We start from the raw sequence: 57,184 nt of genomic DNA, 5'->3' as shown, positions 1-57,184 counted from the left end.
TAGCCGCATCCTCTCTGACTGACATGGGCAGGGATGCGAACACTAACCGAACGAGAGTCTATGGCTGTGGAGAATTCATGAAAACTGGAGTTAGTTAATTGACTAGTGAGGCGTCTCATGTTGTCAGCGCCATCGTGTGGATCGTAGACACGGAGGTGCTGAGAGTGACGCTTGCTCAGCCTTCTGATTGCCTCTTCAATGTACCTGTAATTTTATAGAAAACAGGGTTTATTCAGCTATATCATTTTAAATGTCTGTTGTGCATCAACAGCAGAGGATAGACACATTTGGGATATTGGCAGTGTGTCCCTCTGTGGTCTAAACTCACTGAAGTCCTCCTTCACTCCTCATCTCCTTGGTGCTGAAATTGGTGTGACAGCCTGATGTGCCAGTATTGCCCTCGATGGGTTTGGCATCCAAGGAGGCAACAACTCCAAAGTCTTCACAGACACGGTGCAGAATGTAACGCGCCATCCACAGATGATCTCCCATTTCAATCCCCTCACATGGGCCAACCTGGAACTCCCACTGATGAGACGAAAACACCATCACAGAGAGCAAAAGAGACATCGGAGTATTAACGACCACAATATCCTGTTCTCTGAAAGTTAGCTGTTTTTTAATGAACCAAAGGACTAATGTTCTTATAAATATGATGTGCAAATAAATGTTTAAGACCTTGAACTAATGTAAGTATTTGGCAGCTTACCATGTTGACATAGACAGGACTTATGGGAAGATAGACAAAGAGAAGTTACATGCAACAAAGGACGAACAAACACAACAAAGTCAACTCTTCACGTTAGGTAGTAGTTGCATTATGCCTCCATGCCGGCGATAGCCATGGCATTGTTTTTGGTTAGTCCATACATATGTGCAAATGACGCATTCTTGTGAATGTAATATCTCAAGAACACCTTAAGATAATTTCCTCAAATATGTCACAAACATTCATTAAGACTCAGTAATGGACTGATGAGATTTTGGTGCTCAAAAGTCAAGGTCTGTATAACTTTGCATTGGTCTAATTTTTGTGAACACAATATCTCAAAACAGTCTTGAGGGAGTTTCCTCAAATTTGGCACAAATGTCCACTTGGACTCAAGAATGGACTGATTAGATGTTCGTGGTCAAAGGTCTGGTCAATGTGCCCTCATCAGTCTCATTCTTGTGAATGTGATATCTAAAAAACACTTTAAGGGAATTTCCTCAAATTTGTCGTAAACTTTCACTTGGACTCAATGACGAACTGATGAGATTTTGGTGCTCAAAAGTCAAGGTCAATAACCTTTCGTCCATATCATTTTGAACGCAATATCTCAGAAAGGCTTTTTGAGGGTTTCCTGAAATCTGGCACAAATGTCCACTTGGACTCAAGAATGAAATGATGATGGTATCTCAAGAGCGCCCCAAGGGAATTTCCTCAAAGTCAGTACAAACATCCACTTGGATTTAAGAATGATGTGGTTAGAATTTGGTGGTCAAAGGTCGAGGTCATTGTATCATATTTTTGGCCATGACTCAAGATTTCATTAGTAATTATGACAAAATTTCACGCAAATGTTTAACAGGATACAATTGAAGTTCTACCAAATTTATAAACCCATCCAATAGACACCTGGCAATATTAGCATTTGGTGTTGTGTTTCTGTCTATTTGGCAGATGTTCAGTAAACCACAGAGCTTGAGAGGAAATACAGAGTGGGATGACAACTCTCTGTGGGGTCATCATTACAACTGACACACAGTAATTTGACCCTATTGTTTTCATTAAAATAGTGATTTCTTAGGCTCAGTGTTATTTCTGCCAGGTACAGAATATAACCTCAGCTCAGCCCACATATACAAGCTACAAACTATTTTACCAGTGAATTTGATGATTCAGACACCGGTTTGACAAGGTGTTCTTACCTGGGAGGCTAATGCTTCTGCATTGGTGCCACTGATCTTCACACCAGCATACAGGCACGCTCTGTAGTGACAGATGCAAATATCTCTTCCATACACATTGTCAATGCCCACAGCACAATGCACTGACAGTAAAAGCAACACAAAACAAGATTTGGTGGGGGAAAAAAAGTCACAAGTAAGAAATCAATTTAAGAATTTGAATTGTAATGGCAAATAGTTTATATGTTTTAAACTGCACTTTTTTTTCTTTTTTTTTTACAATACTCTTGAAATATAATAAGTAACACTATTTTTAATCACACCTCTTTTTGTGCATCCCTGTGGAGGCCAACCAAAGGGCTTTCCGTCCAAACCAAACAGTGTATACTCCTGCTCCATCCCAAACCACGGCTCAAATTCTTTAACTTGGTCCATGACTTTAACACACTGTGAGCGCTGATTACTTCCTGAGTGGAAAAAGTGAAACAAAAAGTTTTTGGGGTTTTTTTTTAAGCAGATGCAGCACACCAAAGTATGGAGCTTTTTATTGCCCCAAAGGCTTAAAGGAATAATAAATGACACCTCTGATTCCTCAGTCAACACTGTCGCGTGTTACCTTTGGGCACGCGGTTGCTGTCAAGCACCTCACACAGAGCCAGTTTATCAGGGTCAAGGGTGAATGGGTCTCGAAACATTCTGACGGGTACCAAAGTGACTTCCATTTGAGTCCCACAAACAACCCAGACAACAGTCCATTCTGGGATATCTGTCAAGGAGTAACTGTTGTTGTCACAGCTGTTTCATGTGACACATGGTCACATGAAACAGCAAAACATCAAAAAACAACACTGATGAACAATGTGATCTAAAGCTCTTTCGAAACTACTAGGGACAATAAAGTGACAGCGAGTGTCCATTCCTCTACTGTACCTGTGATTCCTGTTGGTTCTTGAGTCAGAGTCCTGGTTTTACATTTCAGATTTTCTCCAGCTTCATCAATCCAAACGTATGTCACCTGGCACTCCCCACCTTTTGCAAGAGACAAGTAGTGTGTCTTGACTGTCTTGTGCAGACGAAGGCTTTCTGACAGGACCGACATCATGATTTTCTCTTTGAATATAGCACTCCTAGAAGCTGATGATAGGTAGTCAAATACTAATCAACACTATACTCTTGTAATCCAAGTACTTTTACTGCTATATCAAAAAAAACATATGCATACAGGTGTCACGGTCCAAAGACAGAGACGACCCAGAACTAAGTCAACAAGCATACATTTAGTCACACCCTTTAGAGCTGTCTTTACATGCATTCCTTAAGGTCAAGAGCAACTCCATGTATGGTGTCATGCTTGCTGAGACAGGTCCTACTGGTATTTTTGCATAAATTATATACATTGAGCAAACACTCTGCTCTGCAGGGTTTGTTGTGCCTCTTTATTTTTTCTTGTGGAGGCAACCAATACACCAGAGCAGAGGTAAGTCCTTTTGATGGGCTAATCTAAGCCCTTGCTGCTTTGACTTTTCTCAGTGTTCTTTTGTTGGTCCACAAGACAGCCTGGAACCTTCATGCAGTGACTGACGTGAATCCACGTGGCTCTGTCAGTGATCTTCACTGCAGATTTACTCATCAGAAGTACCTGGAATGAACCAGTTTGGCCTCTTGAAGTCCTTCACCACCACCCAATCGCCTGAATGCAGCCAGTGCAGTCAACACATTCTAACTTCTACCTCGTCACATATTACCACATGGTCAGTGGACTTTTGATGTCTACATATAACGTGCAAGGTATCCAGGGTGTGTCTGTTCTTGACATTCTGGGACATGCATTGTGTCTTTTCAAAATATACTGCCATTATCTTTATAGGAAATGTGCAGTTTCTGTTATTAGATACATACAGTGTTTTTCATTATAAAAGTACAACATCAGTAAATCACCTTGTGTTTCCATTTGTTTACTTTTGCAATAAACTCATGTTCTTAGATTTAGGCAAAAATTGCATGTGATTGAGTTTAGGTTTAGGCACAAATGCACATGGTTAGGTTTAGGCAACAAAAATAAGAAGGGCACACCAGCCTCCAAAACCTCTCCTGCCCAATCAACACAAACTTTCCAGCTCTCTAAATCACATTAATGACATTTCAAACTGACACAGTCCTGCATATCATACCGCTGTGAAAGGATGAGTTTTTTCATCATTGCCTGACATGGAAATCACTGACCAAGCTGCAGTATTTGACGGCTTCAGAATGAGTGGTGCGGTGGTCCCTGCAGCACTGTTTTGTGTTTTTGTGTTTTTTGTCAATGTACATTTTAATAATAAGTATTGCTTAACATCTTTTCACTTCATGACTAGATTGTAATGACAACTGTGAACTGGAGACTATCCCACAGTGCAATGTAGCCATCCATGGCTAACTATAAATGGGGGCCAGCGGTGTAAAGGGGTCAATGGACCCTTCCCTACCTCCTAACCCTCTTTGCATCCTCCTGCACCCATCTTTGAACTCCTCTATTGTAATCTGAACAACACACATGTAAAGTTTCACGGATGAGTTGAGTTTACATAGAAGGAGTTTTGCGCCCACAGCCATTACTGTTGAACAGTTATGGCCTTAGGTGTGCTGTAACGGGCAAGTTTATCATGTTTGTGTGTGTGTGTGTGTGTGTGTGCATGCGTGTGTGTATCTCAGTCGCTTATGTGAATCTGCTTTTTTTTTCTCACCCTCCTCTAATCCCTCAAAGGTTTGAAGTTGAGCCACCAGAGTCTATTTTCCTTTAATTTGTCAATTTCTTGCTAACTGTTTCTCTGCAGGCTGTGCATGTGCGAACATGTCGAACAGGAATTCTGTGTCGATTGCAGCTAAGTCTGTCTTGTGACGACTGCTGGAGGGCAACCTTACATATATTTCATAAGGCAAATTAACCCAGACTGACACTCCTAGTTTTAAGATGTGTTTAACCCTTTGAAACCAGAGCAAATTTGCCTGTTTATATTCAAAAACATATGAAGAAAGCAATGAACAGCTTAAGAAGAAATGGCCCAAAAATTTGAAGGAATCAGTAAAAAGTGACACAAAATTACCTTAAAATATCTATAAATCATGAGTAAGATATCAGTGAAAAGAATAAAATCCCCTAAATTAAGCAAAAACATTTAGCAAGAGAGTAGTATTATTGCCTGACAGAGAGTAGTAATTGCAAGAAATTAGTAAAACGTTAAAGGAAAACATGCAAATAGGCAAAAAATAAAGTTAACAAAACTAAAATATGGGCTAAAGAAAGTGCTAAAAATACATAAACAGATATTTCTGTAATATAATTTTCAATACATAATTACACAGTTTTCTTGACTTTTTCCCCTATTTTCTAATAATGCCATATAATATTTTAAGGTCAATTTTTTGTCACCTTTTACAGATTTTCTGCAAAATTTGCAGGCTATTTCTTGCCAAGTTGCTCATAATATTATTTACAGATTTTCTGTAAAATTTGCAGGCTATTTCTTGCCAAGTTGCTCATAATATTTTTACCCATGTTTTAGGGAGAAATCAAACCAGTTTTCTGAGGTGTCAGAAATTTTGATATTTGTAAAATGTATCTCATTGCAGAACAAGAAAACTTCAGGGCTCAAGAAGTTCTTACTGCTTGTAAGGACTGTCAATGTTCTGATCCGCTGGCAGTGTCCAGCTACTATATTTGAAAGTTTTTTCATAGCTTCAGGTTTGTAATGTTCTCTTTGGATTTCTTGCTCATAGTCTCTTACCGCGCCCTCTACATCATTTGTTTTGCATAGCATTCTTTGTATCAAGAATGCTGTTGCTGTTGTGCACACTGAGCATTCAGCCACATCAGCTCAACTTCTCCTGCAGCTGATCAGGATCATCAGGCAGAGACGGGTAAGGCAAGCTGTCCGCAGGCTGTCCTGTCCTGGGCGGTCCACGCTGTCGCTCTTGTGCTGCTTCAGGAGGCGCGCTGGTGGAGGTCATGCTTTTCCCTTGTGGAGAGCTCAGCACACACTTTTAAGTCCCCCTCATCCCCCATTCCCATTCATCTGTCCATCTCTCAACAATGCCTCTGTTTTGAGCCAAAAGCTTTCAACCTTTTCTTTCTCTCAATTCTTCAATACTTTCTCAATTTCTCTGTCTCATTGAGAAAAAAAAGCTGCTTTTTGCTGAGAACCCACGTTTCTCTGCACATGTCCCGCCTCCAGGCTAATCACACCTAATCTTGGCACAGCACTTATTTTTCACTTTAGACCCCTTTTTACTTTACTTTGATTCTTACGCATGACAAACAACTGTAAATGACAGGAATTAACAGACATTTATTTTTCTCTTTTTTTCCACTGGTCTAAGTAGTAATTTCACAATATCACTTCAACTATATTTCAGATAACTTATTAGTTTTACTGGATAAATTTGTCCCAGACATTCACTAATAAGAAAAGTAGTCCCTAAGCAAGTAATACCCATAGGGTCTATGCATATTATCAAATAATAATAATAATATATTAATAATATGTATAATAATTACACATTTTTAGGACACTCAAGGTCACACAGAAACAACAACAATAAAACAGTATAATATCAGTCATAAGTCAACAGACAGAAATAGAACAATATGCAGTAAAAAGCTGAAATTACATAGAAAAATTAAACAACAATGGTTACTCAGAATAAGAGAGTTTAAAAAGGTGACTTTTGAGGTAGAATTAAATCTGGCATCCTCCCCTTTTAACTTCTTGCATGCCTGGCATGATTCTGGACTTAGTGTCTGGCTGAGCATAGTTTTACCTGTCAGCATGTTTCAGGGATCCCACACCAGCCTCCCAAATAGTCCTGGTAGCTGAAATATCAGCTCCTATAGTGCAAGTGATAACAGGTGATCAAATACCAATGAACACAATGTTCTTGTAGTCCAATTTTATTTATTGATAGAGCAAAAATTCATATGCCTCCAGGTCTCAGAGTCCGAAGTCAGAGAGGACCCAAAAGAAAGCCAGACAGGCGTGCTTTTATACACAGTCACACCCCTTATAGTTGTCCATATACGCCTTATGTGCAGTCACAGCTGTGTGCAGAGAGCTCTTTCAGTAAGATGATAAATAACAACTCCATGTATGGCGTCATGCTTGTTACAGCCTCCTCTGTTTGCATTCACATTCTTTTTTTTGCCAGCACCACCATCACCAGCACTCAAATATTTCTTTTGTCTGCTTTTTTTAGTTTTATTACTTTACTAGTCAAACTAGTATTTTCTCATTATCAGTTCAACTAATATTCTAACAAGCCCAGTTTGTTATTGCTGAATTAATGCGCCCCAAACAATCATTAATAAGCTTGTGAGCCCCTTAGCAAGCAATACCCATTAGGCCTATTAAATATTATATATTATCAAATATTATGTCCTCACCATTTTAACCTCTTGCCATGTTAAGGAATCCCAGTTTCCAGCTGAGCACAGCTTGTTTAGACAGCCTCCTCTGTTTGCATTCACATTCTTTTTTTTGTATTCACTCCCTCTGTACAGGGAAAGGGCCTTTCCACTGTGCAAGCAGGTAATACCTCTATATTTAACTGATCACACACCAACAGCAGTGTAACATTATTCCTATCCTAGCAAAGTAAATTCAAAGGATCACCTTCGAGATATTTTGTACAAAACTGAATTAAACTGCGCTTATGACATGTAGAACAACTGAGAGTGCCACACACAAACGTACCCTTTTATGGTGCATACAATATTAAGTTATGAAAAAAGTAATCATTGGCAGATTCAAAGATTTATACATCATGTTTGTTTTCAAGCTGGATAGTATTTCAGATTGAAAAGTTGAAAAAATGGTTCATTGGGGCTCACAAAAATGTCTGCATACTTCAAATATTAACAAAGCTATTACGCTATATGTACGACCAACACGTTCTCATCCCAACTCGCCACATGCCGCCGCTCTGTCAGTGATCTTCTGCATCTACTTATGGCATTTTAGGTATTCTTCTGTGTCGGCTGTTTACACTCCGCGATGCCGTTACAGTGATGTCAACAAATGCACATGGTGGCAGCACGTCTTTATGTTTACACAACATAAGCACAGAGCAACCAACGCGACTATGATGAAGGTTAGGATTAGGCAACAAAGTCACAGATGGTTAGGTTTTGGCAAAAGAGGCACATGATGCCTCTGATGATGAACCAGACATCAGACTCCTGCATCAAAGTCCAGGGTTTGTTGCCCTATAAGCGCCCTCACACTCTTTCTATTATGTTGTCACTGGCTGCTTCTCACCCTGATGCAGTCCTTCCACAATTCATGCACAAGCCTCCAGTGTGTGTCATTTGGATGTGCCTGGCATTGTCTGGCTGTCCGCCACCGTATAATAACAATGCCACCGTTTTTATTTCGGGTGTGTTCTCAGATGACACAGTCCAGCCTTGTTCCAGGTGGACACATAAGATGGCTATGAGCATCCTGTTCTCATGCTCGTATGCCAAGAGCAGTGACAGAACGGATACATTTAACAAGTTCAGAATGAGAACAGGTTGATACGGCCAATACATTTCAATAGTAACTTACAATGTAGCTCTTATTTATGGTTAACAGTTAGCCTGTCTTTAGTGTTGTGTACAGTACATTTATTTGACACTATTTGATTTGTTTTATTTGAGGACGTTTTTCCGAACAGATAAGTTTATATTTGTGAATAATGTGATTCGTATTTATATTCTCTTCACCTCTTTATTGCAACACAATAATTTTGGATTTGGACATGCAAATATGTTATTTAAAATTTTACAAAGGTGAATGGCTACATGCAAGGTTGCCAATACATTGCTACAGTCTGTGGTGTCTTGGATGTCTTTCTCCCCTATTATGAAGTCATCGTCTTCCCAACCTCATCGTCAGCTGAGATTTCCAGCATGCAGGTTTCAACCATGGCTCTCATCACAACGTAAGGGTCCCAGTTGGCAGCAGGACGTCTGTCCTCAAAGTAGCCGCAGCCTCTCTGACTGACATGGGCAGGGATGTGAACATTAGCAGAACGAGAGTCTATGGCTGTGGAGAATTCATGAAAACTGGAGGTACACAACTGACTAGTGAGTCAGTTGTGTAGGCGTCTCTTATTGTCAGCGCCATTGTGTGGATCGTAGACACGGAGGTGCAGAGAGTGACGCTTGCTTAGCCTTCTGATTGCCTCTTCAGTGTACCTGTAATTTAATTCAAAACAGGTTTTATTTATGCATATAATTTTAAATGTGTATTTGCTGTGCATCAAGAGCAGAGGATAGGTGCGTTAGGGATATTGAGACAAAAAGTACAAAAATTAGAAGGGGGGGCAAACCAAAGTTTGGCCTCCTTTATGCTTAAAAGTGAGTGATTTCGAGTTTTCAGTCAACACTGTCGCGTGTTACCTTTTGGCACACAGTTGCTGTCAAGCACTTCACAAATACCAATGAACACAATGTTCTTGTAGTCCACCTTTATTTATTGATAGAGCAAAAATACATATGTCTCCATGTCTCAGAATCCAAAGACAGAGAGGACCCAGAACAAAGTCACACAAGCATATTTTTATACACAGTCACACCCTCTATATCTGTCTATACAAGCCATATGTGCAGTTACAGCTGTGTGCAGAGAGCTCTTTTAGCAAGATAATCAATAACAACTCCATGTATGGCATCATGCTTGTCTCAACAGCCTCCTCTGTTTGCATTCACATTATTTTTTGCATTCACTCCTTCTGTACTTTCCAACAAGTAAAGAGGCTCTCCAGCAATTATATTTTTTATTTTGATTAATAACACTCACCACTATATTAACCTCAATTATACATATGCATATGTGTAAGTGTATAAACAACTCTAATGTCACAATGTACATTGCACATTCTTTTATACATCCATTTATACTTTGTACTGTGAACCTCTGCTCCTTTCTTGGGCGGTTTTGCACATTCCTGCACAAACTATTACATTTAAAAGTGCACTGTTCTTTCAGTTTTGCTCACATATATTATACATATTCGTTTTGTTCTAATAGAGTTTTGTTCCTCATAAGATGTTTGGATAACAGGTCATCCACAAAAATTCTCCCCCATTTCAATCCCCTTACATGGGCCGACCTGGAACTCCCACTGATGAGACACAAACACCATCACAGAGAGCAGGGCAGACATCAGAGTACTGATGACCACATGTTTCTCAGGGTCAAAGGTGAAAGGATCTCAAAACATTCTGACCAGGACTAAAGTAACTTTAACTGGAGTCCCACATGCAGCCCAGATGCCAGTCCATTCTGGGAAATCTGTTAAGGAGTGACACATGGTGACATGAAACAGCAACACATAAAAAAACCCCGCAAACAAACACTGATGAATAATGCAATCTAAAGCCCTTTTAAAACAGCCACAGGGACGATGAAGTGACAGCAAGTGTCCATTCCTCTACTGTACCTGTAATTCCTGTTGGCTCTTGAGTCAGAATCCTGGTTTCAGATTTTCTCCAGCTTCATCAATCCAAATGTATGTCACCTGACACTGCCCACCTTTGGCAAGAGACAGGTCATGTGTCTTGACTGTCTTATGCAGAGGAAGGCTTTGCAGAGAGGAAAGACATGATGGCGTTTTCCTGATTTAAAAAAAAAAAGCTTCTCTTGTATCATTCCTAGAAGCGTGGAAGCTAAAATATCAGCCTTTGTAATGCAGTTGAGAATAGGTAATCAAAGAGCAATGAACGCAATATTCTTGTAGTCCAGTTATTTTTATATCTATGCATATGGGTCTCAGAGTCCAATGACAAAGTGGACATAGTCACACAAGCAGATTTGTACAAACAGTCACGCCCTAAATAGGCATTTGATATTATCAGCAACTTCAAATAGGATGTCAACAACAACTTATTCCTTATATTCCTTATATATTCCTTACCAGCACATATCACTGCACACTACTTTAATTACATAAATCACACTAACTGTTGGTAAAAAACTAATTCATAATAACTCAAAAACACTTCAAATGTCATAATTCCCCTTACATTCCCACCTTTGATTCTTTTGTAAATCACATAATTAAATAAAATATCTTAAAGTAAAGAATACCTTTGAAGCTATGTTTTTTCATGTAATTAGAGGCATTTGCTGGCAGCTAGTTTCTTTGTCAGTTATATGTATGTCTTCTTCTGTAAAGATCCCTTGAGCAAACACTCTGCTCTGCAGCATTTCTTATCAGTCCCTATTTTTTCATAGGTAGAAGCAACCAGTAGGTTTTTACACCATAGCAGGGGCGTGTCAGGATAAGGCTAATCCTAGCCTTTGCTGGCACCTTCCTGCAGAGACTGGCGTGGATCAACGTGGCTCTCCAGCTGCAATACAGCCATCCACAACTGAATGTAAATGTGGGCCAGGAACATGAAGAGGTCTATGGCTCTTCCCCACTCCTCTATTTATGCCGCCCCTGATCGAACCGCACCCATCTCTCAACTCCTTCACTGTAATCTCAACACCAAAAATGTTATCACTGAGTTCAGCTGAGTTCACATCGTGTGTGTGCATGCGTGCCTTCAGGTCTTCTCCTGAATCACCAGCCTCCGCTGGCTGGTTGGCTACAATCACTCTGTTCTCTGTTTTCTTTCTTCTTTGTCATTTATTCAGTAATTCCAACAGCAGCAGCTAGCTTCTGAACAAATCTGTAAAAAAAAAAAAGCTGTCCATCTCATCACTCTCCCCTTTCTTTGCTACAATTAAAATGAATTTTCTGCTCTGGGGCTTGCAGTTGAGCTATCAGAGTCTATTTCCCAGCTTTTCTTTGCTCTTGTCTACCACATTCCTCTATTCTCGTCACAGTTTTTTCTACAAGGTGTGACTGTGTGAGCACATCAAACAGACAAGTGTGACTAAGACTACTGTCGTTTTGATGACTGCTGGAGAGCAAACCTTACAGATGTTTTTTATGTGTTTTATTTGTTTTTGTCTCTGTCTATTGTTCAGAGAAAGGACAACAACAGGTGACTGTTATGTTTTGTTGTTGTCTCTATTTTATTTTGTTTTGCAATGTGTTTTGTGCTGCTGAAAACTACATTTTTTTACTGAGTCAGTCCAGTTTTAATTGTAATGCACCTAATGTTACTTAATAATTAATTAATTGATACTTAATTTCTCTCCTGTATAAGTAAATAAATCAATAAATGAAATTTAAAAAATGAAATGGTATGCTTAACTAACCAGCTGGGATTTTAACTGTCATGACAGACATGAGAGTGTTCTCAATCTTCTCCTGTAAATCTCTGAAAGAGAGCAAACTAGTGATAACAAAAATGTCTTATTATTCCATTCATTTTTGTTTTATCTATATCTATCTCTAGCATATAGTATTGTGTCACTCCCTCCTCTACCTGCTACCTTCCCAGCTGGTATCAATCATCAACATGATATTAGAAAGACTTTGGACTCGTAAGACGTCGGACAGACATTAAATTTGTTGGAGTGAAAATTGGGTTGGCGATTTTTAAAACATCTATGTTAGAATTCCACATTATGATGTTTCGCGGACATTGGGTTTGGTTCTTCATATGTTGCTTCTAAATGTCATTACTCTCAGTCATGGTGATATTAGCAATGGACATTTGGAAGATGTTGGATTTTGGTTACGTGACAACGCAACTTCAAATCAACAAAATATCAACATTATCTGTGGTCAGTGTTCTAGGTCAAACTGAAGTTGCCATTAGATGTTGTCCTAACATTAAGTTGTGGTCACTTGATGTCAAAACCTAAATTCAACCATATATCAACATTCAACCCTGAGCAAATTGATTGCTTTTAAAAAATACTGGAAGAAATGACCCAAAAACTTGCAAGAAATTAGTAAAAAGTGCAGGAAAATTACCTGAAAATTGGTACCACAAAAAAGTACAGTTTTAAAAGAAAAGGAAATTGAAATGAAAAAATGAGAATTATTCTGTAGCATAATTACTAATATATAGAACTATGCAAACTATACAGTAGTTTTCTGGTCATTTTTCTTAGCTTTTTACAAGTTGCATTTTTTTTTGTGAATAACTTTCAGCTTCACTCCTTGCATGAGAAGTGCTATTAAACTGACTAACTTCTAGTAATGTGTGATGTGGTAGTAAGTTGCTTGTTGCCTGCTTCCCCTCCTATAGAAAGAATTAAAACCAAATTTGCTTGGATTTCAAAGGTTTAAATACTTGTGAAAGGTGTCTGAACACAGCACAAGAAAAGTGATGTCGATCCAGGTTTCAAAGGGTTAACAGCACTGGTGGACAGCTGAGTTTAGGCTGTATTGTTCAGACAACATACTGCCATGACAGTGCACTCTATATTTAATACCTTCTCTTCCCACAGCTCTCTTTCTCCCTCTCTCTCTCTCTCTCATACACACACACACACACAGAGAGAGAGAGAGAGAGAGAGAGAGAGAGAGAGCGAGAGAGAGAGAGAGAGAGAGACATGGACACACAGCACATGCGGCTGTGGATAAAAGCTGACTTTTTGGCCGGTCACAGAACCAGATGGCTGTTGGAGCACCGGTGAGGAACACTAAAACAGCACTCACACAATATTTGATCTTTATTAATGGCAACAGGGTTTTTGTTTGAGTACAGATTTAGATGATGGAGACAGAGACGGGCAGTCCAAAGCAGAGGGCGGGGAGCTGGTAATCAGATTATCTCCATCATTTTGGAGAGTCTGTGCTATTTTTGTGCATTTGCTGATTTAGGACACAATGGAATTAAATCCATTTGTTGGAATGAAATTGCTGTCATATAAATGTCCTTACATTTCATAACTGTGAGTTAACCCTTTGAACCCTGAGCAAATTGGTGTGATTTCTTTCAAAAACATAGGGAGAATGCAACAAGCAACTTAACACGATAGCCAAAAAATTGGCAAGAAAGAAAGTTAAAAAAAAAAAAAAAAAAAAAAGTTTTTTTAAAAATGTATTTATTTAATATGAATTTTTGTAATCATCATTTTAAATGTTAAAATATTAAAATTAGGGGGGGGGGTTTCTGGACATCCATATTTTTTGGATAATTTTCAAATTTTCTAATACTACTCTTTTTTAAGTATTTTTCAAGTAATTTTCTTGTAACCTTTTACTAATTTCTTGCAATTTGTGGTACATTTCTTGCCAAGTTGCTTGCTGCTTTTCTTCCCCATGTTTTTTCAGAAAGAAATCAAACCAATCTGCTCAGGTTTCAATCAGGGATATATAGCCTGTGAAAGGCATGTGAATGCAGCACAAAAAAAGTAATGTCGATCCAGGTCTCAAAGTCTTTATGGTGGAATCTAGAGTAATGATCATAACATATTGTACCTTTACATTCCTGAATTATTAAAAAGTAAGGTCATATATGTATGAAAAAGATATAGTTCTAACAAATGTATTTGTCTTGAGATATAATAAGTCCACTGTAGAAATGTTACTGTATACAGCAGGGAGCTCCTACACTCCCTAAAGTTGCGTTCAGCCCCATCAGTCCCATTTCCTGCACATATCCGATCACAGTCGTCACTGTGCTGTGTCTCTCTGCAGACGTCTTCTCCGTCATCTCCTTGCACAGCTCTGAACGCTTCTCATCGGGCTGCTTTTTCAACGTGGACATTTCTTTGTCGCACTTTTCCCTCTCCCTCTGCAGCTCCTCCTCCAGCTGCCTCCTGAGGTTTTCTTCACTCGCTTTTTGCTGCTCGACTTTCGCTCTGATGAGTTTCAGCTCCTGCATGAGGGCTATGGTTCTCCTTTTCTCAGCTCTCTGATTCTCCATCTGTATGTCCCTATCTCTCTGGTTCTCCTCCCTTTCGCGTCTAAGCTTGTCCTCCATTTGCTTTTTCCCTTCCTCCTCCTTCCTGATCTGCTCCTCCAAGCTCTTGGTGAGTCGATCCAGCTCTTTCTGCAAAGCGTCTCTCTTCATCTCCTCCCTCTGCCGGATGGCATGCTCCTTCTGTCTTTGCTGGAGCTCGCTCTCTCTTTCCTTCTTCTCATTTTCCGCTCGGGCCTTTCGGATCTTCTCCTCCATCGCTCTTTTCATTTTCTCCCCCTGCTCCACCTGCTCCTCCAGCTTTTTCATAACTTTGTCGAGCTTGTCTTGAAGAGCACTCCTCTTCTCCTCCTCGTCCCTGCGTATCTCCATCACTCTCACCATCTCTTGTATCTGCCTCTCCTTCTCCTTCTTGATGTTCTCCTCCATCTGTCTTCGAAAAGCCTCCTCCCGATCTCTTGCTAGTTTCTCCTCCTTCTCCTTCTCCAGCTCCTGTAGTTTCTTCAGCTCCTCCATCTCCCTCTTGCTTTGTTCCTGAAACATCTCTAGCTGCTTGTCATACAGTTCTTTTATCGCTACCTCCTGCTCCTTTTTCAACAGCTCCTCCTTCTCGTTCAGGAGCCTCCACTCCTCCTGCAGCTCCTGAGAAAAGTCGTCCTCTGCTTTCTGAAGCATCTTGATGCCGTAGAATGCTCCTTCATTCCCCTGCATCGTGGCATCCACCAAGGCAAGCAGCTCCGCCACCTGCTCCTTGTTCTTGTAGCTCTGGTTGTTGAAGACACAGTACCTCCCCCCACATCCGGCCACCAGCTCCTCCAGATCCATGCACCCGTCGATTAGACACTGCTTCACGGAGGTCCCTTCTTCCAGGAGGTCTCCATGGGTAAAAACCACCACAGAGAAACTCAAAGCATGGGAACCCATTGCCTGTTTGATCTGGCGCACCGCCTCCTTCTCCTCCTGAGTGAACCTCCCAATCTGAATGACAAGAAGGAGAACATGGGGCCCAGGGTACAGGAGGCTAACACTCCTCCGCAACTCCTTCTGCACCTCTTGTGGAGTCTGATGAGTGTCCAGAAGCCCCGGAGTGTCCAGGAGCATCAAGTGTCGTCCACGAAATTCTCCAGAGACCCTGCGACAACGCTGGGTGACAGAGGAGCTGCCGACCTTTGAGTCAAAGAACTTGCGGCCCAAGATGGAGTTAGCGGTGGAGCTTTTTCCACTGCCAGTCTTCCCCAGCAAAACCAGTCTGACTTCAATGGAGGATGGAGAAGGTTTCCTGCCTGAGGAGACACAAAAGGAGAAAGTTTATGTATCAATCAAAATAGAATGAACATTCTCAGCTCAAGGCATCAAATTTTGTTGCTTTGCAGTGGACTTCCAAGTCTAAATTTTAATTTTAATTTCTATTCTAATCCTAATTTTTATCTTGATTTTAATTCCTATTTTAATTTGTCTGTCTTGATTCATCTATTTTTATTTGTATTTTATTTTGTCTTTTAAGTTATTCTTTATTCTGCCCCAATCGTGTTTAATTCTACTATCAGTGATATTTGTGTTTACCGCTAATATTCTTCGATAAGTATTTACTCTTATTTGTATGGCTTGTTGTCTTTATTTTTACTCTGTAATTGTTCTCTCTTTTGTTGGTGATGTTGGCTCATATTATTATGTTCTTCTGCAAGTAACCTCTCTTGCTTCTGCTTTGCTCTACTTGTCAAAGCACTTTGTAAACTCTTTTTTTAAAGGTGCTATATAAATAAAGTTATTATTATTATTATTATTATTATGGTATTATGGTATTATGGTTTCCCCCACCATAAAAAAAAGAACTTTTCTTCTTCTCAAAGCCCGTGACGTTTAGTATTACTCAACAACAGCATGATTGGTTACATTTAGGCAAAAGGGACACATTGTCAGGTGTAGAAAAAAAACATCACATTCACATTTAAGTCCAGGATTTGTCCACCCGCCCTATAGGGACCTTCGTGCTCCTTATATTACGTTATCAGCAGCTTTTTAAACTGACACTGCCCGTCTGTGTATCATGCTGCCGCAGCAAGTGCCATCCAGCCATGTGGCAGCGCATAATAACACCATGAACAGTTCTGCCTGGAATTAACCGCAAAAGGTAGGTTTAGTGTCAGAGCCTTTCACCAAAATTACTGCAAAAGCAGCAGTTTTTTGACAACTTCAGAATGAGAACAGGCTGGAAAGAATAGGTCACATTAAAAAGAAATAAACATAATCTCAACTTACCCCCACAGCTGATGGAAGACAGCTGTTTGCTAATCATTGACATGTTGTTTCGGGTCTTTTGCCTCCATAAATTGAGAACCAAAGAGAACAGTAGCTGACTATATAGATCCCAACATAGTGGGAGTGTCCGGCCCTATGACATGTTAAACCTCTCTGAACTCTAACCATCGCCATCACCATGTTTCAAATATCAGTCTGGGGAAAATGTGGTGCAATAGTCCGTCTCTGAAACACTCAGCACAGCAGATCTTATCTGTGAGGATACACACTCCAGCAAGAGGTCATGGTCCAGTTGAGGTAAAGATCTGGGAAGCAGGATGAGATACTATACATGAGGGGTCAGTGTGATCAAAGACCAGCAGTAGAGTCATTTGATTGTCTGGTCTATCTTTAAAATGAGCTGATAAGTTGTTGTTTAGGAACCACAAGGGATCAATAACCTCAGGCTAGACAAAAGCCGAGGCAAAATTACTGCCAAGCTGCACCACTGTTTCAGACCATTAAACAGCAAAACTGGATGTCTATTAGCTCATCAATGGAGATTGTTCCACCATAAACAGGTGGGTTTTATTAGAGCCACATGGGTAGCATTTCCAAAAGCAATTGTGCCTCTAAAACCAGGTGGTTTTCAGCAAGATATCAACAGCTTTTCCAGTGGCAATTGGTACCCAAAGCCACATGTTTTATATATTGGCAACATTTCCATCTGTGATTGTGCCACCAAAACTAAGTGTTCTTTAGGAAAGACAACGGCTGCATTTCAAGCAGTGATTGTACCATCGACCATAACCTACCCATTTTTTGTGCCTAAGCATATATACACGTTAACCACAGCATCGTTGAAACATAAAGAAACATTAAGTTTAACACATCCGCTACAAAATGATGTACAATTGTTGCATACACATGTTTTCCAGATATGTAAAATGTCAACATTTAGTCTGGCAACTGGGTTGATAAACCATAGGCCAACTTCTATCACACAGACCAGAAAAACTGTCAGATGACAGAAGATATATATATATCTACAGCCATGCAAACAGCTCTGTGAGGATGTTCTCAGGCACATCAGTGCATTGAGCTAAACGCTAACATCAGCATGCTACCATGTTAACAATAACAACGCTAAAAGCCTGGCTTTAAGCATGTTTAGTGTTTACCATCTAAATTTAGCATGTTATTATGCTACATTTGCTAATTAGCAGGAGTATAAGTGCAGCTGAGGCTGATGGGAATGTAATTTGTTTTGCAAGGATTTGGCTAGAAACCAAAGTATTGGACGAATTGAAAATTTGACCTGAGGGTGGTGCTGTCCAAGACCCACAAAACATATTACAATTCTTCCTTGACATGAAAGTGTGGACAAAATTTCATAGCAATATTTCCAATAGTTGTTGAAATTTTTAAGTCTGCACCGCAGTGGTGGGTCGACCAAAAGACCAACGTTATCGCTTACATAACTAAAACATATTAAATAACATACATAATGTAAGCAATACATTTCCAGATACTCAACACTTTGAGTTAATACAGCAGCCTGAACACAGTGTGGATTTGTTTAATAACAGAAGGTTAGTCTTTGTGATGTTTCTGTCATGATGTGGTGCTGAGACCTCGGACCATAGACTTTAATAATACCAAACACAGTGGCTTCACACAGTCTGGTGTCAATTCTTTGGGGCCACAGACAAAAGAGCACTCATATTAAGAGTGGATTTTAAATGATTGTTATACTATTATTATAATTCTCTTTTGTTACTTTATTAATTGAATCTATTAAAAAAAAAAAAAAAAAAAACACCTACAGAAAGATATTCAGTGAGCCAGGGAGGCAGTTGCAGTCTGTAAATGAGAGTACCTATTCATAGATATTAGAATGAACTTCTGCTCAAGTCTGCTATATTTCTGAAAATTGTCTGATGTTATTTATAAGTGAATTAGAAATTATATCACAAACCTCACAATACAAGCACTAAAATGTTTATCTATTATGATTTGTCTATTTAAGGCACTAAACATTTTTGTTTTATTTAGGTTATCATCATTAATACTCGTATTTACCTTCTCGTTTTCTGTGTCTGTGGCTCACAAAACTGGACAGAGGTTTACTTGTAAAGTAAAGATTTGGAGAAGCAGTGGCCCCAACAGACTTTGTACAATCTCTGCTAAATAAACCTTAAAATCGGTTCTTATACCTTTTTTTTAATATTGTACTGTTGCATCTTACAGCCCATTTATAGAATCTGAAAATACTTTGTTGTTTCTCTGTATTTTCTGTATTTTTATATTATTAAGCTGTTCATTTGGCACTTTCTAAATAAATGTATTAACATGTTCAAATTCATGGAGTTCATTCACTTTTCACTAAATGAGTCCTCTGTGATCATTTCTGCCCTCTAGAGGCTCCTGGGGGAATGTCTAAAGAAACTAAACCACTGTGTGTGTGTGTGTGTGTGTGTGTGTGTAATGTGTCACACCTGTGTAGAAAACAGTAAATCAGCTGATTCTCGTAATCCCATCTCAGTTGCAGTGGTGGAAGGTTAACTAAATACACATACTTAAGGTACTTGTATTTATGTTATATAACTTTTTATATTTCACTGTCATGAGAAGCAGATCAGGTGGACCCAAATGCAGGAGGTGGTAGGCAACAGAAACTCAAAAGATCACTCTTAAATCCAAGGAGACAGTAACTAAACATCATTTGAAGAAATCAAGGATCCAATAAAGACTGAACAGAAAAGCAGGACTTAAATACAAACTTAGACCGATGAGGGGATTGAGTGCAGGTGGAGGAAAAAGGGCAAAGATGCTCAGGAGAAGGGAATAAGGTGAAGAGGCAGAAGAAGAGGCAGGGAGCTGATTGGACTAACGATGCTGATGCAGGACAGGTGTGACAGAAAACAGGCATGAAACAGACAAAAGCAGGAAGTAACACAAGACGCACAAGGAGACAAACTGCAAAATAAATCAGGAAACAGAGTGACCATGATAAATACATGGAACAAGGAAAAAAACAAACTGTTTTATTTTTTGTTATTGTCTACCATTTTTTATTTTTGTAAAGAACTTCATAACTTTGTTTGAAAAGTGCTATAGAAATATAAAAAATATTATAAATACCACTATTGTTGTTGTTGTTGTTGTTGTTGTTGTTATGCATTTATTATATGTTATCTACCGTCATCTTCCTGCCACTAAGTCAATTATGTATTCATCTGTGTGACTATTTATGCTGGTTAAGAGTTCATCTTTCTTAACAAACAGAGGGAAATGACTGTGTATATGCAAAAAGGATGGTTATACAGAAAAGTAAGCAATGAAAAAAGATTTTATATGCTAAAAACAACAAAAAACACAAATGAACAGTTTTGTAAATTAAGTTATAACACATAAATCATGTATAACACATTACATTTGTAACAGTGCAAACTAGTGGAACAGTAAGCAAAACCAATGAACAAGATATCAAAGCTTCTTTTTTACTGGACCGATGAGCAAAGTGAAGGTTAGTCAAAAGGTACAGTACTTCCACTATTCTCGCTCTGGAGGTAGACTTCAAGGTCTGAGTAATGTTTAAGAAGTGAGAAACGTTCACCTGCTCCCTCCAAGTCTCTCATTCAAGTATTGACAACTAATGTAAACCAATTTCTTATCATCTAGACTAAAAAAAACACTAAATGTTTTCACAGTGCACATTTTTCCATGATGATTAGCACAAGGACAGCCCTGGGATCATTAACCATATATAAGGTATTTAAGGTTAATCTGCTGCTGCTCTCATTGAACCTGACTCTGGAAAGCAGCATCATCTGGTTGCCTGAAACGCATTGTAAGTAACATAATGCCTATAGCGGGATGTCTGGCTGTTAGCTCATCAATAATGGAGAATCCATGCATGTTCAAGGCGAGGCCTAGATTGTCTTACCACTCTGCTGCTTCGTCACACATGCGAGCACACCTGACGTTAACTAACCAAGAGGCTTTGATGAACTCTGTGCTTCTGTGCCTTCGTGGTTGAACGGATGATTGGTGCGCGGTGACCTCGTCCTCTTTATATCAAAGCAAAAAAAACAATGAACTTACACAACCGCACGTACACACACAATACTGACACACATATAAAACAGTTCTGATTTGTGCTGCTTTGAATTAAAAATGGGGTGATGGAGGATGAATGTTATCACAATGGTGATGAAGGAGGCTGTCAGGATGCCTTGGCGATGATGAGGATGCTCATGAGGAACACCATAATGAAGAAGATCCACATGAAAAACCTATCCATCACCTTGGCGACTTTCTTCCACTCGGCCGCCTTGACGCAAGTAGCTCTCTGCTCACGGAAACAGTTGGCGATGTACTGGATGTTCTTTACCACCTGAGGAAGAGAAGGATAGACGAACCAAAGCAAGCACTTAAAGAAACTTTAGAAGAAGACGAGTAATCAGATAAGTGGGTAAAGTGAGTCGATGCCGCGGTGATGCACCTGTTTATGTTGGAGGCAGGGGCAGCAGCAGGGGCACGCTGGGACTTGAAGTTTCTCCGTGGGATAGAGGAGCTGCTCCTTCAGCCCTCCGTTCAGGTGCTGGAGATTTTGCGGATGAAGAGGGGCCTGGTAGTCCAGTTCGTCCCTCCTGATGTGGTGGTAGTGCTTTGTGGTCTCCCGCTTCCCCTCTCCCCTCTCCAGTCTGGAAACGTGGTTGTTATGGTTGTTGTAATGGTGGTGGCTTTTGTTGGCGTTGCCGTTAACCTGGCTTTTGTGATGCCTGCTGTGGTGATGCATGCTGTGGCCATTGCTGTACTTGTACGGGTCGCTGTCATGATGGTACTGGTTGAAATGGTCGTCGTGGTAGCCGCCGGTATCATTCATGGGTTCCTCGGGGTACAGCGGGGTCCTCTCGCTCTCCGGCGTGGTGCAGTTCTCTCCCACCTCGTAGACAAAGAAGATTTTGGACATGTAGTCTATGATGAGCACCTTGGCCCAGTGAGGGACTGGTTTAGCCTCCGCACCACAGAAGTGAATGTTCATGATGAAGATGGTGAGAGACGTGGAGGCTGTGATCATAGTCATTGTGGCTATGTAGTACTTTCCTGGAGGAGAGGACAGAGGATAGGACAGGTTTATGAAGGAGAAGGACAACACGCACATAGCTGCTCTAATAGCTAGACTATGAGGTTGAACATTCGCACACAACTTCCTCACTTCATCAGCAGTGATCCAGAAAGACGTGCCATGGAAATATGTTGTCCCAGATACATCTTTATACATAGATATATCAACCTATTTAACAGCCAGTTTAGTCCTCGCATTGCATAACTGAATTTTATATGGAAGCTCATTACTGCCAGAAAGAGATGATTTATTAAAAGATATGCATGATAAAATTGGGGGGAAAAAATAATTCAAATTTATGAGATTCTAAAGCCTTTAAACACAGAGCACATGTCAATATATTTTTTTAGAGTATTAGTTAGTTAGTTAGTATTTTATGAGCTGCTATAGATGTTTGTATTTTTATAAACCACAACTTTTCACCAGTTTTTATTCTTTTATTCTATCCTATGGAGAGGGGAATCTATAGTTTAAATACTTCAATAATGAAGCAAAACTGCATGCAGAGAGAATAATTCAAACCTATGTAGGGCATGCTCTCTGCAGGAGGCATGCTCTCAGCCACCAGCAGCTGGAACACAGTGAGCGCCAGCAGCACTGTGACCCCAAGGGAAACCTTCTCCCCAGAGTCTGCCGGCAGGTAGAAGCCCAGCGGCGCAAGGAACGAGATGAGGAAGCAGGGCAGGAGCAGGTTGAAGATGTAGAAAGAGGAGCGGCGCTTCAGGAGCAGGGTGTAGGTGATTTCAGTGTAAGGGTCGGAGCAGCAGCCATACATCATGACGTTTCTAACTGCCGGCATGCCGTGACACTCCCATTCCACATTCTCCACAAAGTCAGACAGATCACCACTGTCCATCCCCAAACTGATGTCCACCTGATGTACAGGACACACATCAGCACACATGAAAACATTAGGGTTAGTAGATGACCCATACCCATACACATTGGACCTACTGTATGAACTACTCAGAGTTTCACTGGAGAAGCAACATGAAAACCAACACATATACTTAAGATGCAAACTGCACAAAAAAACCTCTGTCACCTTCCCAGGTAGCAATTTTTGGTTTTAAAAATGTTCTGAGAATGGTACAATGCAATGTTTTAGTGATGTTTTAAGCGGAAAGTTTTCTTTTAGTTCCCAGAATGTTCTTCTCAAGCTAGGGTAATGTTAAAACATTTTTTGGGTTTTTTTTGTTAACTTGTCACATTACAGGAACGTTTCATAAAAAATGTTGTGTAATCTCAGGCCTCAATAACATCTTGAAAACATGTTCTGTATGTTGCTTTGAAAACATTCTTCCTTTGTTCTTATGAAACATTGTGAGAACAGTTTATAAAAGAACATTCTCTGATCTGTCACCGCTCAACATCATCAAAACATCCTCAGAATGCTGCATTTATAATGTTACGTCTTAATCAGCATTTAACCTTACAGAACATTATTTGAATTGATAAACATCCTTAAAATGTTCTTTGAACATTAGATCAAAATGTATTATTTAAAACATTTTTACAACTTGTAGGTAACATTAGCCAGTGTTGTGGGAAGGTTCCCTGCTAGCTGGGTTATTTGACTTTTTGCACCTTAAAACGTCAGTTCATCCAAATCATAAAAGAATAAGACGGCATAAGAGTCATCAGTAATAACACTATTGAACTCTGAAACTTAAACTTGTCCTAAAAAAGACGGTTGTTAACAAGTGGCTAAATGACATTACAGAGCTTCATCACGCCAAACACAGTTCCACAGCCTCGTTGTGGTGTCGATGTTAAAGTCATGTAACCGTGGTGTAGTTTGTTTAAAACATAACATTATCTTTTTATTTCTTGCATTTACACGTCATTAGTCATAAAAGTGGTGTTAATTTGCAAATTTTATCTCAAATGTGCAAGTATCATAAACTCTTGTTTGCCACAGAGCTTATTTTTTGCAATAATCCAAAATCCTACTACCCTCTTGACAAGGAAAACAGGGTAACTTTGACTTTTGAGTCGGCCTACAAAAAAAAAAAAAACATCATCCATGCAGCACTCTAAATAATTTAACATGAGTTGTGTTTGTGTCCACCTGATTAATGTAAGTCCAATATTCACTATCTTTTTACTCTGTTTTTGATCTTCACCAACTCCCTCCACTCCACTTTAAACGCTCAATGCTTCACCACCAAGTCCTTCCAGGACTGTCATGGTCTGCCACGTCCTGATTCCATTAGACTTGTGAAGACTGGACTAACACTACGTTCAAACTGCAGGTCCAAGTGGCACAAATCACATGGAAAATGATCTTTTCAAATCAAATTCAGGCCACTCTCATGTGTGGTTCTAAATCAGATACAGATCTGAGTTTTTGAAATGGGACCTCAGTCTGAACAGCCATGTGAATTGTATCGGAATTTATTGTTACGTTTATGTCACTCTGGATTGACATCCTACTATAACATGAAGAAAACTCTGTCTGTCCGTCTGTCTGCATCCGTTTTTCTCCTCAATGGGTTGCCCAGTCAATTTTAAACTGCACATGGGCATTTAGAATTGCCTTAGGTACAGTAGAGACTGAAAAAGCACTTTGTCTCATTCATCCACTTCCTGTGCCTTCTTTGTATAAAAATCCTTCATAAGTAACGCTGCCTTGCTTCTTCTTCTGCCTGTGGAGTTAATTAGTGAAAACACAAACAGCGCCACTGTGCCTTTGCAACCCCCACTGTGGTCACAGGTGGAACTGCAGCTTGAATGACAGAAATTATGCTATTTTTATCATTCTGTTACAGCACTTAAAAACCTATATTGTTACAAAGCATTGCTTCAACATTTGCCTTGTGCCTTCCACTGCACAATAACTTAAAAATTAAACTCTACACAGGCCCATCAGTGGCGTCCATGTTTATTATGGACTCCTCCTTGTTTACTTCCGTATACATAGCATGCTGTGTGTGATGTTTTGTTGTTCCTCTGGGCATGTGGGCCACATCAGGGCCATGACCAGTTCACACTGGAGTCTGATACTTGTTACATTTTAAACGATAATGTGAACAGCTACATTAAAAAATCAGATCTAGAAAATAATCCGAATTGAGCACCAAGGATTGCAGTGTGAACATAGTGTAAGTCTCTGCTCAAGACTCATTTATGTTGCTTTTATTTGTGAATCTGTCTTTGTCGTAACTTGGTCAGCTTATTAAGAAGACTGTGTTTTCTTGGCTTTGAGTTTCAGTTCGCTGTTTTTCTCCTCCTGTGTTCCTGTGCTTCCCCTCATTGACCCATCTACACAGTTGTCCTGCATCCATGGATGTATTATCAGGAAGCCTGCATCAGACTCGTTTGTCTTTCCTGCTTCTCAGTTTCTCCTAGCCAATCAGCTCCCTGCCTGTTCTTCTGCCTCATCACCTCAGGGGCTGTTTACACAGCAATTGTTCTTGCATCAAATGTTAAACTTTTGTTACGGTTTGGCCTTTCATTCACACGACAACAGCATTTTGGGGGCCTGAAAACACAAACTTTTTAAAACCAGGTCCCAAACTACAATTTTTTGAAGACGCAACCCCTTCTGTCACCATGTAAACTGGCAATGCATGGAGAATGGTGATGTCACGTCCACACTTATACGCGTGGTCTTCTTCTATGTTGTGTCATTACAAAGTTACAATACCACCTACTGGCCCGGCATGCATACTACTGCGATTTCAGTTGTTTTTTTGTACATGAGGATCCTTTTCACAGTGTTATCATACAAACGCACATTTTTTGAAAAATGCAAAGAAAAGACTTTTCCGTTTTTTGTAGAGCCATTCTTATCTTATATGGTCTTATTCCCCTCACCTGAGCGTTTCTGCCCTTTCTCTCCACCTGCACTTCATCCCCTCATCAGTCTAGCTTGTATTCATGTCCTGATTTTAAGTTCAGTGTTTCTTGGATCCTTGATTTGTTCATGTGATGTTCTGTTGCTGTTCCTTTGGATTAAAGAGTGATTATTTCGAGTTCCTGTTGCCAGTTTTACATGACAGAATGTTGCAATATTAATTTTGCAATGAAATTGCAGGTTAATAAATATCTGCAAAATCAGTTGCTCCACTGTCTCAGATTCAGTGCCTATCATTATGAGCATTCAGTGTTTCCAATCAAATTGGAGTCTATTTGTAATGGTAGGGGTGGTTGTGGGTGGATTGGGGACTGTTGTTGCCATTTCAAGCAGCGCTAAATGACTGTCTCTGTGAGCCGCTCTCTTCCTTCTCTCCCTGCCCAGTTAGCATGAGCTAACACAGCAGCAGCTGACATCCAACACTAATCCGTTAAACGGGCCCAACAATGTCACAACAAAACAGAAAAGGCTCAACTCAGTCATTAAACCCTTTAATAATCATGGGGTAACATTAGCTGTGTGATGCTAACAGTGAGCCCAGTCACTGTGTGTGAGACTGTCCACGGCACACACAGCTCTGCAATTAAATGAGATTCTAGTCATTTTTAATCCAGAAGTCATTGGGATTGGCTGAATTAGTATTAATAGTTGTGATCACATGGTGAAGGGACTGACTAGCTGGTCTCTAACTGTGTCTGTTAGCTGTTCAGTGCTGAGCAGCTTGTGTACAGAGGGTTCATAGTGTTTCTGCTGAAAACAGCTAGCTGCTTCGACCACGCATCAAAGCAGTTAGCAGCTTCGACCCACCACCCACCCATCAACGCTCTAAGATGGGTGAGACTGAACCAAATCAGTAAAGTTGTGGCCACTAAACACTAAGCTGGAACTCACCATAAAGCTCCATAAAACTGAGAGGAGCTGCAGATTCAGGTGATATTTCTTTTGTGGGTTCATGGATACAAGCGAGCCCTTTCACATTTCACTTTTACTGGACTGCAGAGATGTAGTCTGTGCTGAAAACAGGGTGTGCGTAGTTAATAAAAATGATTTGGTGTTGTTCATAGCTGTGAAACCTTTGGAATTCAATTCAGACTGACCCAATTAGCCCTTGCAACCTGGTTTGTTGGAGGAAACTAGGAGGAAAAGTCAATGAGCAACTTGACAAGAAATGTTCCACAAATTGCAAGTACTTAGTAAAATGTGTGTGTTGTGTGCTGAACTTTTCTTTTCTTTTCATATATTTTATTTTATTTATTTATTTTTACAAATTTCCAGCTAATTTTTGGGCCATGCCTTGTTCAGTTGCCCATCGTTTTCTACCCATGTTTTGAAAACCCATGTTGAAAGAAGACAAAAACATTTGATCATGTTTTGAAGGGTTAAACAAAATCTAAATGTTTTGGAAGCCATGTTTGACAGAATATCAGGGTGAAGGCAGAATATCAACTCTAAGAATGTTCCTTTCAGGATCAGTCATGATCAAGGCTTTAATCATCTACCGCCGTCTAAATAAAAGACAGCCTTTAACCTGGAATATGAACTGATTCAAACAAGATAGAAGGTGTAATCTCCGTCTTATTAACCCCGTCACCAGCATGCTCACACGAACCTGGTTGCCGTTGTAGGTCCAGGAGCCAAAGGTGAGGTTGCACTGCTGCCAGTCGAAGGGGAAGTAGGAAACGTCCACCACACATGTGCTCTTTGTGATGGCTGGAGAGTCCCAGATGATCTCTCCGTTATATCGCAGCTTCACATTAGTGCTGGATGCATCTGCAGGCTCATCATCTGCTCTACTCACACATACAGAGGAAAGCACACATCACTCACATTTCACACACAACTGCATTAAAGGTGCCCTGTGAACGGTCTCTTGTTACTGACTTGTTGTAGAGGACGATGTCCGGCTTCCAAACCAGGTCGCTCGGGATGTTGATCATCTCCAGGTTGTCATAGTCTTCCTTGTCCCACTTCAGGTAGGCGTCATGCCAGGCCTGTCTGATCCACAGGTACGTGGTGAGCACCTGGTTCCTCTCATCCTACACACACAAAAAACACAAGAGGAACCTATTATGCTTTTCCCTATTTTCTGTCATATACGTATATATATAACAGATTTGTGCAAAACGTAAGCAATATTTTCGAAATGTCGATAAAACACAATTATAAGATGACTGCATTTCCACTGAGTTATTTTCTGTCACTTCTCCTCTCTTGATTACATTCCAAGAAGCATGCTGATGGATGGTCAAAACATTAGCAGCTTTATTGCTATTGCAGCCACCACACTAGCCGTCATTATTTCCATACAAAGGCGATGTAGGTGTGTAATGAGAGCAATAAAGAAAGGCAAGCGCCCTATACGTGGGAGCAGCCACGTATGAGGCATTTCTGGGAGGTGATAGTCCAAGATTTCGTGGAGGAATTGTGGATTCAAAACTTCCTGATGATCCGCTCAACTTTTGAAGAGTTATGCGATGCAATAACAGCTCTTGCAGCACCTGCTGCATCATGCCCGAGGGAGCCAGCTCCTACTGACAAGCACATTAATAGAATTTATCCTCTTAAAATCTGAAGCAGTCACAGGTAAGCCCAGCATTAAGTTTCATGTTGTCAGGCAAAGAATTCTTTAAAGCTACAGAGGTTTCAAAGAAGCACACCTGGAGTATTTGTGTGTGTGTATATATACACACACACAAATACTCCAGGTGTGCTTCTTTGAAACCTCTGTAGCTTTAAAGAATTCTTTGCCTGACAACATGAAACTTAATGCTGGGCTTACCTGTGACTGCTTCAGATTTTAAGAGGATAAATTCTATTAATGTGCTTGTCAGTAGGAGCTGGCTCCCTCGGGCATGATGCAGCAGGTGCTGCAAGAGCTGTTATTGCATCGCATAACTCTTCAAAAGTTGAGCGGATCATCAGGAAGTTTTGAATCCACAATTCCTCCACGAAATCTTGGACTATCACCTCCCAGAAATGCCTCATACGTGGCTGCTCCCACGTATAGGGCGCTTGCCTTTCTTTATTGCTCTCATTACACACCTACATCGCCTTTGTATGGAAATAATGACGGCTAGTGTGGTGGCTGCAATAGCAATAAAGCTGCTAATGTTTTGACCATCCATCAGCATGCTTCTTGGAATGTAATCAAGAGAGGAGAAGTGACAGAAAATAACTCAGTGGAAATGCAGTCATCTTATAATTGTGTTTTATCGACATTTCGAAAATATTGCTTACGTTTTGCACAAATCTGTTATATATATACGTATATGACAGAAAATAGGGAAAAGCATAATAGGTTCCTCTTGTGTTTTTTGTGTGTGTAGGATGAGAGGAACCAGGTGCTCACCACGTACCTGTGGATCAGACAGGCCTGGCATGACGCCTACCTGAAGTGGGACAAGGAAGACTATGACAACCTGGAGATGATCAACATCCCGAGCGACCTGGTTTGGAAGCCGGACATCGTCCTCTACAACAAGTCAGTAACAAGAGACCGTTCACAGGGCACCTTTAATGCAGTTGTGTGTGAAATGTGAGTGATGTGTGCTTTCCTCTGTATGTGTGAGTAGAGCAGATGATGAGCCTGCAGATGCATCCAGCACTAATGTGAAGCTGCGATATAACGGAGAGATCATCTGGGACTCTCCAGCCATCACAAAGAGCACATGTGTGGTGGACGTTTCCTACTTCCCCTTCGACTGGCAGCAGTGCAACCTCACCTTTGGCTCCTGGACCTACAACGGCAACCAGGTTCGTGTGAGCATGCTGGTGACGGGGTTAATAAGACGGAGATTACACCTTCTATCTTGTTTGAATCAGTTCATATTCCAGGTTAAAGGCTGTCTTTTATTTAGACGGCGGTAGATGATTAAAGCCTTGATCATGACTGATCCTGAAAGGAACATTCTTAGAGTTGATATTCTGCCTTCACCCTGATATTCTGTCAAACATGGCTTCCAAAACATTTAGATTTTGTTTAACCCTTCAAAACATGATCAAATGTTTTTGTCTTCTTTCAACATGGGTTTTCAAAACATGGGTAGAAAACGATGGGCAACTGAACAAGGCATGGCCCAAAAATTAGCTGGAAATTTGTAAAAATAAATAAATAAAATAAAATATATGAAAAGAAAAGAAAAGTTCAGCACACAACACACACATTTTACTAAGTACTTGCAATTTGTGGAACATTTCTTGTCAAGTTGCTCATTGACTTTTCCTCCTAGTTTCCTCCAACAAACCAGGTTGCAAGGGCTAATTGGGTCAGTCTGAATTGAATTCCAAAGGTTTCACAGCTATGAACAACACCAAATCATTTTTATTAACTACGCACACCCTGTTTTCAGCACAGACTACATCTCTGCAGTCCAGTAAAAGTGAAATGTGAAAGGGCTCGCTTGTATCCATGAACCCACAAAAGAAATATCACCTGAATCTGCAGCTCCTCTCAGTTTTATGGAGCTTTATGGTGAGTTCCAGCTTAGTGTTTAGTGGCCACAACTTTACTGATTTGGTTCAGTCTCACCCATCTTAGAGCGTTGATGGGTGGGTGGTGGGTCGAAGCTGCTAACTGCTTTGATGCGTGGTCGAAGCAGCTAGCTGTTTTCAGCAGAAACACTATGAACCCTCTGTACACAAGCTGCTCAGCACTGAACAGCTAACAGACACAGTTAGAGACCAGCTAGTCAGTCCCTTCACCATGTGATCACAACTATTAATACTAATTCAGCCAATCCCAATGACTTCTGGATTAAAAATGACTAGAATCTCATTTAATTGCAGAGCTGTGTGTGCCGTGGACAGTCTCACACACAGTGACTGGGCTCACTGTTAGCATCACACAGCTAATGTTACCCCATGATTATTAAAGGGTTTAATGACTGAGTTGAGCCTTTTCTGTTTTGTTGTGACATTGTTGGGCCCGTTTAACGGATTAGTGTTGGATGTCAGCTGCTGCTGTGTTAGCTCATGCTAACTGGGCAGGGAGAGAAGGAAGAGAGCGGCTCACAGAGACAGTCATTTAGCGCTGCTTGAAATGGCAACAACAGTCCCCAATCCACCCACAACCACCCCTACCATTACAAATAGACTCCAATTTGATTGGAAACACTGAATGCTCATAATGATAGGCACTGAATCTGAGACAGTGGAGCAACTGATTTTGCAGATATTTATTAACCTGCAATTTCATTGCAAAATTAATATTGCAACATTCTGTCATGTAAAACTGGCAACAGGAACTCGAAATAATCACTCTTTAATCCAAAGGAACAGCAACAGAACATCACATGAACAAATCAAGGATCCAAGAAACACTGAACTTAAAATCAGGACATGAATACAAGCTAGACTGATGAGGGGATGAAGTGCAGGTGGAGAGAAAGGGCAGAAACGCTCAGGTGAGGGGAATAAGACCATATAAGATAAGAATGGCTCTACAAAAAACGGAAAAGTCTTTTCTTTGCATTTTTCAAAAAATGTGCGTTTGTATGATAACACTGTGAAAAGGATCCTCATGTACAAAAAAACAACTGAAATCGCAGTAGTATGCATGCCGGGCCAGTAGGTGGTATTGTAACTTTGTAATGACACAACATAGAAGAAGACCACGCGTATAAGTGTGGACGTGACATCACCATTCTCCATGCATTGCCAGTTTACATGGTGACAGAAGGGGTTGCGTCTTCAAAAAATTGTAGTTTGGGACCTGGTTTTAAAAAGTTTGTGTTTTCAGGCCCCCAAAATGCTGTTGTCGTGTGAATGAAAGGCCAAACCGTAACAAAAGTTTAACATTTGATGCAAGAACAATTGCTGTGTAAACAGCCCCTGAGGTGATGAGGCAGAAGAACAGGCAGGGAGCTGATTGGCTAGGAGAAACTGAGAAGCAGGAAAGACAAACGAGTCTGATGCAGGCTTCCTGATAATACATCCATGGATGCAGGACAACTGTGTAGATGGGTCAATGAGGGGAAGCACAGGAACACAGGAGGAGAAAAACAGCGAACTGAAACTCAAAGCCAAGAAAACACAGTCTTCTTAATAAGCTGACCAAGTTACGACAAAGACAGATTCACAAATAAAAGCAACATAAATGAGTCTTGAGCAGAGACTTACACTATGTTCACACTGCAATCCTTGGTGCTCAATTCGGATTATTTTCTAGATCTGATTTTTTAATGTAGCTGTTCACATTATCGTTTAAAATGTAACAAGTATCAGACTCCAGTGTGAACTGGTCATGGCCCTGATGTGGCCCACATGCCCAGAGGAACAACAAAACATCACACACAGCATGCTATGTATACGGAAGTAAACAAGGAGGAGTCCATAATAAACATGGACGCCACTGATGGGCCTGTGTAGAGTTTAATTTTTAAGTTATTGTGCAGTGGAAGGCACAAGGCAAATGTTGAAGCAATGCTTTGTAACAATATAGGTTTTTAAGTGCTGTAACAGAATGATAAAAATAGCATAATTTCTGTCATTCAAGCTGCAGTTCCACCTGTGACCACAGTGGGGGTTGCAAAGGCACAGTGGCGCTGTTTGTGTTTTCACTAATTAACTCCACAGGCAGAAGAAGAAGCAAGGCAGCGTTACTTATGAAGGATTTTTATACAAAGAAGGCACAGGAAGTGGATGAATGAGACAAAGTGCTTTTTCAGTCTCTACTGTACCTAAGGCAATTCTAAATGCCCATGTGCAGTTTAAAATTGACTGGGCAACCCATTGAGGAGAAAAACGGATGCAGACAGACGGACAGACAGAGTTTTCTTCATGTTATAGTAGGATGTCAATCCAGAGTGACATAAACGTAACAATAAATTCCGATACAATTCACATGGCTGTTCAGACTGAGGTCCCATTTCAAAAACTCAGATCTGTATCTGATTTAGAACCACACATGAGAGTGGCCTGAATTTGATTTGAAAAGATCATTTTCCATGTGATTTGTGCCACTTGGACCTGCAGTTTGAACGTAGTGTTAGTCCAGTCTTCACAAGTCTAATGGAATCAGGACGTGGCAGACCATGACAGTCCTGGAAGGACTTGGTGGTGAAGCATTGAGCGTTTAAAGTGGAGTGGAGGGAGTTGGTGAAGATCAAAAACAGAGTAAAAAGATAGTGAATATTGGACTTACATTAATCAGGTGGACACAAACACAACTCATGTTAAATTATTTAGAGTGCTGCATGGATGATGTTTTTTTTTTTTTTGTAGGCCGACTCAAAAGTCAAAGTTACCCTGTTTTCCTTGTCAAGAGGGTAGTAGGATTTTGGATTATTGCAAAAAATAAGCTCTGTGGCAAACAAGAGTTTATGATACTTGCACATTTGAGATAAAATTTGCAAATTAACACCACTTTTATGACTAATGACGTGTAAATGCAAGAAATAAAAAGATAATGTTATGTTTTAAACAAACTACACCACGGTTACATGACTTTAACATCGACACCACAACGAGGCTGTGGAACTGTGTTTGGCGTGATGAAGCTCTGTAATGTCATTTAGCCACTTGTTAACAACCGTCTTTTTTAGGACAAGTTTAAGTTTCAGAGTTCAATAGTGTTATTACTGATGACTCTTATGCCGTCTTATTCTTTTATGATTTGGATGAACTGACGTTTTAAGGTGCAAAAAGTCAAATAACCCAGCTAGCAGGGAACCTTCCCACAACACTGGCTAATGTTACCTACAAGTTGTAAAAATGTTTTAAATAATACATTTTGATCTAATGTTCAAAGAACATTTTAAGGATGTTTATCAATTCAAATAATGTTCTGTAAGGTTAAATGCTGATTAAGACGTAACATTATAAATGCAGCATTCTGAGGATGTTTTGATGATGTTGAGCGGTGACAGATCAGAGAATGTTCTTTTATAAACTGTTCTCACAATGTTTCATAAGAACAAAGGAAGAATGTTTTCAAAGCAACATACAGAACATGTTTTCAAGATGTTATTGAGGCCTGAGATTACACAACATTTTTTATGAAACGTTCCTGTAATGTGACAAGTTAACAAAAAAAACCCAAAAAATGTTTTAACATTACCCTAGCTTGAGAAGAACATTCTGGGAACTAAAAGAAAACTTTCCGCTTAAAACATCACTAAAACATTGCATTGTACCATTCTCAGAACATTTTTAAAACCAAAAATTGCTACCTGGGAAGGTGACAGAGGTTTTTTTGTGCAGTTTGCATCTTAAGTATATGTGTTGGTTTTCATGTTGCTTCTCCAGTGAAACTCTGAGTAGTTCATACAGTAGGTCCAATGTGTATGGGTATGGGTCATCTACTAACCCTAATGTTTTCATGTGTGCTGATGTGTGTCCTGTACATCAGGTGGACATCAGTTTGGGGATGGACAGTGGTGATCTGTCTGACTTTGTGGAGAATGTGGAATGGGAGTGTCACGGCATGCCGGCAGTTAGAAACGTCATGATGTATGGCTGCTGCTCCGACCCTTACACTGAAATCACCTACACCCTGCTCCTGAAGCGCCGCTCCTCTTTCTACATCTTCAACCTGCTCCTGCCCTGCTTCCTCATCTCGTTCCTTGCGCCGCTGGGCTTCTACCTGCCGGCAGACTCTGGGGAGAAGGTTTCCCTTGGGGTCACAGTGCTGCTGGCGCTCACTGTGTTCCAGCTGCTGGTGGCTGAGAGCATGCCTCCTGCAGAGAGCATGCCCTACATAGGTTTGAATTATTCTCTCTGCATGCAGTTTTGCTTCATTATTGAAGTATTTAAACTATAGATTCCCCTCTCCATAGGATAGAATAAAAGAATAAAAACTGGTGAAAAGTTGTGGTTTATAAAAATACAAACATCTATAGCAGCTCATAAAATACTAACTAACTAACTAATACTCTAAAAAAATATATTGACATGTGCTCTGTGTTTAAAGGCTTTAGAATCTCATAAATTTGAATTATTTTTTCCCCCCAATTTTATCATGCATATCTTTTAATAAATCATCTCTTTCTGGCAGTAATGAGCTTCCATATAAAATTCAGTTATGCAATGCGAGGACTAAACTGGCTGTTAAATAGGTTGATATATCTATGTATAAAGATGTATCTGGGACAACATATTTCCATGGCACGTCTTTCTGGATCACTGCTGATGAAGTGAGGAAGTTGTGTGCGAATGTTCAACCTCATAGTCTAGCTATTAGAGCAGCTATGTGCGTGTTGTCCTTCTCCTTCATAAACCTGTCCTATCCTCTGTCCTCTCCTCCAGGAAAGTACTACATAGCCACAATGACTATGATCACAGCCTCCACGTCTCTCACCATCTTCATCATGAACATTCACTTCTGTGGTGCGGAGGCTAAACCAGTCCCTCACTGGGCCAAGGTGCTCATCATAGACTACATGTCCAAAATCTTCTTTGTCTACGAGGTGGGAGAGAACTGCACCACGCCGGAGAGCGAGAGGACCCCGCTGTACCCCGAGGAACCCATGAATGATACCGGCGGCTACCACGACGACCATTTCAACCAGTACCATCATGACAGCGACCCGTACAAGTACAGCAATGGCCACAGCATGCATCACCACAGCAGGCATCACAAAAGCCAGGTTAACGGCAACGCCAACAAAAGCCACCACCATTACAACAACCATAACAACCACGTTTCCAGACTGGAGAGGGGAGAGGGGAAGCGGGAGACCACAAAGCACTACCACCACATCAGGAGGGACGAACTGGACTACCAGGCCCCTCTTCATCCGCAAAATCTCCAGCACCTGAACGGAGGGCTGAAGGAGCAGCTCCTCTATCCCACGGAGAAACTTCAAGTCCCAGCGTGCCCCTGCTGCTGCCCCTGCCTCCAACATAAACAGGTGCATCACCGCGGCATCGACTCACTTTACCCACTTATCTGATTACTCGTCTTCTTCTAAAGTTTCTTTAAGTGCTTGCTTTGGTTCGTCTATCCTTCTCTTCCTCAGGTGGTAAAGAACATCCAGTACATCGCCAACTGTTTCCGTGAGCAGAGAGCTACTTGCGTCAAGGCGGCCGAGTGGAAGAAAGTCGCCAAGGTGATGGATAGGTTTTTCATGTGGATCTTCTTCATTATGGTGTTCCTCATGAGCATCCTCATCATCGCCAAGGCATCCTGACAGCCTCCTTCATCACCATTGTGATAACATTCATCCTCCATCACCCCATTTTTAATTCAAAGCAGCACAAATCAGAACTGTTTTATATGTGTGTCAGTATTGTGTGTGTACGTGCGGTTGTGTAAGTTCATTGTTTTTTTTGCTTTGATATAAAGAGGACGAGGTCACCGCGCACCAATCATCCGTTCAACCACGAAGGCACAGAAGCACAGAGTTCATCAAAGCCTCTTGGTTAGTTAACGTCAGGTGTGCTCGCATGTGTGACGAAGCAGCAGAGTGGTAAGACAATCTAGGCCTCGCCTTGAACATGCATGGATTCTCCATTATTGATGAGCTAACAGCCAGACATCCCGCTATAGGCATTATGTTACTTACAATGCGTTTCAGGCAACCAGATGATGCTGCTTTCCAGAGTCAGGTTCAATGAGAGCAGCAGCAGATTAACCTTAAATACCTTATATATGGTTAATGATCCCAGGGCTGTCCTTGTGCTAATCATCATGGAAAAATGTGCACTGTGAAAACATTTAGTGTTTTTTTTAGTCTAGATGATAAGAAATTGGTTTACATTAGTTGTCAATACTTGAATGAGAGACTTGGAGGGAGCAGGTGAACGTTTCTCACTTCTTAAACATTACTCAGACCTTGAAGTCTACCTCCAGAGCGAGAATAGTGGAAGTACTGTACCTTTTGACTAACCTTCACTTTGCTCATCGGTCCAGTAAAAAAGAAGCTTTGATATCTTGTTCATTGGTTTTGCTTACTGTTCCACTAGTTTGCACTGTTACAAATGTAATGTGTTATACATGATTTATGTGTTATAACTTAATTTACAAAACTGTTCATTTGTGTTTTTTGTTGTTTTTAGCATATAAAATCTTTTTTCATTGCTTACTTTTCTGTATAACCATCCTTTTTGCATATACACAGTCATTTCCCTCTGTTTGTTAAGAAAGATGAACTCTTAACCAGCATAAATAGTCACACAGATGAATACATAATTGACTTAGTGGCAGGAAGATGACGGTAGATAACATATAATAAATGCATAACAACAACAACAACAACAACAACAACAATAGTGGTATTTATAATATTTTTTATATTTCTATAGCACTTTTCAAACAAAGTTATGAAGTTCTTTACAAAAATAAAAAATGGTAGACAATAACAAAAAATAAAACAGTTTGTTTTTTTCCTTGTTCCATGTATTTATCATGGTCACTCTGTTTCCTGATTTATTTTGCAGTTTGTCTCCTTGTGCGTCTTGTGTTACTTCCTGCTTTTGTCTGTTTCATGCCTGTTTTCTGTCACACCTGTCCTGCATCAGCATCGTTAGTCCAATCAGCTCCCTGCCTCTTCTTCTGCCTCTTCACCTTATTCCCTTCTCCTGAGCATCTTTGCCCTTTTTCCTCCACCTGCACTCAATCCCCTCATCGGTCTAAGTTTGTATTTAAGTCCTGCTTTTCTGTTCAGTCTTTATTGGATCCTTGATTTCTTCAAATGATGTTTAGTTACTGTCTCCTTGGATTTAAGAGTGATCTTTTGAGTTTCTGTTGCCTACCACCTCCTGCATTTGGGTCCACCTGATCTGCTTCTCATGACAGTGAAATATAAAAAGTTATATAACATAAATACAAGTACCTTAAGTATGTGTATTTAGTTAACCTTCCACCACTGCAACTGAGATGGGATTACGAGAATCAGCTGATTTACTGTTTTCTACACAGGTGTGACACATTACACACACACACACACACACACACACACAGTGGTTTAGTTTCTTTAGACATTCCCCCAGGAGCCTCTAGAGGGCAGAAATGATCACAGAGGACTCATTTAGTGAAAAGTGAATGAACTCCATGAATTTGAACATGTTAATACATTTATTTAGAAAGTGCCAAATGAACAGCTTAATAATATAAAAATACAGAAAATACAGAGAAACAACAAAGTATTTTCAGATTCTATAAATGGGCTGTAAGATGCAACAGTACAATATTAAAAAAAAGGTATAAGAACCGATTTTAAGGTTTATTTAGCAGAGATTGTACAAAGTCTGTTGGGGCCACTGCTTCTCCAAATCTTTACTTTACAAGTAAACCTCTGTCCAGTTTTGTGAGCCACAGACACAGAAAACGAGAAGGTAAATACGAGTATTAATGATGATAACCTAAATAAAACAAAAATGTTTAGTGCCTTAAATAGACAAATCATAATAGATAAACATTTTAGTGCTTGTATTGTGAGGTTTGTGATATAATTTCTAATTCACTTATAAATAACATCAGACAATTTTCAGAAATATAGCAGACTTGAGCAGAAGTTCATTCTAATATCTATGAATAGGTACTCTCATTTACAGACTGCAACTGCCTCCCTGGCTCACTGAATATCTTTCTGTAGGTGTTTTTTTTTTTTTTTTTTTTAATAGATTCAATTAATAAAGTAACAAAAGAGAATTATAATAATAGTATAACAATCATTTAAAATCCACTCTTAATATGAGTGCTCTTTTGTCTGTGGCCCCAAAGAATTGACACCAGACTGTGTGAAGCCACTGTGTTTGGTATTATTAAAGTCTATGGTCCGAGGTCTCAGCACCACATCATGACAGAAACATCACAAAGACTAACCTTCTGTTATTAAACAAATCCACACTGTGTTCAGGCTGCTGTATTAACTCAAAGTGTTGAGTATCTGGAAATGTATTGCTTACATTATGTATGTTATTTAATATGTTTTAGTTATGTAAGCGATAACGTTGGTCTTTTGGTCGACCCACCACTGCGGTGCAGACTTAAAAATTTCAACAACTATTGGAAATATTGCTATGAAATTTTGTCCACACTTTCATGTCAAGGAAGAATTGTAATATGTTTTGTGGGTCTTGGACAGCACCACCCTCAGGTCAAATTTTCAATTCGTCCAATACTTTGGTTTCTAGCCAAATCCTTGCAAAACAAATTACATTCCCATCAGCCTCAGCTGCACTTATACTCCTGCTAATTAGCAAATGTAGCATAATAACATGCTAAATTTAGATGGTAAACACTAAACATGCTTAAAGCCAGGCTTTTAGCGTTGTTATTGTTAACATGGTAGCATGCTGATGTTAGCGTTTAGCTCAATGCACTGATGTGCCTGAGAACATCCTCACAGAGCTGTTTGCATGGCTGTAGATATATATATATCTTCTGTCATCTGACAGTTTTTCTGGTCTGTGTGATAGAAGTTGGCCTATGGTTTATCAACCCAGTTGCCAGACTAAATGTTGACATTTTACATATCTGGAAAACATGTGTATGCAACAATTGTACATCATTTTGTAGCGGATGTGTTAAACTTAATGTTTCTTTATGTTTCAACGATGCTGTGGTTAACGTGTATATATGCTTAGGCACAAAAAATGGGTAGGTTATGGTCGATGGTACAATCACTGCTTGAAATGCAGCCGTTGTCTTTCCTAAAGAACACTTAGTTTTGGTGGCACAATCACAGATGGAAATGTTGCCAATATATAAAACATGTGGCTTTGGGTACCAATTGCCACTGGAAAAGCTGTTGATATCTTGCTGAAAACCACCTGGTTTTAGAGGCACAATTGCTTTTGGAAATGCTACCCATGTGGCTCTAATAAAACCCACCTGTTTATGGTGGAACAATCTCCATTGATGAGCTAATAGACATCCAGTTTTGCTGTTTAATGGTCTGAAACAGTGGTGCAGCTTGGCAGTAATTTTGCCTCGGCTTTTGTCTAGCCTGAGGTTATTGATCCCTTGTGGTTCCTAAACAACAACTTATCAGCTCATTTTAAAGATAGACCAGACAATCAAATGACTCTACTGCTGGTCTTTGATCACACTGACCCCTCATGTATAGTATCTCATCCTGCTTCCCAGATCTTTACCTCAACTGGACCATGACCTCTTGCTGGAGTGTGTATCCTCACAGATAAGATCTGCTGTGCTGAGTGTTTCAGAGACGGACTATTGCACCACATTTTCCCCAGACTGATATTTGAAACATGGTGATGGCGATGGTTAGAGTTCAGAGAGGTTTAACATGTCATAGGGCCGGACACTCCCACTATGTTGGGATCTATATAGTCAGCTACTGTTCTCTTTGGTTCTCAATTTATGGAGGCAAAAGACCCGAAACAACATGTCAATGATTAGCAAACAGCTGTCTTCCATCAGCTGTGGGGGTAAGTTGAGATTATGTTTATTTCTTTTTAATGTGACCTATTCTTTCCAGCCTGTTCTCATTCTGAAGTTGTCAAAAAACTGCTGCTTTTGCAGTAATTTTGGTGAAAGGCTCTGACACTAAACCTACCTTTTGCGGTTAATTCCAGGCAGAACTGTTCATGGTGTTATTATGCGCTGCCACATGGCTGGATGGCACTTGCTGCGGCAGCATGATACACAGACGGGCAGTGTCAGTTTAAAAAGCTGCTGATAACGTAATATAAGGAGCACGAAGGTCCCTATAGGGCGGGTGGACAAATCCTGGACTTAAATGTGAATGTGATGTTTTTTTTCTACACCTGACAATGTGTCCCTTTTGCCTAAATGTAACCAATCATGCTGTTGTTGAGTAATACTAAACGTCACGGGCTTTGAGAAGAAGAAAAGTTCTTTTTTTTATGGTGGGGGAAACCATAATACCATAATACCATAATAATAATAATAATAATAATAACTTTATTTATATAGCACCTTTAAAAAAAGAGTTTACAAAGTGCTTTGACAAGTAGAGCAAAGCAGAAGCAAGAGAGGTTACTTGCAGAAGAACATAATAATATGAGCCAACATCACCAACAAAAGAGAGAACAATTACAGAGTAAAAATAAAGACAACAAGCCATACAAATAAGAGTAAATACTTATCGAAGAATATTAGCGGTAAACACAAATATCACTGATAGTAGAATTAAACACGATTGGGGCAGAATAAAGAATAACTTAAAAGACAAAATAAAATACAAATAAAAATAGATGAATCAAGACAGACAAATTAAAATAGGAATTAAAATCAAGATAAAAATTAGGATTAGAATAGAAATTAAAATTAAAATTTAGACTTGGAAGTCCACTGCAAAGCAACAAAATTTGATGCCTTGAGCTGAGAATGTTCATTCTATTTTGATTGATACATAAACTTTCTCCTTTTGTGTCTCCTCAGGCAGGAAACCTTCTCCATCCTCCATTGAAGTCAGACTGGTTTTGCTGGGGAAGACTGGCAGTGGAAAAAGCTCCACCGCTAACTCCATCTTGGGCCGCAAGTTCTTTGACTCAAAGGTCGGCAGCTCCTCTGTCACCCAGCGTTGTCGCAGGGTCTCTGGAGAATTTCGTGGACGACACTTGATGCTCCTGGACACTCCGGGGCTTCTGGACACTCATCAGACTCCACAAGAGGTGCAGAAGGAGTTGCGGAGGAGTGTTAGCCTCCTGTACCCTGGGCCCCATGTTCTCCTTCTTGTCATTCAGATTGGGAGGTTCACTCAGGAGGAGAAGGAGGCGGTGCGCCAGATCAAACAGGCAATGGGTTCCCATGCTTTGAGTTTCTCTGTGGTGGTTTTTACCCATGGAGACCTCCTGGAAGAAGGGACCTCCGTGAAGCAGTGTCTAATCGACGGGTGCATGGATCTGGAGGAGCTGGTGGCCGGATGTGGGGGGAGGTACTGTGTCTTCAACAACCAGAGCTACAAGAACAAGGAGCAGGTGGCGGAGCTGCTTGCCTTGGTGGATGCCACGATGCAGGGGAATGAAGGAGCATTCTACGGCATCAAGATGCTTCAGAAAGCAGAGGACGACTTTTCTCAGGAGCTGCAGGAGGAGTGGAGGCTCCTGAACGAGAAGGAGGAGCTGTTGAAAAAGGAGCAGGAGGTAGCGATAAAAGAACTGTATGACAAGCAGCTAGAGATGTTTCAGGAACAAAGCAAGAGGGAGATGGAGGAGCTGAAGAAACTACAGGAGCTGGAGAAGGAGAAGGAGGAGAAACTAGCAAGAGATCGGGAGGAGGCTTTTCGAAGACAGATGGAGGAGAACATCAAGAAGGAGAAGGAGAGGCAGATACAAGAGATGGTGAGAGTGATGGAGATACGCAGGGACGAGGAGGAGAAGAGGAGTGCTCTTCAAGACAAGCTCGACAAAGTTATGAAAAAGCTGGAGGAGCAGGTGGAGCAGGGGGAGAAAATGAAAAGAGCGATGGAGGAGAAGATCCGAAAGGCCCGAGCGGAAAATGAGAAGAAGGAAAGAGAGAGCGAGCTCCAGCAAAGACAGAAGGAGCATGCCATCCGGCAGAGGGAGGAGATGAAGAGAGACGCTTTGCAGAAAGAGCTGGATCGACTCACCAAGAGCTTGGAGGAGCAGATCAGGAAGGAGGAGGAAGGGAAAAAGCAAATGGAGGACAAGCTTAGACGCGAAAGGGAGGAGAACCAGAGAGATAGGGACATACAGATGGAGAATCAGAGAGCTGAGAAAAGGAGAACCATAGCCCTCATGCAGGAGCTGAAACTCATCAGAGCGAAAGTCGAGCAGCAAAAAGCGAGTGAAGAAAACCTCAGGAGGCAGCTGGAGGAGGAGCTGCAGAGGGAGAGGGAAAAGTGCGACAAAGAAATGTCCACGTTGAAAAAGCAGCCCGATGAGAAGCGTTCAGAGCTGTGCAAGGAGATGACGGAGAAGACGTCTGCAGAGAGACACAGCACAGTGACGACTGTGATCGGATATGTGCAGGAAATGGGACTGATGGGGCTGAACGCAACTTTAGGGAGTGTAGGAGCTCCCTGCTGTATACAGTAACATTTCTACAGTGGACTTATTATATCTCAAGACAAATACATTTGTTAGAACTATATCTTTTTCATACATATATGACCTTACTTTTTAATAATTCAGGAATGTAAAGGTACAATATGTTATGATCATTACTCTAGATTCCACCATAAAGACTTTGAGACCTGGATCGACATTACTTTTTTTGTGCTGCATTCACATGCCTTTCACAGGCTATATATCCCTGATTGAAACCTGAGCAGATTGGTTTGATTTCTTTCTGAAAAAACATGGGGAAGAAAAGCAGCAAGCAACTTGGCAAGAAATGTACCACAAATTGCAAGAAATTAGTAAAAGGTTACAAGAAAATTACTTGAAAAATACTTAAAAAAGAGTAGTATTAGAAAATTTGAAAATTATCCAAAAAATATGGATGTCCAGAAACCCCCCCCCCTAATTTTAATATTTTAACATTTAAAATGATGATTACAAAAATTCATATTAAATAAATACATTTTTAAAAAAACTTTTTTTTTTTTTTTTTTTTTTAACTTTCTTTCTTGCCAATTTTTTGGCTATCGTGTTAAGTTGCTTGTTGCATTCTCCCTATGTTTTTGAAAGAAATCACACCAATTTGCTCAGGGTTCAAAGGGTTAACTCACAGTTATGAAATGTAAGGACATTTATATGACAGCAATTTCATTCCAACAAATGGATTTAATTCCATTGTGTCCTAAATCAGCAAATGCACAAAAATAGCACAGACTCTCCAAAATGATGGAGATAATCTGATTACCAGCTCCCCGCCCTCTGCTTTGGACTGCCCGTCTCTGTCTCCATCATCTAAATCTGTACTCAAACAAAAACCCTGTTGCCATTAATAAAGATCAAATATTGTGTGAGTGCTGTTTTAGTGTTCCTCACCGGTGCTCCAACAGCCATCTGGTTCTGTGACCGGCCAAAAAGTCAGCTTTTATCCACAGCCGCATGTGCTGTGTGTCCATGTCTCTCTCTCTCTCTCTCTCTCGCTCTCTCTCTCTCTCTCTCTCTCTCTCTCTCTCTGTGTGTGTGTGTGTGTATGAGAGAGAGAGAGAGAGGGAGAAAGAGAGCTGTGGGAAGAGAAGGTATTAAATATAGAGTGCACTGTCATGGCAGTATGTTGTCTGAACAATACAGCCTAAACTCAGCTGTCCACCAGTGCTGTTAACCCTTTGAAACCTGGATCGACATCACTTTTCTTGTGCTGTGTTCAGACACCTTTCACAAGTATTTAAACCTTTGAAATCCAAGCAAATTTGGTTTTAATTCTTTCTATAGGAGGGGAAGCAGGCAACAAGCAACTTACTACCACATCACACATTACTAGAAGTTAGTCAGTTTAATAGCACTTCTCATGCAAGGAGTGAAGCTGAAAGTTATTCACAAAAAAAAATGCAACTTGTAAAAAGCTAAGAAAAATGACCAGAAAACTACTGTATAGTTTGCATAGTTCTATATATTAGTAATTATGCTACAGAATAATTCTCATTTTTTCATTTCAATTTCCTTTTCTTTTAAAACTGTACTTTTTTGTGGTACCAATTTTCAGGTAATTTTCCTGCACTTTTTACTAATTTCTTGCAAGTTTTTGGGTCATTTCTTCCAGTATTTTTTAAAAGCAATCAATTTGCTCAGGGTTGAATGTTGATATATGGTTGAATTTAGGTTTTGACATCAAGTGACCACAACTTAATGTTAGGACAACATCTAATGGCAACTTCAGTTTGACCTAGAACACTGACCACAGATAATGTTGATATTTTGTTGATTTGAAGTTGCGTTGTCACGTAACCAAAATCCAACATCTTCCAAATGTCCATTGCTAATATCACCATGACTGAGAGTAATGACATTTAGAAGCAACATATGAAGAACCAAACCCAATGTCCGCGAAACATCATAATGTGGAATTCTAACATAGATGTTTTAAAAATCGCCAACCCAATTTTCACTCCAACAAATTTAATGTCTGTCCGACGTCTTACGAGTCCAAAGTCTTTCTAATATCATGTTGATGATTGATACCAGCTGGGAAGGTAGCAGGTAGAGGAGGGAGTGACACAATACTATATGCTAGAGATAGATATAGATAAAACAAAAATGAATGGAATAATAAGACATTTTTGTTATCACTAGTTTGCTCTCTTTCAGAGATTTACAGGAGAAGATTGAGAACACTCTCATGTCTGTCATGACAGTTAAAATCCCAGCTGGTTAGTTAAGCATACCATTTCATTTTTTAAATTTCATTTATTGATTTATTTACTTATACAGGAGAGAAATTAAGTATCAATTAATTAATTATTAAGTAACATTAGGTGCATTACAATTAAAACTGGACTGACTCAGTAAAAAAATGTAGTTTTCAGCAGCACAAAACACATTGCAAAACAAAATAAAATAGAGACAACAACAAAACATAACAGTCACCTGTTGTTGTCCTTTCTCTGAACAATAGACAGAGACAAAAACAAATAAAACACATAAAAAACATCTGTAAGGTTTGCTCTCCAGCAGTCATCAAAACGACAGTAGTCTTAGTCACACTTGTCTGTTTGATGTGCTCACACAGTCACACCTTGTAGAAAAAACTGTGACGAGAATAGAGGAATGTGGTAGACAAGAGCAAAGAAAAGCTGGGAAATAGACTCTGATAGCTCAACTGCAAGCCCCAGAGCAGAAAATTCATTTTAATTGTAGCAAAGAAAGGGGAGAGTGATGAGATGGACAGCTTTTTTTTTTTTACAGATTTGTTCAGAAGCTAGCTGCTGCTGTTGGAATTACTGAATAAATGACAAAGAAGAAAGAAAACAGAGAACAGAGTGATTGTAGCCAACCAGCCAGCGGAGGCTGGTGATTCAGGAGAAGACCTGAAGGCACGCATGCACACACACGATGTGAACTCAGCTGAACTCAGTGATAACATTTTTGGTGTTGAGATTACAGTGAAGGAGTTGAGAGATGGGTGCGGTTCGATCAGGGGCGGCATAAATAGAGGAGTGGGGAAGAGCCATAGACCTCTTCATGTTCCTGGCCCACATTTACATTCAGTTGTGGATGGCTGTATTGCAGCTGGAGAGCCACGTTGATCCACGCCAGTCTCTGCAGGAAGGTGCCAGCAAAGGCTAGGATTAGCCTTATCCTGACACGCCCCTGCTATGGTGTAAAAACCTACTGGTTGCTTCTACCTATGAAAAAATAGGGACTGATAAGAAATGCTGCAGAGCAGAGTGTTTGCTCAAGGGATCTTTACAGAAGAAGACATACATATAACTGACAAAGAAACTAGCTGCCAGCAAATGCCTCTAATTACATGAAAAAACATAGCTTCAAAGGTATTCTTTACTTTAAGATATTTTATTTAATTATGTGATTTACAAAAGAATCAAAGGTGGGAATGTAAGGGGAATTATGACATTTGAAGTGTTTTTGAGTTATTATGAATTAGTTTTTTACCAACAGTTAGTGTGATTTATGTAATTAAAGTAGTGTGCAGTGATATGTGCTGGTAAGGAATATATAAGGAATATAAGGAATAAGTTGTTGTTGACATCCTATTTGAAGTTGCTGATAATATCAAATGCCTATTTAGGGCGTGACTGTTTGTACAAATCTGCTTGTGTGACTATGTCCACTTTGTCATTGGACTCTGAGACCCATATGCATAGATATAAAAATAACTGGACTACAAGAATATTGCGTTCATTGCTCTTTGATTACCTATTCTCAACTGCATTACAAAGGCTGATATTTTAGCTTCCACGCTTCTAGGAATGATACAAGAGAAGCTTTTTTTTTTTAAATCAGGAAAACGCCATCATGTCTTTCCTCTCTGCAAAGCCTTCCTCTGCATAAGACAGTCAAGACACATGACCTGTCTCTTGCCAAAGGTGGGCAGTGTCAGGTGACATACATTTGGATTGATGAAGCTGGAGAAAATCTGAAACCAGGATTCTGACTCAAGAGCCAACAGGAATTACAGGTACAGTAGAGGAATGGACACTTGCTGTCACTTCATCGTCCCTGTGGCTGTTTTAAAAGGGCTTTAGATTGCATTATTCATCAGTGTTTGTTTGCGGGGTTTTTTTATGTGTTGCTGTTTCATGTCACCATGTGTCACTCCTTAACAGATTTCCCAGAATGGACTGGCATCTGGGCTGCATGTGGGACTCCAGTTAAAGTTACTTTAGTCCTGGTCAGAATGTTTTGAGATCCTTTCACCTTTGACCCTGAGAAACATGTGGTCATCAGTACTCTGATGTCTGCCCTGCTCTCTGTGATGGTGTTTGTGTCTCATCAGTGGGAGTTCCAGGTCGGCCCATGTAAGGGGATTGAAATGGGGGAGAATTTTTGTGGATGACCTGTTATCCAAACATCTTATGAGGAACAAAACTCTATTAGAACAAAACGAATATGTATAATATATGTGAGCAAAACTGAAAGAACAGTGCACTTTTAAATGTAATAGTTTGTGCAGGAATGTGCAAAACCGCCCAAGAAAGGAGCAGAGGTTCACAGTACAAAGTATAAATGGATGTATAAAAGAATGTGCAATGTACATTGTGACATTAGAGTTGTTTATACACTTACACATATGCATATGTATAATTGAGGTTAATATAGTGGTGAGTGTTATTAATCAAAATAAAAAATATAATTGCTGGAGAGCCTCTTTACTTGTTGGAAAGTACAGAAGGAGTGAATGCAAAAAATAATGTGAATGCAAACAGAGGAGGCTGTTGAGACAAGCATGATGCCATACATGGAGTTGTTATTGATTATCTTGCTAAAAGAGCTCTCTGCACACAGCTGTAACTGCACATATGGCTTGTATAGACAGATATAGAGGGTGTGACTGTGTATAAAAATATGCTTGTGTGACTTTGTTCTGGGTCCTCTCTGTCTTTGGATTCTGAGACATGGAGACATATGTATTTTTGCTCTATCAATAAATAAAGGTGGACTACAAGAACATTGTGTTCATTGGTATTTGTGAAGTGCTTGACAGCAACTGTGTGCCAAAAGGTAACACGCGACAGTGTTGACTGAAAACTCGAAATCACTCACTTTTAAGCATAAAGGAGGCCAAACTTTGGTTTGCCCCCCCTTCTAATTTTTGTACTTTTTGTCTCAATATCCCTAACGCACCTATCCTCTGCTCTTGATGCACAGCAAATACACATTTAAAATTATATGCATAAATAAAACCTGTTTTGAATTAAATTACAGGTACACTGAAGAGGCAATCAGAAGGCTAAGCAAGCGTCACTCTCTGCACCTCCGTGTCTACGATCCACACAATGGCGCTGACAATAAGAGACGCCTACACAACTGACTCACTAGTCAGTTGTGTACCTCCAGTTTTCATGAATTCTCCACAGCCATAGACTCTCGTTCTGCTAATGTTCACATCCCTGCCCATGTCAGTCAGAGAGGCTGCGGCTACTTTGAGGACAGACGTCCTGCTGCCAACTGGGACCCTTACGTTGTGATGAGAGCCATGGTTGAAACCTGCATGCTGGAAATCTCAGCTGACGATGAGGTTGGGAAGACGATGACTTCATAATAGGGGAGAAAGACATCCAAGACACCACAGACTGTAGCAATGTATTGGCAACCTTGCATGTAGCCATTCACCTTTGTAAAATTTTAAATAACATATTTGCATGTCCAAATCCAAAATTATTGTGTTGCAATAAAGAGGTGAAGAGAATATAAATACGAATCACATTATTCACAAATATAAACTTATCTGTTCGGAAAAACGTCCTCAAATAAAACAAATCAAATAGTGTCAAATAAATGTACTGTACACAACACTAAAGACAGGCTAACTGTTAACCATAAATAAGAGCTACATTGTAAGTTACTATTGAAATGTATTGGCCGTATCAACCTGTTCTCATTCTGAACTTGTTAAATGTATCCGTTCTGTCACTGCTCTTGGCATACGAGCATGAGAACAGGATGCTCATAGCCATCTTATGTGTCCACCTGGAACAAGGCTGGACTGTGTCATCTGAGAACACACCCGAAATAAAAACGGTGGCATTGTTATTATACGGTGGCGGACAGCCAGACAATGCCAGGCACATCCAAATGACACACACTGGAGGCTTGTGCATGAATTGTGGAAGGACTGCATCAGGGTGAGAAGCAGCCAGTGACAACATAATAGAAAGAGTGTGAGGGCGCTTATAGGGCAACAAACCCTGGACTTTGATGCAGGAGTCTGATGTCTGGTTCATCATCAGAGGCATCATGTGCCTCTTTTGCCAAAACCTAACCATCTGTGACTTTGTTGCCTAATCCTAACCTTCATCATAGTCGCGTTGGTTGCTCTGTGCTTATGTTGTGTAAACATAAAGACGTGCTGCCACCATGTGCATTTGTTGACATCACTGTAACGGCATCGCGGAGTGTAAACAGCCGACACAGAAGAATACCTAAAATGCCATAAGTAGATGCAGAAGATCACTGACAGAGCGGCGGCATGTGGCGAGTTGGGATGAGAACGTGTTGGTCGTACATATAGCGTAATAGCTTTGTTAATATTTGAAGTATGCAGACATTTTTGTGAGCCCCAATGAACCATTTTTTCAACTTTTCAATCTGAAATACTATCCAGCTTGAAAACAAACATGATGTATAAATCTTTGAATCTGCCAATGATTACTTTTTTCATAACTTAATATTGTATGCACCATAAAAGGGTACGTTTGTGTGTGGCACTCTCAGTTGTTCTACATGTCATAAGCGCAGTTTAATTCAGTTTTGTACAAAATATCTCGAAGGTGATCCTTTGAATTTACTTTGCTAGGATAGGAATAATGTTACACTGCTGTTGGTGTGTGATCAGTTAAATATAGAGGTATTACCTGCTTGCACAGTGGAAAGGCCCTTTCCCTGTACAGAGGGAGTGAATACAAAAAAAAGAATGTGAATGCAAACAGAGGAGGCTGTCTAAACAAGCTGTGCTCAGCTGGAAACTGGGATTCCTTAACATGGCAAGAGGTTAAAATGGTGAGGACATAATATTTGATAATATATAATATTTAATAGGCCTAATGGGTATTGCTTGCTAAGGGGCTCACAAGCTTATTAATGATTGTTTGGGGCGCATTAATTCAGCAATAACAAACTGGGCTTGTTAGAATATTAGTTGAACTGATAATGAGAAAATACTAGTTTGACTAGTAAAGTAATAAAACTAAAAAAAGCAGACAAAAGAAATATTTGAGTGCTGGTGATGGTGGTGCTGGCAAAAAAAAGAATGTGAATGCAAACAGAGGAGGCTGTAACAAGCATGACGCCATACATGGAGTTGTTATTTATCATCTTACTGAAAGAGCTCTCTGCACACAGCTGTGACTGCACATAAGGCGTATATGGACAACTATAAGGGGTGTGACTGTGTATAAAAGCACGCCTGTCTGGCTTTCTTTTGGGTCCTCTCTGACTTCGGACTCTGAGACCTGGAGGCATATGAATTTTTGCTCTATCAATAAATAAAATTGGACTACAAGAACATTGTGTTCATTGGTATTTGATCACCTGTTATCACTTGCACTATAGGAGCTGATATTTCAGCTACCAGGACTATTTGGGAGGCTGGTGTGGGATCCCTGAAACATGCTGACAGGTAAAACTATGCTCAGCCAGACACTAAGTCCAGAATCATGCCAGGCATGCAAGAAGTTAAAAGGGGAGGATGCCAGATTTAATTCTACCTCAAAAGTCACCTTTTTAAACTCTCTTATTCTGAGTAACCATTGTTGTTTAATTTTTCTATGTAATTTCAGCTTTTTACTGCATATTGTTCTATTTCTGTCTGTTGACTTATGACTGATATTATACTGTTTTATTGTTGTTGTTTCTGTGTGACCTTGAGTGTCCTAAAAATGTGTAATTATTATACATATTATTAATATATTATTATTATTATTTGATAATATGCATAGACCCTATGGGTATTACTTGCTTAGGGACTACTTTTCTTATTAGTGAATGTCTGGGACAAATTTATCCAGTAAAACTAATAAGTTATCTGAAATATAGTTGAAGTGATATTGTGAAATTACTACTTAGACCAGTGGAAAAAAAGAGAAAAATAAATGTCTGTTAATTCCTGTCATTTACAGTTGTTTGTCATGCGTAAGAATCAAAGTAAAGTAAAAAGGGGTCTAAAGTGAAAAATAAGTGCTGTGCCAAGATTAGGTGTGATTAGCCTGGAGGCGGGACATGTGCAGAGAAACGTGGGTTCTCAGCAAAAAGCAGCTTTTTTTTCTCAATGAGACAGAGAAATTGAGAAAGTATTGAAGAATTGAGAGAAAGAAAAGGTTGAAAGCTTTTGGCTCAAAACAGAGGCATTGTTGAGAGATGGACAGATGAATGGGAATGGGGGATGAGGGGGACTTAAAAGTGTGTGCTGAGCTCTCCACAAGGGAAAAGCATGACCTCCACCAGCGCGCCTCCTGAAGCAGCACAAGAGCGACAGCGTGGACCGCCCAGGACAGGACAGCCTGCGGACAGCTTGCCTTACCCGTCTCTGCCTGATGATCCTGATCAGCTGCAGGAGAAGTTGAGCTGATGTGGCTGAATGCTCAGTGTGCACAACAGCAACAGCATTCTTGATACAAAGAATGCTATGCAAAACAAATGATGTAGAGGGCGCGGTAAGAGACTATGAGCAAGAAATCCAAAGAGAACATTACAAACCTGAAGCTATGAAAAAACTTTCAAATATAGTAGCTGGACACTGCCAGCGGATCAGAACATTGACAGTCCTTACAAGCAGTAAGAACTTCTTGAGCCCTGAAGTTTTCTTGTTCTGCAATGAGATACATTTTACAAATATCAAAATTTCTGACACCTCAGAAAACTGGTTTGATTTCTCCCTAAAACATGGGTAAAAATATTATGAGCAACTTGGCAAGAAATAGCCTGCAAATTTTACAGAAAATCTGTAAATAATATTATGAGCAACTTGGCAAGAAATAGCCTGCAAATTTTGCAGAAAATCTGTAAAAGGTGACAAAAAATTGACCTTAAAATATTATATGGCATTATTAGAAAATAGGGGAAAAAGTCAAGAAAACTGTGTAATTATGTATTGAAAATTATATTACAGAAATATCTGTTTATGTATTTTTAGCACTTTCTTTAGCCCATATTTTAGTTTTGTTAACTTTATTTTTTGCCTATTTGCATGTTTTCCTTTAACGTTTTACTAATTTCTTGCAATTACTACTCTCTGTCAGGCAATAATACTACTCTCTTGCTAAATGTTTTTGCTTAATTTAGGGGATTTTATTCTTTTCACTGATATCTTACTCATGATTTATAGATATTTTAAGGTAATTTTGTGTCACTTTTTACTGATTCCTTCAAATTTTTGGGCCATTTCTTCTTAAGCTGTTCATTGCTTTCTTCATATGTTTTTGAATATAAACAGGCAAATTTGCTCTGGTTTCAAAGGGTTAAACACATCTTAAAACTAGGAGTGTCAGTCTGGGTTAATTTGCCTTATGAAATATATGTAAGGTTGCCCTCCAGCAGTCGTCACAAGACAGACTTAGCTGCAATCGACACAGAATTCCTGTTCGACATGTTCGCACATGCACAGCCTGCAGAGAAACAGTTAGCAAGAAATTGACAAATTAAAGGAAAATAGACTCTGGTGGCTCAACTTCAAACCTTTGAGGGATTAGAGGAGGGTGAGAAAAAAAAAGCAGATTCACATAAGCGACTGAGATACACACACGCATGCACACACACACACACACACACACAAACATGATAAACTTGCCCGTTACAGCACACCTAAGGCCATAACTGTTCAACAGTAATGGCTGTGGGCGCAAAACTCCTTCTATGTAAACTCAACTCATCCGTGAAACTTTACATGTGTGTTGTTCAGATTACAATAGAGGAGTTCAAAGATGGGTGCAGGAGGATGCAAAGAGGGTTAGGAGGTAGGGAAGGGTCCATTGACCCCTTTACACCGCTGGCCCCCATTTATAGTTAGCCATGGATGGCTACATTGCACTGTGGGATAGTCTCCAGTTCACAGTTGTCATTACAATCTAGTCATGAAGTGAAAAGATGTTAAGCAATACTTATTATTAAAATGTACATTGACAAAAAACACAAAAACACAAAACAGTGCTGCAGGGACCACCGCACCACTCATTCTGAAGCCGTCAAATACTGCAGCTTGGTCAGTGATTTCCATGTCAGGCAATGATGAAAAAACTCATCCTTTCACAGCGGTATGATATGCAGGACTGTGTCAGTTTGAAATGTCATTAATGTGATTTAGAGAGCTGGAAAGTTTGTGTTGATTGGGCAGGAGAGGTTTTGGAGGCTGGTGTGCCCTTCTTATTTTTGTTGCCTAAACCTAACCATGTGCATTTGTGCCTAAACCTAAACTCAATCACATGCAATTTTTGCCTAAATCTAAGAACATGAGTTTATTGCAAAAGTAAACAAATGGAAACACAAGGTGATTTACTGATGTTGTACTTTTATAATGAAAAACACTGTATGTATCTAATAACAGAAACTGCACATTTCCTATAAAGATAATGGCAGTATATTTTGAAAAGACACAATGCATGTCCCAGAATGTCAAGAACAGACACACCCTGGATACCTTGCACGTTATATGTAGACATCAAAAGTCCACTGACCATGTGGTAATATGTGACGAGGTAGAAGTTAGAATGTGTTGACTGCACTGGCTGCATTCAGGCGATTGGGTGGTGGTGAAGGACTTCAAGAGGCCAAACTGGTTCATTCCAGGTACTTCTGATGAGTAAATCTGCAGTGAAGATCACTGACAGAGCCACGTGGATTCACGTCAGTCACTGCATGAAGGTTCCAGGCTGTCTTGTGGACCAACAAAAGAACACTGAGAAAAGTCAAAGCAGCAAGGGCTTAGATTAGCCCATCAAAAGGACTTACCTCTGCTCTGGTGTATTGGTTGCCTCCACAAGAAAAAATAAAGAGGCACAACAAACCCTGCAGAGCAGAGTGTTTGCTCAATGTATATAATTTATGCAAAAATACCAGTAGGACCTGTCTCAGCAAGCATGACACCATACATGGAGTTGCTCTTGACCTTAAGGAATGCATGTAAAGACAGCTCTAAAGGGTGTGACTAAATGTATGCTTGTTGACTTAGTTCTGGGTCGTCTCTGTCTTTGGACCGTGACACCTGTATGCATATGTTTTTTTTGATATAGCAGTAAAAGTACTTGGATTACAAGAGTATAGTGTTGATTAGTATTTGACTACCTATCATCAGCTTCTAGGAGTGCTATATTCAAAGAGAAAATCATGATGTCGGTCCTGTCAGAAAGCCTTCGTCTGCACAAGACAGTCAAGACACACTACTTGTCTCTTGCAAAAGGTGGGGAGTGCCAGGTGACATACGTTTGGATTGATGAAGCTGGAGAAAATCTGAAATGTAAAACCAGGACTCTGACTCAAGAACCAACAGGAATCACAGGTACAGTAGAGGAATGGACACTCGCTGTCACTTTATTGTCCCTAGTAGTTTCGAAAGAGCTTTAGATCACATTGTTCATCAGTGTTGTTTTTTGATGTTTTGCTGTTTCATGTGACCATGTGTCACATGAAACAGCTGTGACAACAACAGTTACTCCTTGACAGATATCCCAGAATGGACTGTTGTCTGGGTTGTTTGTGGGACTCAAATGGAAGTCACTTTGGTACCCGTCAGAATGTTTCGAGACCCATTCACCCTTGACCCTGATAAACTGGCTCTGTGTGAGGTGCTTGACAGCAACCGCGTGCCCAAAGGTAACACGCGACAGTGTTGACTGAGGAATCAGAGGTGTCATTTATTATTCCTTTAAGCCTTTGGGGCAATAAAAAGCTCCATACTTTGGTGTGCTGCATCTGCTTAAAAAAAAACCCCAAAAACTTTTTGTTTCACTTTTTCCACTCAGGAAGTAATCAGCGCTCACAGTGTGTTAAAGTCATGGACCAAGTTAAAGAATTTGAGCCGTGGTTTGGGATGGAGCAGGAGTATACACTGTTTGGTTTGGACGGAAAGCCCTTTGGTTGGCCTCCACAGGGATGCACAAAAAGAGGTGTGATTAAAAATAGTGTTACTTATTATATTTCAAGAGTATTGTAAAAAAAAAAGAAAAAAAAGTGCAGTTTAAAACATATAAACTATTTGCCATTACAATTCAAATTCTTAAATTGATTTCTTACTTGTGACTTTTTTTCCCCCACCAAATCTTGTTTTGTGTTGCTTTTACTGTCAGTGCATTGTGCTGTGGGCATTGACAATGTGTATGGAAGAGATATTTGCATCTGTCACTACAGAGCGTGCCTGTATGCTGGTGTGAAGATCAGTGGCACCAATGCAGAAGCATTAGCCTCCCAGGTAAGAACACCTTGTCAAACCGGTGTCTGAATCATCAAATTCACTGGTAAAATAGTTTGTAGCTTGTATATGTGGGCTGAGCTGAGGTTATATTCTGTACCTGGCAGAAATAACACTGAGCCTAAGAAATCACTATTTTAATGAAAACAATAGGGTCAAATTACTGTGTGTCAGTTGTAATGATGACCCCACAGAGAGTTGTCATCCCACTCTGTATTTCCTCTCAAGCTCTGTGGTTTACTGAACATCTGCCAAATAGACAGAAACACAACACCAAATGCTAATATTGCCAGGTGTCTATTGGATGGGTTTATAAATTTGGTAGAACTTCAATTGTATCCTGTTAAACATTTGCGTGAAATTTTGTCATAATTACTAATGAAATCTTGAGTCATGGCCAAAAATATGATACAATGACCTCGACCTTTGACCACCAAATTCTAACCACATCATTCTTAAATCCAAGTGGATGTTTGTACTGACTTTGAGGAAATTCCCTTGGGGCGCTCTTGAGATACCATCATCATTTCATTCTTGAGTCCAAGTGGACATTTGTGCCAGATTTCAGGAAACCCTCAAAAAGCCTTTCTGAGATATTGCGTTCAAAATGATATGGACGAAAGGTTATTGACCTTGACTTTTGAGCACCAAAATCTCATCAGTTCGTCATTGAGTCCAAGTGAAAGTTTACGACAAATTTGAGGAAATTCCCTTAAAGTGTTTTTTAGATATCACATTCACAAGAATGAGACTGATGAGGGCACATTGACCAGACCTTTGACCACGAACATCTAATCAGTCCATTCTTGAGTCCAAGTGGACATTTGTGCCAAATTTGAGGAAACTCCCTCAAGACTGTTTTGAGATATTGTGTTCACAAAAATTAGACCAATGCAAAGTTATACAGACCTTGACTTTTGAGCACCAAAATCTCATCAGTCCATTACTGAGTCTTAATGAATGTTTGTGACATATTTGAGGAAATTATCTTAAGGTGTTCTTGAGATATTACATTCACAAGAATGCGTCATTTGCACATATGTATGGACTAACCAAAAACAATGCCATGGCTATCGCCGGCATGGAGGCATAATGCAACTACTACCTAACGTGAAGAGTTGACTTTGTTGTGTTTGTTCGTCCTTTGTTGCATGTAACTTCTCTTTGTCTATCTTCCCATAAGTCCTGTCTATGTCAACATGGTAAGCTGCCAAATACTTACATTAGTTCAAGGTCTTAAACATTTATTTGCACATCATATTTATAAGAACATTAGTCCTTTGGTTCATTAAAAAACAGCTAACTTTCAGAGAACAGGATATTGTGGTCGTTAATACTCCGATGTCTCTTTTGCTCTCTGTGATGGTGTTTTCGTCTCATCAGTGGGAGTTCCAGGTTGGCCCATGTGAGGGGATTGAAATGGGAGATCATCTGTGGATGGCGCGTTACATTCTGCACCGTGTCTGTGAAGACTTTGGAGTTGTTGCCTCCTTGGATGCCAAACCCATCGAGGGCAATACTGGCACATCAGGCTGTCACACCAATTTCAGCACCAAGGAGATGAGGAGTGAAGGAGGACTTCAGTGAGTTTAGACCACAGAGGGACACACTGCCAATATCCCAAATGTGTCTATCCTCTGCTGTTGATGCACAACAGACATTTAAAATGATATAGCTGAATAAACCCTGTTTTCTATAAAATTACAGGTACATTGAAGAGGCAATCAGAAGGCTGAGCAAGCGTCACTCTCAGCACCTCCGTGTCTACGATCCACACGATGGCGCTGACAACATGAGACGCCTCACTAGTCAATTAACTAACTCCAGTTTTCATGAATTCTCCACAGCCATAGACTCTCGTTCGGTTAGTGTTCGCATCCCTGCCCATGTCAGTCAGAGAGGATGCGGCTA

The 57,184-nt window shown here is 40.1% G+C and overlaps 4 protein-coding genes across 4 annotated transcripts; 2 read left to right on the top strand and 2 right to left on the bottom strand.

Moving 5' to 3' along the window:
• Positions 1-7: 7 nt before the first annotated feature.
• LOC121939476 (glutamine synthetase-like) lies at positions 8-2,992 on the bottom strand (the record flags this gene model as incomplete). Its single annotated transcript, XM_042482494.1, has 6 exons — positions 2,821-2,992; positions 2,507-2,656; positions 2,214-2,357; positions 1,912-2,033; positions 329-528; positions 8-204 (listed from the first exon to the last, which is right to left on the bottom strand). Coding segments are annotated over exons 1-6 (985 nt in total), but the record flags the coding sequence as incomplete, so codon positions are not given.
• A 17,554-nt stretch (positions 2,993-20,546) lies between these two features.
• On the bottom strand, positions 20,547-28,946 carry LOC121939475 (neuronal acetylcholine receptor subunit alpha-9-I-like). Its single transcript, XM_042482493.1, has 6 exons — positions 28,899-28,946; positions 27,793-27,947; positions 27,521-27,701; positions 22,575-22,926; positions 21,426-22,030; positions 20,547-21,317 (listed from the first exon to the last, which is right to left on the bottom strand). Exons 1-6 carry the CDS (start codon positions 28,944-28,946, stop codon positions 21,147-21,149), a joined length of 1,512 nt encoding a protein of 503 aa, XP_042338427.1. The 3' UTR covers positions 20,547-21,146.
• Positions 28,947-34,324: 5,378 nt separating this feature from the next.
• On the top strand, positions 34,325-36,638 carry LOC121939478 (neuronal acetylcholine receptor subunit alpha-9-I-like). Its single transcript, XM_042482496.1, has 3 exons — positions 34,325-34,610; positions 35,155-35,759; positions 35,868-36,638. The coding sequence occupies exons 1-3, from the start codon at positions 34,334-34,336 to the stop codon at positions 36,036-36,038; spliced, it is 1,053 nt and encodes a 350-aa protein (XP_042338430.1). The 5' UTR covers positions 34,325-34,333; the 3' UTR covers positions 36,039-36,638.
• Positions 36,639-54,599: 17,961 nt separating this feature from the next.
• Positions 54,600-57,137, top strand: LOC121939477 (glutamine synthetase-like; the record flags this gene model as incomplete). The annotated part of the gene is made up of 5 exons (XM_042482495.1): positions 54,600-54,678; positions 54,828-54,971; positions 55,152-55,273; positions 56,657-56,856; positions 56,981-57,137. Coding segments are annotated over exons 1-5 (702 nt in total), but the record flags the coding sequence as incomplete, so codon positions are not given.
• Between the last annotated feature and the right edge of the window lie 47 nt (positions 57,138-57,184).

The sequence above is a fragment of the Plectropomus leopardus genome, unplaced genomic scaffold (assembly GCF_008729295.1).
Source record: "Plectropomus leopardus isolate mb unplaced genomic scaffold, YSFRI_Pleo_2.0 unplaced_scaffold49, whole genome shotgun sequence".
In the NCBI taxonomy this organism is placed as follows: Eukaryota; Metazoa; Chordata; class Actinopteri; order Perciformes; family Serranidae; genus Plectropomus; species Plectropomus leopardus.
Note: the sequence above shows the minus strand (reverse complement) of the source record. Positions and strands in the feature narration are given on the sequence as shown.

Excerpts from the sequence above, each read along its gene's own strand:
- LOC121939475 (XM_042482493.1), bottom strand. The coding sequence starts at position 28,946 with ATGAGAGCAATAAAGAAAGGCAAGCGCCCTATACGTGGGAGCAGCCAC. Across the intron at positions 22,927-27,520 it reads GGACCTACAACGGCAACCAG|GTGGACATCAGTTTGGGGAT; the intron begins GTTCGTGTGAGC and ends CCTGTACATCAG. Across the intron at positions 22,031-22,574 it reads AGAGAGCATGCCCTACATAG|GAAAGTACTACATAGCCACA; the intron begins GTTTGAATTATT and ends CCTCTCCTCCAG.
- LOC121939478 (XM_042482496.1), top strand. The coding sequence starts at position 34,334 with ATGCCGGCAGTTAGAAACGTCATGATGTATGGCTGCTGCTCCGACCCT. Across the intron at positions 34,611-35,154 it reads AGAGAGCATGCCCTACATAG|GAAAGTACTACATAGCCACA; the intron begins GTTTGAATTATT and ends CCTCTCCTCCAG. Across the intron at positions 35,760-35,867 it reads CCTGCCTCCAACATAAACAG|GTGGTAAAGAACATCCAGTA; the intron begins GTGCATCACCGC and ends TCTCTTCCTCAG.